The sequence below is a fragment of the Dreissena polymorpha genome, chromosome 9, assembly GCF_020536995.1.
Source record: "Dreissena polymorpha isolate Duluth1 chromosome 9, UMN_Dpol_1.0, whole genome shotgun sequence".
NCBI classification, from domain to species: Eukaryota; Metazoa; Mollusca; class Bivalvia; order Myida; family Dreissenidae; genus Dreissena; species Dreissena polymorpha.
In genome coordinates this window covers 10,320,461-10,392,549 of record NC_068363.1, presented here as the reverse complement: position 1 = coordinate 10,392,549, position 72,089 = coordinate 10,320,461, and the positions used below count along the sequence as shown (strand labels likewise).

At 37.0% G+C, this 72,089-nt stretch overlaps 4 protein-coding genes across 5 annotated transcripts; all 4 read right to left on the bottom strand.

Annotated features, from left to right (window-relative positions):
• Window positions 1-21,033: 21,033 nt before the first annotated feature.
• Window positions 21,034-23,383, bottom strand: LOC127845256 (heat shock 70 kDa protein 12A-like). Of its 2 annotated transcripts, none has more exons than XM_052376078.1 (2): window positions 22,949-23,383; window positions 21,034-22,817 (listed from the first exon to the last, which is right to left on the bottom strand). In XM_052376078.1, the coding sequence occupies exons 1-2, from the start codon at window positions 23,015-23,017 to the stop codon at window positions 21,444-21,446; spliced, it is 1,443 nt and encodes a 480-aa protein (XP_052232038.1). In that variant the 5' UTR covers window positions 23,018-23,383; the 3' UTR covers window positions 21,034-21,443. The 2 variants fall into 2 exon arrangements, with proteins under 2 accessions (XP_052232038.1, XP_052232037.1); XM_052376077.1 differs by having other exon boundaries at window positions 21,034-22,729.
• Window positions 23,384-33,894: 10,511 nt separating this feature from the next.
• On the bottom strand, window positions 33,895-34,440 carry LOC127844760 (uncharacterized). The gene has a single exon (XM_052375219.1). It carries the CDS (start codon window positions 34,438-34,440, stop codon window positions 33,895-33,897), a length of 546 nt encoding a protein of 181 aa, XP_052231179.1.
• Window positions 34,441-38,091: 3,651 nt separating this feature from the next.
• LOC127844698 (fibrinolytic enzyme, isozyme C-like) lies at window positions 38,092-42,780 on the bottom strand. Its single transcript, XM_052375126.1, has 7 exons — window positions 41,927-42,780; window positions 41,437-41,599; window positions 41,150-41,234; window positions 39,956-40,127; window positions 39,311-39,450; window positions 38,790-38,890; window positions 38,092-38,275 (listed from the first exon to the last, which is right to left on the bottom strand). The coding sequence occupies exons 1-7, from the start codon at window positions 41,994-41,996 to the stop codon at window positions 38,194-38,196; spliced, it is 813 nt and encodes a 270-aa protein (XP_052231086.1). The 5' UTR covers window positions 41,997-42,780; the 3' UTR covers window positions 38,092-38,193.
• Window positions 42,781-44,814: 2,034 nt separating this feature from the next.
• On the bottom strand, window positions 44,815-67,503 carry LOC127844700 (E3 ubiquitin-protein ligase DCST1-like). Its single transcript, XM_052375127.1, is given in 18 exon segments — window positions 44,815-45,028; window positions 46,251-46,424; window positions 46,990-47,103; window positions 48,009-48,151; window positions 48,950-49,066; window positions 49,319-49,445; window positions 55,514-55,552; window positions 55,554-55,614; window positions 56,037-56,191; window positions 56,711-56,844; window positions 57,379-57,517; window positions 58,693-58,697; window positions 58,699-58,918; window positions 59,189-59,257; window positions 59,516-59,655; window positions 63,571-63,774; window positions 64,327-64,428; window positions 67,046-67,503. Coding segments are annotated over 18 exon segments (2,037 nt in total). The 5' UTR covers window positions 67,053-67,503; the 3' UTR covers window positions 44,815-44,941.
• Window positions 67,504-72,089: the final 4,586 nt, after the last annotated feature.

Here is a 72,089-nt window from a genome sequence, read left to right as displayed (position 1 = left end):
TGTTTCATTACATGCATATACATGCTACATTTATCACATTTCTGTTAGAGTGGGTTTCAGCACGTGCATTTTACTTCAATATTTTCTTTATTTATTCGGAACTATTTTCGAAACATTAAGCTCCGCCCATAATTTATTTAAGAAATAATCGACAGGTAACCGTTGGTTATTGCGGTAATAACCAACGGTATGGAGTTCCGATGCGTAGGAATTAAATCACGAGGGCGTAGCCCGAGTGGTTTGATAACAAGCAACGGAACGACATACCGTTGGTTATTACCACAATAACCAACGGCTACCCGTAGATTATTTCGATTCTAACACGATTTCATCAAAACGTTATCCGCGATTTAAAGGTTATAAATGAGAATTATATTAAACGAACGTCCTCCACTTTTCCGCGAAAACGTGATGTCACCACAACAAATAAAATCAAATGACGTCGTCTTCATTCATAAACAGAGTGCGGACAATCAAAGTGACGTCACTTTAAACAACCGTCGGTATATCGGGGAAATAACCAACAGTAGTTTCCCTTCTTAGTATAAAGATAACAAGTCACGTGCCGTGGTAGAATTTAGAAATAATCGACGGGTAACCGTTGGTTATTGCGGTAATAACCAACGGTATGGAGTTCCGATGCGTAGGAATTAAACCACGAGGGCGTAGCCCGAGTGGTTTGATAACAAGCATCGGAACGACATACCGTTGGTTATTACCGCAATAACCATCGGTTACCCGTCGATTATTTCGATTCTAACACGATTTCATTGATAAGTTATCCGCGATTTAAAGTTTATAAATAAGAATTATATTTACCGAACGTCCTCCACTTTTCCGCGAAAACGTGACGTCACCACAACAAATAAAATCAAATGACGTCGTCTTCATTCATAAATAGTGCGCGGACAATCAAAGTGATGTCACTTTAAACAACCGTTGGTATATCGGGGTAATAACCAACAGTAGTTTTCCTTCTTTGTATATAGAAAACAAGTCACGTGCCGTGGTAGAATGCAGAATAACCCACACTTGATTTTCTTCTTTGTCTATAGAAAACAAGTCGCGTGCCGTGTTAGAATAATTAATATATACTATTCTTTTAAAATGTGCTGTCAGTTGTTTTATTATAAAAAAAACTTCAATTATAGATACAATAATTTTATCAATACCTTTTAATGTCAGCATATGCTTTGAAAGTGTATTTAATCACTTGATATTGAAATATTTGTTATTCATGTTATTTTTAGTTCATATAATATAAAGCATCATGCACGATTTTCTCATTAATAAGTTAAAAAGCCTTACTCAATTTTGCAGTAACTAACCGAACGGTTGTTTACCATTTACCCATTAAAGCAGTTCCGAAAATTTTAAATCAGTTAAATACTTTATTGTATGTTGTGTGGATACAATGATGATTTATCGTTCGTTTAAAATATACGGCCTGTTAAGTAAGCGCAATGAAATCCCCTATGCGATAAGTTTCCTCCTTTTCCCTCACGAATCAAATTGAAGATACTATACAACCATAAGCATTGGTATATGGTATACTTTGAGATTTATATTTCTTCCCAATTACTCTCCACTTGATAGTCCCCGATTTAAAATATATATTATTATGATGAGATATAAAACTTTCGATTATGAGTCAGGTAGGGACGAGAAAAAAGATCCTAGTAAACATGTTAAGACGCAACTTATATTCACACAAATACTTTAGTATATTAATTAACGCCATTGCCAATACATGTATAGTGCATAATTTGCTTTAGCAACTTTAGCGATATATAGCATTTGACATTTTGTCTAACGCTTTGTATCGAAAAACCTTATGCTACATGGAGTATGCAACGCTGAACATCGTAACAAATTGTTCTGCGGGAGGGTATGAGTAATACTATATGTAGCACTTTCTTATAACCATTCTTGTGCAGTACACTCAATTACACTCACTTGTATTGCATCTTCGAAATATCATTCTTTTTACAAACGCATGAGCCAGCTAGAACAACAGTTCGGAGAGCAATCATGAAAACAATCATTATGTGATTTGAAATCGAACACAAATGTCGTTACAAGTATTAGAATTAAATACATAGTTTTTTGGTTTGTTATTTTCTATTGACATCTATACATATAGTTAATCAAATTAAGGTGTTGTTAGTGTCTCACCGACTCATATAGTCGAAATTGTGTAATACATTCTTACAATGCTTAAGAGCGGTAAATTTCTGTTTTCAAAATAAAGTAATTATCTAAACATTTGGCCTTCAAGTTCGTCATGAACTTGACGGCAGGCACAAGTTCATGAGCGTGACATCTTGACTTGTATGGTGAGCAAGGGCCAAGGCATGTCTGAACATATGGACAAAGAAACTTCAATGCAATGCCATTAATATATATTATTATTATATTGACTTTCAAGGTAGCAAAGCAGTTTTTGCGCGCGAGACACGTCCTCGCAGAACAAACACCGAAAGCTTTAGACAGCGGTGGAACATTTTTTTGCAAGATTATTACGAAGTTATTTCAATGTATGGAGAAATCACAGTCTAGAAAATTAAAGAGCCATACGTAGAGACCAACATACTCTCAGACGTCCATATCTACGGGTCATACATCTTACATCATACTTGCTCCCCTTTATCTACCGGTAAGGAATTTATAATAAAATCAAAACAGTCATTGAAGAATACGGATGTCCAGTTAGCGAAGTGGTTAGTGTACGCGCTTCTCCCCTAGAAAATCCGGATTCCGGGTTCAACTCCCGCTCCCAGTGCATGTTATCTTGGTTCGTGGTCGCCACACCGGACATGTAAAGTTTCCTCTGGGTACTTCGGTTTAATCACACAGCACAAGACCACACCAAAATTGATCGTCTTTCGGCAAAAAATAAAATACATGTACTCCATATTGCCGATATAATTCAAAATTTGTTTTCACTTTCAGGCTGATATTGCTATTGATAAGAAAGTAAGTTAGTCAATATTGATCTACAATTGACTTTAACATGAAGACGTGTCAGCACATACTAATAATGAAAACCCTATACTTTATGGTGATATCTTCAAATCATATAATTGGTAAATGTGTAGTTGTTGTTTTTGCTTCTCGGTTATCGCATTTTTTTTTATCCATAGAGAGTACTTTAACGCCTTTAAATATGCATCCGTAACAAAAGATGATTGCAGCTAAATGTTTATTTATGAATGTGTTGTGTATGGTCGCAGATTGTTATCTTTACAAGTTACCATTTTTAAGTCGTTGACAGCGATGCAATACCATTAAAAAATATTGGAATGTTATTTTGGTTGCCACAAAATTGGTGAATGAAAAATTTTTAATATAGCACTCCTTTTGTGTGTTTTTTTTTTTCAATTTCCATGAATGCAATAATTAACGAGCAAGTTGAGATTATATTATGGCTAGTACTTTAGAGTCATTTAGTTATCCGCATGCCACAGTGTCACTAGTGTTTTTGTGACAGTCGGCTTGTCATTGACAACGATTCCAGGTTAACCAATGCGGGTTTCTTCTTAACCAATCACAGAAGTTTTTCACAATAACATCTACGTATGTAACGGTTTTTTTTCAATAACAAGAAACCACATTCAACCCAACAACTTTTTTATGAGTTATATTGTTGATCTTATAAAATATTTTTTACTGAGTGCAATAAATGGAATCCTTTGTTTATAACTTCTTTAATTCGTTAAAATAAAAATCAAGTATCTAAATAAACTAACACCCGCTGCTTATCAACGCCATTATCAAATATGCATAACAAGTGAATAACATTAGTTAGAATAGAACAGCATCATTTGAATATAAGGGAAACTGCATTATAATTATGCGATAAAGTCATCGATGTTTTGATCAATTTGGTTCAATGTTTTCGATTGAATTGAAATTTTTCAAAAGATATTGATCATAACAACCGTATGTGTCGCGTTCTGAGTCAACGGAACTTAGCCTCTTTTCCTGTACATTCGACCACCTAAGGATTGAATCTCGCGCATGCGCGTTGTAAGGAAATATGATGAATTTAAACTGTGCTCAATTCATAGCCTGACCTACATTTGATTGTATTTCAACACAAAAGTTTAAAACAATCGATGCATAAATATTGTTTTACTTGCCTTTTGACCTTAACAACCGGATGTCAAAATCAGCTGGAGTTTCCTATACATTCGTTGCTTTTCATTGGCTCCTTTATTTGCGCACTGTGATGGGGTTCTCGACGGGGAAATAAGTTGTGATGAAGAAGAACGGAATGCTATTTGATTTTTGTAAAAAAAGTTGTAATCATTTTTAATAATCTAACGATAATGCGTAATAAACATGACCAGCAGAAGCTAGCAAATTTCACACTTTTAGTATTCAAACAATCTTCTCGTGGACATAGTCTAAGTTTAACAATAATAACAAAACAATTCGGGTAGTAGTTTTCACACCACACACCCAGTAAATAACTTGGTCAACTTGAAAAAATACAAACGTTTTGAAGAAAACATTTTTAACAGTGGGGGCAGATGAAAGTGCCTCCCCTTCGTAACACAGCCTTCTCATGACAGAAAGAAAGGTGTACCCAGTGACCGCATTTATCGCACTGCCGCCAATTTACAATTTTCAAGTGTGGGCGATCATTCAATCCTTCTGGCGAAAACCTTTCACAGACGCAACAAACTTCTGTGTCTTCAACATCACACCATTCGTCAGACTCGGACAAGTTCATCATTTCTTTCTTGCTGAAGGCCACTGGTTCTTGGTTTGGGGCTTATGTGAGAGGGCACGGGTGTCGGCTTTTGCTTTTGCTTTTTCGTGCCTGCCGTAGACATGACGGAGCTCGGTGGCAGGTTTTCCTTCTGCGAAGAATAAACCTCCATTTCTTCCAAGAATTGGTCACTGGTGATTTATTTGCCAGAGGGGTTAGGCTTCTTAATGGAGGGAGGCGACTTTTTCTTATGGCAGTTGCAGGGGCAGGAACAAGTTGCTTTGACGGTTAGCTTCCTTTCTAGATATGCATCCACCGCATGTTTTCCGCTCTGGATGGCCCTGCACTTCAAGACAGGTGCCTCATCTCTATAGGCCTCGCATATCATGAGTTGAACATCGGAGATGGCCTGCTTGTTCAACGGAACGACGCCAGTTTTCTTGAAGGCCGAAACAATGTTCCATGGGCTCATTGCCTTCAAGTAGGCCTTACATGCAATGCGGGCCATGTCTTACCTTGTGACAGCTTTTCCGATATTTTCTTTCATGAAGTTTGCACACTCGCTGTAATAATACCTCTCAAATGGCCCAAAGACAGCGACATCAAGAGGTTGCAGCAAGTGGGATGAGTGCGCGGGTAGGCAAAACAGGTGCAGGTTTTTAGACCTCGCCCATCTGGTCAGTTCTGGTGTCGTATGGGTAGTGTGGCCGTCTAAAAGAAGTAAGATTGGCTGGTTTTCGTCTGTTCTGGCTGCGTACTTAAGGAATTGGTTTTCAAGGTAGTCCTTAAAAACGTCTGTCGTTGACCATCCGGAATCCGACATTGTAGCCCGTGCGCCCGGTGTCGCGCCTTCCATCAGCTCTTAGTTGTATCTCTTACCCGCGGATGACAACGCGCCATATTTTTTTAATTTATGGATGACAACGCGCCGTATTTTTTTAATTTATATATAATAGCGATGTTAGATGGTGTTATTAAGTTTTATGTTCAACTACTTATCAAGAACCCAAATTATTTACATACTCCTTTAGAATATTAGAATATTGTATACAAATGAAACAATTAATACGAACGTTAGTAAATGAATTACTCTGTGTGTAATTTCAATCGCTTAAAGGCTTTTGTATGTTTACTGTGCATTATTTAATAAAGTGTGCATGCTTTGATCGCAAACATCTGAGGTCGCGGTGGTGTAGTGGATATGGTGTCCGCCTTGCGATCGCGAGCTTGTGGATTCGATCCTTACTAAATAAATATGTTTAAAGTAAACCTTTAAACACGAACTATGGGGGTATAAAGGCTCCAGCAGCATTAGCAGCAGCAATCACTGTTGTTGTAGCGGAACGTGGTAAGGTCACAGCATGGGTCTTTTCTTTTGTCGGTGTTATAATAATAGGGGGCGTTGTTCGGGGCTTATGTCTGTGTCGTCCATGTTTTAAATGAGTTCTGGCCTATCTTGGAGCATGTGCAGAGCTACCGCCTTCTCTAAGTTTTCAAAATATGCCCCAATATGTTCGGGAGTGGTGGCTTTTGCCCTGGTTATCTCGAGGGATGAAGGTTTTAATGAAGACACTCTGTCACCCCATCGCTTCAAGAAGCTGTAGAGCCAGCAGTTACTGAGCGGCTTATCCGACGGCCGCTTTCCCAACGTGTAGGCAAGTTCGCCGGCTAATCTTTGCATGCTGGTGTTTGAGTAGCCGTAGCCTAGTCTAGCAGAATTTTCAGCATGCTCAACTAATCCAAACTCTTCCTCCGATGAGAACAGCGTCTCCTTTCCATAATTGCCACTGTCAATTCGACCATTGACCCTATCTCGCAGGGTGTTGTATTGAATGCCATATTCTTGGGCAGGCTGACGGATCAATAGTTGTTTATTATTTACCTCAACCTCTGCTTTGAGTACTTTTTCTGGCAAATAATTCTTGTATTTGGAATGGAATTTCCTTGGGCTCTATTATTACAAATAAAAAAATGATTTCAAATAAGATTGTAAGATGAAATGAATTGACAAATTGGATTTTAATTAACTGTGTCGCTGTTCAAGGCAATGCGCAAAAACAAACACCGCGTGTGCAGCCCCCAATACGTCATCAGCTTTTGCATCAACTTGTTCACGTGACTTACAAAACAAGTCGACACAAATGTGGGTCAAACAATGTAAACATTGGAGTTTAAAGCATACTATATCTTGAATTATTAATTTGAAGGTAAGATTTACATGTATGATATGGTTTAAATTTAATTTACAGTACATACCGTTTTAGTCACAGGCATCAGTATCATAAATTTGCCCCCCCCCCCCTGGGACCCTACCCCCCCCCCCCCCCCCGAGTTTGCCTCAGGGGTTCCAGATTATTAAATGTACACCTATTGTGTATGGTTTGACTTTTCAACAACGAATATTGACAGAAATACAAGTTTGAAAAATAACCCTCGTATAGGTATTAAATATACACAAGGTATGAAACGCACTAATAATGCCTATCGCTGAAAGATTGTGGAACACTGGACGTGACCTTTTTCATCGAAAACACACATGTTCCCATGCAGTTGCCGACAAAATCCAACTGGATTCGTTAAAAGACAGTAAAAGCAACGTTATTACACAACTAACCGATCTCCTGCTCGGCTAATAACTTTAATATTCAATTAAATTTGACTTTCTCGCTATATGTCACTCGGTGTTTCATCTACACATGTACACCAGTTTAATTTTATAACGCGTCATCTGGTTGGTTGTTCTCATTGTGTTGGCCAATGATATGGCGTTTTAGAACCGAGTATTCGATCGACAAAATATGACAGCAAAACACAGACATGAAACGTAAAAGCGGAAAGTGTCGTCCCTGATTAGCCTGTTCTGCACAGGCTAATCTGGGACGACACTTAACGCACATGCATTATGACCAGTTTTCTCAAAATACGACTCATATTTGGAAACATTATCGACATCCTCATTAATTTTAATAATTGCTCACGGGTTGTCTTTTCCGGTCCTTAAATTTTAGCCATATACGTTCATGGTCGGTAAAATGCACATAAACGAAGTCAAAAATACAGATATAACAGCCGAATTTATTATATCGACCTTGAAGTAGTAACCTTGATTCTGAGCAAAATTTCTTGTCTAGGATTGACACACGGTAAACGATAAATGTCATTTTGAAAGTCATTAAAACTATCAGCAAAATTCTGTACTTTTTACGACGAGATCAAATTGCTTGCAAAATTCAAATTCTAGTGGCCAGATTATCTGACATTAAATAAATTACTCTTTAAACATAAAGTTTTTAAGTTCTGCAAACAAACTGGGGGATTTTTAAACGATTTATAATCATGACAATTATGACAATATTATCTTTTCTAGCGATATAAATGAACTAAGCAATCAAACATGGTGTCACCATTATATATCTTGGGTATCAGTTTTCATGTCACATAGCTTCATGAATGAATAACGGATACAACTGCTTTTATTTAAACATGAACTGTCATAAAAATGTATACGCTATTTTTGACGCATTTTTATGTATTAGATATCTGTATCACATGTGGCATTTCTTTAACAGCTATTCTTAATGTAAGCATTTACGTATATTTCTTAAGTAGATCATTATAGTGTTTCTCTACATGTCCTTCTAAAGAAATAATTTAAGTTTGTTACATTTCTTATTTAAATGTAGATGAACAAACCTGTTTTTTCCCACTTTTACAGCGAATTCGGTTGATTAAAGCCCCGTTTATTAAATTTCATCTATAATCAACGGCAAGGCTATAATCAATGGCACGAAATGACGTTATCAACTTCCGAACCGGGACTACTTTTTCCCACGCACCTCGTCACCTGTTTTTGCCAAGTGCATCAATAATAAAAACAATCTCAAATGTTTGTCAATCTTAATGACATTAAAACAAATACAAGTAGAAAAAACGTGTTTGTTGTCATTTATTGTCACTAAACTTCTAGTATTAGGTAAATTTAACACTATGATAAAAATTGGTTCTGATGTTGTTGCTCTCCTTTGACGGAGTCAGTTCGAGTTGCTCCCCTTTGACTATAGAACACAGAAATCCCGTGTTAATTTACAAGCTGTACTCGAATATGCGTCCATCTGATTTTTCTTCAGATTAGCACCCTTTCTACCTGGCAACACCCCCAATTGACACTGCATCCCAGTGGTTCTTGCGTCAACAATTGGGTGTCAAAAAGCTGGGTCAAATGCTGAAGGCCTTGGCAAAAGACTCCGGCTTATCAGAGCACAAGAGAATAACAAACCACTCAGTTCGCAAATTCCTGGTCTAAAAACTTCGAAATGCAAACATTCCACCCACTGAAATCATGGCCATAACAGGGCACAAAAATGTTCAGTCCATAACCATTTATTCCACCATATGTGTTGAACAGCAGCAAAAGTGTTCCAACATTCTTGCTCAGTCAAGTAAATGTAACAACCAAACAGCTTCCTCTTGTTCACCTTTATGCACTGAAACTATGGTCGAAATGCAGCCTCCACAACCACTGTCTACCGTTGAACAAGTTGATCTTGATGTTCGCCCCACCCAGTCACTTCACTAGCAAATGTCTTTCTCTCGTTCGAACAACTTTGCCGCACAATTCTTTGGTGCCCCTTTCCACATTTAAAATTTTAATGTGAATAATAAGATTAAATCCAAGTTGTTGTTGTTATTTCGTCACGAAATAACAACATATTACAACAAAGAAGCAAATATTTTGCAGCTCGTGTTCTAGTTGATAGTTTGAACATCGAACGTGAATTGTGTGTGGTGTTAGGCTACGTTGTATACACATGTAGTTCCTTGTATATAACAACGAAATGTTATATTAATGTTATAAAACTTTTAGATTTGCAATTCAAAATGAATAAAATTGTTATTAGTAACGCACGACTCTTTGTCAAAGAACGATATTCTGATTTTCTTTTAATTACAATTTGATCAGCGATTATTTTTGGAACTCGGAGTAATACACTGACCTTGGTTACACTACAGTCATTATCAAAGTACGACAAACACTCATGAAAACTAATTTTGTTAAAATAAAAAGGTTTACTGAATAAAAAAGTGGGATAAATAGAATAATAGGTTAGTGTTGATTATAGATCACGTTTATCATGCTTGGCACGAAAACGAAAAAGCACTCGCCAAGGCTCGTGCTTTTTGTTTTCTAAGCCCCGCATGATAAACCTGATCTATAATCAACACTAACCTTTTATTCTCTATGAACCGTATATGTTACGGATGCACTATGCATTATGAGCGAATACTCTGACCGAATTTGTCACACGTGTGATGACACGCACAGACCAAGAATAGGGAACATAATATGTGATGCATTTAGTAGCTTATTATTGTAGATCTACAAGGATTTTTTTTGTTATGATGATAATATCATTTCCGGTTGGAAGCCTGTGGACCGTCTTATCAAAGATCGTACGACATTCTCACCTTACGATGCAATTTTCGAAGCGCCATAAATACGTAGCCGTCACATTTATAATTACTTTTGTTGAACATTTCCATTCATTTTCAAAGAAGCTGTCAAATATCCTTTATATTTGAAACATACAAATCATTATCACTTACATTTTAAAATTACAAAATTCAATCGTAAGTTAACATTGTCGTACGGTCTTTGATAAGACGGACCCCTGTATGATTAGCCGGGGTTGTGTTTATTTGTCAATACAGCATAGTATAAAATGATGCTTATACATGGTCGTAAATAGTAGCGCCGAATAGCTTCAAAATAAAGTGAAACACGAAATTTCATATACATGTAGATTCTAAAAGATTATATATATAACCTGAAAAATTTGATAATGCTTTTTCATTGAATAATTGGTACGATTTCACGTTTTCCGTCGGACAAGCTGCCAACTTGCGCTAGCGACTTGTTAAGACAACATGCCTCAACATCGACGGTAATAAATAAAGTGTCATCAAGCAAAGTTATAAAGCAATAAATCAGTACCTTTGTGGTTTCAAACAGAGTGTACGTTTTGATAATTGGCACTTTCGTTTTGTTTAACTCGTAACAAGTTAACTGGCGAACTGCAGGGAGAAGGAGCTATTACCAACGACGTTATTGATACATTTATCCTTCTAAATCTTTTAAAAACGATGGCAAAGGTGTTTGTTGTTGTTTTTTTAACATTCGCTACTTTATTTTAAACTCATAATGATCAAAACGTGAACGTGTTCATTAAGGCCACATAATATCTGCACACTATCTTAAGTTAGTAAGCTGGGCAGATACAAATGGTAACTATAACTATTTCAAACATTCAAACGTCAGCATTAAAGGGATCTTTTCGCGCTTTGGTAAATTGACAAAATTGAAAAAAGTTGTTTCAGATTCGCAAATTTTCGTTTTAGTTATGATATTTGTGAGGAAACAGTAATACTGAACATTTACCATGGTCTAATATAGCCATTATATGCATCTTTTGACAATTTTAAAACCTAAAAATTATAAAGCGTTGCAACGCGAAACGATTGAATAATTTGGAGAGTTCTGTTTTTGTCGTTAAATTTTGTGAAACTACGAAGATTGCTTATATAAGGTATAAAATACGTCAAGTATGTGTACTCGGCGGAATAGCTCAGTAGGCTAAAGCGTTTTTACTTCAGGACTCTGGCAGGACTCCAGCGGTCACTGGTTCGAAACCTGCTCCGGGCAATGTTCTTTTCCTTTTTTTAATTTTATTCTTGATTTTTTACTGGAGCTGTTACGATCCAATGTTTACAATTATCAATATAAAGCATTTAATGAATAAGTTAAAAAATGCCAAAATCTGTGAAAAGGCCCCTTTAAAGGCAGATAACGTGTGTATTCATGATACACGTAACGTGTATCACTTAAATTATCACACACTCGATATTCAGTAAAGAGACAATGAATATGTGTATTGATGATACAGATATTGAGATAACAATTATCACTAAAACTAATACACGCTGTCGATATTCGGTATGAGAGACAGTTTTCGTGTACATTTATAATACATATAACAATAATCACTTAAACTATTACAGTGTCGATATTTAGTATGAGAGACAATTTACGTGTATACATTTATGATACATATTAAAATTATCACGAAAACTACTACAAAATGTCGATATTCAGTTTATGTGTACATTTATGATACATATAACACTTATCAATAAAACTATAGCACACTGTCGATATTCAGAATGAGAAACATTTTACATGTGTATTACTCAAACTATCACACACTATCGATATTCAGTTCAGATACAATAACGCGTGTAGTCAATAAAACGATAACAACATGCACTAAAATATTCATACACTATCAATAATCAGTAAACGAAACAGTAAACATGTGTATTTATGATACTGGTACAATTTTCGCTGAAAATTATAACGAATTATCAGAAGTCAGTATGTTTGTCAATTACCGTGACACATATAGCAACGTTGACTTTAATTATCACAGGCTATTGATACCCCGTAACTGAGAGAGTTAACGGGTGAATTCATGATACACAGATTACAATATTGACTATCATTATAACAAACTACCAATAATTAGTAAGCACTTTACTTTATGTTGGTGTGTATTATATAGATAAAATGTTTTACCTATATTTTATATACTATCACATTTTTAAGATATAACATAAACCGGGCATATAACTGGTTGATTCAGGATAGAGATTACACCCACCAACGCATGATAAACCGTTTACATTTTTAGTTAATTTTAATAATTAATAATTTATAAATTTCAGAATCATAGCTGTATTTGCAACTCACAGTGAAAATACTTCAATAAACTTTGATTGCAATAATACATTCCCCACTGTGCAATACGCGAAGTCCAGTTGGTCTTTCTATTTCCACTATAATTTAGAAGGCATAATCTACTCGGGTCTTATACTTTTGGCCTGTCGTATCATTTTCAAATTCTACAACAAACTCGTTGTCAATAACAACCAACCTCTGGAAATGATACAATTTTGGAGGCCAGCCTTCAGCCGGAGGCCGTATTTCAATACTCGCCACCAATTCACACTCATCAGCTTGTGTACAGTATTTCGGATCCTTTTTAAAAGATCTCCATAACGATGTGATCCTTGTTCGATGCTTACTTTCAATGTAATCTGTGGAGGATCTTCGCTCAAAGCAATCTCCTGATCGTACAATTTTGTTTCTCTCAATCAATTTGTAGAAGACCGCCTCGCACTGTGTTACGCCTTCATGGACGTCTTTCAGATCTTCCGGGTGTTCCCCTTCTTGGAATGGAACAACCGAGTAGAATCCATAAGTGTAAGGAGAAACCCGCCCGATAATCCCATTTGGATGAAGCCCCATAAGTAACGCGCCATCGACAACTGCGTTACGAGCGTTTGGTACTTGTATGACAGGAATCACATCGTTGGTGTTCGAACCCCTACTAAAATGGTTCTCTATTCTGCTTAACAAGTATTTGGATTCGGATAGCCCACCGGACAGAAGAATACAAGATATCCTATATCCGGCTTTTGTCGCCCGACATATCTGTTCCTGTATATGTGTAATTATTGTATTGATTGTGAGGTCAAAGAGGCCACACACAAATGTATTATTCATATGCAGCCAGTTGCTATCATGGATTCCTAACTCGGTTTTGAATTTAGATTGTTTTAAAAGCATTTCAAATTGTTCGCCTTTTGTATTGGCAAAAAGTTTCGGCAGTTTGTCATCCAATAGAAGCACATCGGGAATGCCATCGTTGGGCTTGAATTTGTGTTTTATTTCTTCAAAGTTTTTTTCTAGCTTGTGGAATCTCATGTTATCTTTCTTAAATTCGTTAAAGACCTCGGCGGAAAAAAGCTCTTCTAAAGCACTGAAAAAAGATTTGTTTATCTGTTCACCGCCTTCATGTATTCCAGCTGACAGATTTCTATCAAATTGCCATCTTCTGTAACTTTGTGTGCACAAATGTCGCTTGTACCTGCACCTATATCAACACGAATATAGCACTGGCCGGGCCTAAATGGTTCTATGTGCATTCCCTCTGTAAAATGAAGGGGTTTGTTCCTTATGTACATTGAAGAAGCCTCTGGTTCGAGCACAATCTTTATCTTGTGGTATCTTTTTTCAGCAACTTTGCGAATGAACATTTTAAACAAATCACTACCGGTTGCTGGAATGGTAATGACCCATAAAATATCAGTGTCATTTATGTCGTTTCCACCTTTTACAGTCGTGCTTAAACAGTAGTAGTAGTAGTAGCAGTAGTAGTAGTTGTAATAGGAGTAGTAGTAGTAGAAGCAGTAGTAGTAGAAGTAGAAGTAGTAGTAGTAGTAGTAGTAGTAGTAGTAGTAGTAGTAGTAGTAGTAGTATAGTAGTAGTAGTAGTAGTAGTAGTAGTAGTAGTAGTAGTAGTAGTAGTAGTAGTAGTAGTAGTAGTAGTAGTAGTAGAAGTAGTAGTTGTTGTTGTTGTAGTAGTAGTAGTAGTAGAAGTAGTAGTAGTAGTAGTAGTAGTAGTCGTAGTCGTAGTAGTCGTAGTAGTAGTAGTAGTAGTCGTAGTAGTAGTAGTCGTAGTAGTAGTAGTAGTTGTTGTAGTAGTAGTCGTAGTATTAGTAGAAGTAGTAGTAGTAGTAGTAGTAGTAGTAGTAGTAGTAGTAGTAGTAGTCGTAGTAGTAGTAGTAGTTAGTAGTAGTTGTAGTAGTAGTTGTCGTCGTGATAGTAGTAGTAGTAGTAGTAGTAGTAGTCGTAGTCGTCGTAGTCGTAGTAGTAGTAGTAGTCGTAGTAGTAGTAGTCGTAGTAGTAGTAGTAGTCGTAGTAGTAGTAGTAGTAGTCGTCGTAGTAGTAGTCGTCGTAGTAGTCTAGTCTGGTCGTAGTAGTAGTAGTCGTAGTAGTAGTAGTAGTAGTAGTAGTAGTAGTAGTAGTAGTAGTAGTAGTAGTAGTAGTAGTAGTAGTAGTAGTAGTAGTAGTAGTAGTAGTAGTAGTAGTAGTAGTAGTAGTAGTAGTAGTAGTAGAATAAGTAGATAGAGGAAAATAAGATGTCTCTCTTCGCTAGATTATTTTAGAAATAATATGTTTCTATCATAGTTTGTTGTCGATTAACCCACAGTAAGGAGTATAGATGCGTAGGAATTAAATCACGAGTGCGAAGCACGAGTGATTTGATAACACGCATCTATACCCCTTACTGTGGGTTATTCGACAACAAACCATCATAGAAAAATATTATTTCTATTCTAAAATGTTTCTGATTGATTTTGTTCAAGCTTTTGGACTTGAACTATAATTTTCAATACTCCGACCTTCTTCGTACAATGTTCAATATTTAGTGACGTCATTGAATTGTACAAACATATGACGTAGTATTCATTCATAAATATTTTGCAAATGACGTCACTTTCATTGAGAACAACAATCGTAGGAACTAAATGACGTCACGTTTATTGATGCTACTGAAAAGCTGGCATGCTATAAATGTTTTCTTAATAACGTTTCTTAACAAATAACATTCTTTGCAGGCGGGGTTATGCCACTTATGACCAAATATACAATTTGTTGTTTCATTACATGCATATACATGCTACATTTATTACATTTCTGTTAGAGCGGGTTTCAGCACGTGCATTTTACTTCAATATTTTATTTATTTATTCGGAACTATTTTCGAAACATTAAGCTCCGCCCATTATTTATTGCAGAATAACCCACACCTGATTTTCTTATTTGTCTATAGAAAACAAGTCGCGTGCCGTGTTAGAATAATTAATATATCCTATTCTTTCAAAATGTGCTGTCAGTTGTTTTATTATCAAAAAACTCCAATTATAGATACAATAATTTTATCAATACCTTTTAATGTCAGCATATGCTTTGAAAGTGTATTTAATCACTTGATATTGAAATATTTGTTATTCATGTTATTATTAATTCATATAATATAAAGCATCATGCACGATTTTCTCATTAATAAGTTAAAAAGCCTTACTCAATTTTGCAGTAACTAACCGAACGGTTGTTTACCATTTACCCATTAAAGCAGTTCCGAAAAGTTTTAATCAGTTAAATACTTTATTGTATGTTGTGAGGATACAATGATGATTTATCGTTAATTTAAAATATACGGCCTGTAAAGTAAGCGCAATAAAATCCCCTATGCGTTAAGATTCCTCCTTTTCCCTCACAAATCAAATTGAAGATACTTTACAACCATAAGCAGTGGTATATGGTATACTTCATATTTTGAGATTTATATTTCTTCCCAAATACTCTCCACATGATAGTCCCCGATTTAAAATATTTATTATTATGATGCGATATAAAACTTTCGAGTATGGGTCAGATAGGGACGAGAAAAAAGATCCTAGTAAACATGTAAAGACGCAACTTATATTCACACAAATACTTTAGTATATTAATTAACGCCATTACCAATACATGTATAGTGCATGATTTGCTTCAGCAACTTTAGCGATATATAGCATTTGACATTTTGTCTAACGCTTTGTGTCGAAAAACAACCTTATGCTACATGGAATATGCAACGCTTAACATCGTATCAAAATTGTTCTGCGGGAGAGTATGAGTAATACTATATGTAGCACTTTCTTATAACCATTCTTGTGCACTACACTCAATTACACTCACTTGTATTGCATATTCGAAATATCATTCTTTTTACGGACGCATGAGCCAGCTAGAACAAAAGTTCGGAGAGCAATCATGAAAACAATCATTATGTGATTTGAAATCGAACACAAATGTCGTTACAAGTATTAGAATGAAATAAATAGTTTTTTGGTTTGTTATTTTCTATTGACATCTATACATATAGTTAATCAAATTAAGGTGTTGTTAGTGTCTCACCGACTCATATAGTCAAAATTGTGTAATACATTCTTACAATGCTTTAGAGCGGTAAATTTCTGTTTTCAAAATAAAGTAATTATCGTAACATTTGGCCTTCAAGTTCGTCACGAACATGACGGCAGGCACAAGGTTCATGCGCTTGACATCTTGACTTGTATGGCGAGCAATGGGCATGGGCCAAGGCATGTCTGAACATATGAACAAAGAAACTTCAATGCAATGCCATTAATATATATTATTATTGTATTGACTTTCAAGGTAGCCAAGTAGTTCTTGCGCGCGAGACACGTCCTCGCAGAACAAACACCGAAAGCTTTAGACAGCGGTGGAACATTTTTTTGCAAGATTATTACGAAGTTATTTCAATGTATGGGGAAATCACAGTCTAGAAAATTAAAGAGCCATACGTAGAGACCAACATACTCTCAGACGTCCATATCTACGGGTCATACATCTTACATCATACTTGCTCCCCTTTATCTACCGGTAAGGAATTTATAATAAAATCAAAACAGTCATTGAAGAATACGGATGTCCAGTTAGCGCAGTGGTTAGTGTACGCGCTTCTCCCCTAGAAAATCCGGATTCCGGGTTCAACTCACGCTCCCAGTGCATGTGATCTTGGTTCGTGGTCGCCACACCGGACATGTAAAGTTTCCTCTGGGTACTACGATTTAATCACACAGCACAAGACCACTCCAAAATTGATCGTCTTTCGGCAAAAAATAAAATCATGTACTCCATATTGCCGATATAATTCAAAATTTGTTTTCACTTTCAGGCTGATATTGCTATTGATAAGAAAGTAAGTTAGTCAATATTGATAACATTTGACTTTAACATGAAGACGTGTCAGCACATACAATAATGAAAACCCTATACTTTATGGTGATATATTTATATCATATTATTGGTAAATGTGTAGTTGTTGTTTTTGCTTCTCGGTAATCACATTTTTTTTTATCCATAGAGAGTACTTTAACGCCTTTAAATATGCATCGGTAACAAAAGATGATTGCAGCTAAATGTTAATTTATAAATGTGTTGTGTATGGTCGCAGATTGTTATCTTTACAAGTTACCATTTTCAAGTCGTTGACAGCGATGCAATACCATAAAAAAATATTGGAATGTTATTTTGGTTGCCACAAAATTGGTAAATGAAATTTTTTAAATATAGCACTCCTTTCGTGTGTTTTTTTTTTTCAATTTCCATGAATGCAATAATTAACGCGCAAGTTGAGATTATATTATGGCTAGTACTTAAGAATCATTAAGTTATCCGCATGCCACAGTGTCACTAGTGTTGTTGTGACAGTCGGCTTGTCCTTGACAACGCTTCCAGTTTAACCAATGCGGGTTTCTTCTTAACCAATCACAGAAGTTTTTCACAATAACATCTACGTATGTAACGGATTTTTTTTTCAATAACAAGAAACTACATTCAACCCAACAACTTTTTTTTGGTTATATTGTTGATTTTTTAAAATATTTTTTACTGAGTGCAATAAATAGAATCCTTTGTTTATAACTGTGTTTTATTTGTTTTAATAAAAAACAAGTATCTAAATAAACTAACACCCGCTGCTTATCAACACCATTATCAAATATGCATTAGTAGTGAATAAAAGTGGTAAGAATAGAACAGCATCATTTGAATATAAGGAAAACTGCATTATAATTATGCGATAAAGTCATCGATGTTTTGATCAATTTGGTTCAATGTTTGCGATTGAATTGAAATTTTTCAAAAGATATTGATCATAACAACTGTATGTGTCGCGTTCTGAGACAACGGAACTTAATGCATGTGCGTAAAGTGTCATCCCAGATGAGCATGTGCAGTTCGCACAGGCTAATCAGGGACTACACTTTCCGCCTTAATTGGATTTTTGCTAAGAAAAGACGTTATTGAAACGAAAAATGTCATAAAAGCGGAAAGTGTCGTCCCTGATTAGCCTGTTCTGCACAGGCTTATCTGGGACGACACTTTACGCACATGCATTATGACCAGTTTTCTTAAAATACGACTCATATTTGGAAACATTATCGACATCCTCATTAATTTTAATAATTGCTCATGGGTTGTCTTGTCCGGTCCTTAAATTTTAGCCATATACGTTCATGGTCGGTAAAATGCACATCAACGAAATCAAAAATACAGATATAACAGCCGTATTTATTATTTCGACCTTGTAGTAGTAACCTTGATTCTGAGCAAAACTTCTTGTCTAGGTTTGACACACGGGACACGATAAATTTCATTTTGAAAGTCTTTATAACCATCCGCTAAATTCTGTACTTTTTACGTCGAGATCGAATTTGTTGCACAATTCAAATTCTAGTGGCCGGATTATCTGAAATTATAATTATTACAATAAATTATTCTTTAAACATAAAGTTTTTAAGTTCTGCAAACAAACTTGGGGATTTTTAAACGATTTATAATCATGACAATTATGACAATATTATCTTTTCTAGCGATAAAAATGAATTAAGCAATCAAACATGGTGTAACCGATATATCTTGGGTGTCAGTTTTCATGTCACATAGCTTCCTGAATGAATAACTGATACAACTGCTTCTATGTAAACATGAATTGTCATAAACATTATGTATGAGATAAACGGTATCACACGTGGCTATTCTTTAACATTTATAATAAATGTAAGCATTTGAATGATATTCCTTAAGTAGATCATTGTAGTGTTCATCTTCATGTCATGCCAGAGAAATAATTTAAGTTTGTTACATGTCTAATGCAAATGTAGATAAAAAAAACTGTTGAATCGTATATGTTACGGATGTACCATGCATTATGAGCGAACACTCCGACCGAATATGTCACACGTGTGATGAATAGCACAGACCAAGAATAGGGAACATAAGATGTGATGCATTTAGTAGCTTATTATTGTAGATCTACAATGAATTTTTTTGTTATGATGATTATATCATTTCCGGTTGGAAGCCTGTATGATTAGCCGGGGTTGTGTTTATTTGTCCATACAGCATAGTAAAAAATGAATGCTTATACAGGGTCGTAAATAATAGCGCCGATTCGCTTCAAAATAAAGTGAAACACGAAATTTCATATTCATGTAGATTGTAAAAGAATATATATATATATATATATATATATATATATATATAACCTGAAAAAATTGATAATGCTTTTTCATTGAATAATTGGTACGATTTCACGGTTTCCGTGCGACATACTTGCGCTGGCGACTTGTTAAGACAACATGCCTCAACATCGACGATAATAAATAAAGTGTCAACAAGCAAAGTTTTAAGCAATATATCAGTACCTTTGTGGTTTCAAACAGAGTGTACGTTTTGATAATTGGCACTTTCGTTTTGTTTAACTCGTGACAAGTTAACTGGCGAACTACAGGGAGTACAAGCTATTACCAACGACGTTATTGATACATTTATCTTACTAAATCTTTTAAACACGATAGCAAAGATGTTTTGTTTTTTTAACGTTCGCTACTTTATTTTAAACTCATAATGATCAAAACGTGAACGCGTTCATTCAGGCCACATAATATTTGCACACTATCTTAAGTTAGTAAGCTGGGCAGATACAAATGGTTACTATAACTATTTCAAACATTCAAACGTCAGCATTTAAGGCAGATAACGTGTGTATTCATGATTCAAGTAACGTGTATCACTAAAATTATCACACACTATCGATATTCAGTAAAGAGAAATTAATGTGTGTATTGATGATACAGATATTGAGATAACAATTATCACTTAAACTATTACTCACTGTTGATATTCAGTATGATAGATAGTTTTCGTGTACATTTATAATACATATAACAATTATCACTTAAACTATTACAGTGTCGATATTCAGTATGAGAGACAATTTACGTGTATACATTTATGATACATATAACACTTATCAATAAAACTATAGCACACTGTCGATAGTCAGTATGATAGACAGTTTACGTGTACATTTATGATACAAATAACACTTATCACTAAAACTATAACCCACGGTCGATATTCAGTATGATAGACAGTTTATGTGTACATTTATGATACATATAACACTTATCAATAAAACTATAACCCACTGTCGATATTCAGTATGAGAGACAGTTTATGTGTACATTTATGATACATATAACAATTATCACTAAAACTATAACCCACTGTCGATATTCAGTATGAGAGACAATTTACATGTGTATCACGCAAACTATCACACACTAGCAATATTCAGTTCAGAGACAATAACGCGTGGATTCAAAAAACAGATTACAGCATGCACAAAAAACATCACAGACTATAAATAATCAGTGCAAGAAACAGTTAACATTTGTATTAATGATACTGCTACAATTTTCGCTAAAAATATTTACGAATTATCAGAAGTCAGTATGTTTGTCAATTACCATGCCACATATAGCAACGTTGACTCACAGGCTATTGATAGCCAGTATGCAAGAAAGTTAACGGGTGTATTCATGATACACAGATAATACTATTGGCTATCATTATAACAAACTACCAATAGTTAGTAAGCACTTTACTTTATGTTGGTGTGTATTATATAGATAACATTTTTTACCTATATTTTATATACTATCACATATTTAAGATAATACATAAACCGGGCATATAACTGGTGGATTCAGGATAGAGATACCACCCAACGCATGATCAACCGTTTTACATTTGTAGTTAATTTTAATAAGTAATATCAATTTCAGAATCATAACTGTATTTGCTTGCAACTCACAGTAAAAATACTCCAATAAACTGTGATTGCTATAATACATTCCCCACTGTGCAATACGCGAAGTCCAGTTGGTCGTTCTAATTCCACTATCATTTAGAAGGCATAATCTACACGGGTCTTATACTTTTGGCCTGTGGTCTCATTTTCAAATTCCACAACAAACTCGTTGTCAATGACAACCAACCTCTGGATATGATACAATTTTGGGGGCCAGCCTTCAGCCGGAGGCCGTATTTCAATACTCGCAACCAATTCACACTCATCATCTTGTGTACAGTATTTCGGATCCTTTCTAAAAGATCTCCATAACGATGTGATCCTTGTTTGATGCTTACTTTCAATGTAATCTGTGGAGGATCTTCGCTCAAAGCAATCTCTTGGTCGTACAATTTTGTTTCTCTCAATCAATTTGTAGAAGACCGCCTTGCACTGTGTCACGCCTTCATGGACGTCTTTCAGATCTTCCGGGTGTTCCCCTTCTTGGAATGGAACAACCGAGTAGAATCCATAAGTGTAAGGAGAAACTCGCCCGATAATCCCATTTGGATGAAGTCCCATAAGTAACGCGCCATCGACAACTGCGTTACGAGCGTTTGGTGCTTGTATGACAGGAATTACATCGTTGGTGTTCGAACCCCTACTAAAATGGTTCTCTATTCTACTAAACACGTACTTGGATTCGGATAGCCCACCGGACAGAAGAATACAAGATATCCTATATCCGGCTTTTGTCGCCCGACATGTCTGTTCTTGTATATGTGTAATTATTGTATTGATTGTGGGGTCAAAGAGGCCACACACAAATGTCTTATTCATATAGAGCCAGTTGCTATCATGGATTCTTAACTCGGTTTTGAATTTACTGGTAGATTGTTTTAAACACATTTCAAATTGTCCGCCTGTTGTTTTGGCAAAAAGTTTCAGCAGTTTTTCATCCAATAGAAGCACATCGTCATTGTTATCGTTGGGTTTTAATTTGTGTTTTATTTCTTCAAAGTCTTTTTCTAGCTTGTGGAATCTCATGTTATCTTTCTTGAATTCGTTAAAGACCTCGGCGGAAAAAAGTTCTTCTAAAGCATTGAAAAAAGATTTGTTAATCTGTTCACCGCCTTCATGTATTCCAGCTGAAAGGATTTCTATCAAATTGCCATCTTCTGTAACTTTGTGTGCACAAATGTCGCTTGTACCTGCACCTATATCAACCAAAATATAGCACTGGCCGGGCCTAAATGGTTCTATGTGCATTCTCTCTGTAAAATGAAGGGGTTTGTTCCTTATGTACATTGAAGCAGCCTCTGGTTCGAGCACAATCTTTATCTTGTGGTATCTTTTTTCAGCAACTTTGCGAATGAACATTTTAAACAAATCGCTACCGGTTGCTGGAATGGTAATGACCCATAAAATATCAGTGTCCTTTATGTCATATCCACCTTTTACAGTCGTGCTTAAACAGTCTTTAACTTCAGACTGAAAATACTCATATGCTTTAGAAAACAAAATTTGTGCATTAAAATCTCTTTCCATCTGATCTTTTACAAACAATTTATTTTCTTTCAAAAACAGGTCAGTTTTGAATAAACGAAAGAAGTGGTAGTTACGTTTTTCTGACAGATTTTTTCTGTCAAAGATGTCCATGGCATTATTGCCGAAGGCCACGAACTCAGCATTGTCGTTGTCTCGAAGAAGAATACACGTTCGTTCAGATTTGGTTTCTGAATGATTTGGTCTGTAAATGTATTTTGTTTCCTTACCGTCCTTTAAGATGAACGCATAACCTGTATACCGAGTTCCGAAATCTATAGACGCTATAACTCGAATATCCTCATCCCTATTGTTAATATCCACTTTGGAACTTGTTCCACCCATTATTAATGACACATTACCTATGACGACTACTATAGACAATTAATAAACACAACATATGTCCCAAATCGAACGTTCGTTTTGTGAACAGTAAATATTTACATGTTATAACATAAATTTATGCGAGTGTACCAGTATCACTACTATACACTGCTCTATTTAAAGTAATTACAACACACTGCTCTACTTAACCCTTTCAGTGCCGGGAACCGAATTTTGAAGGCCTTTGCAAACAGTTTGGATCCAGATGAGACGCCACAGAACGTGGCGTCTCATCAGGATCCAAACTGTTTGCTATTCTGATAGTATTATTTGAAAAAATCGAAGAAAATGCTAATTTTAGAAATTAAGCAGACGATATTTTAGCAGACGACAAATTTCCCAGCATGCAAAGGGTTAAGGTTATTTGATATGCTTTTGACGATAAAGCATACGTTGACAGGTTGTTGTAAAAATGGTTATTTTTCAAGTTTATGTTTGAGATTGCCTGTGTTTTGTTATCGCAACGACTGCGTTTTTTGCAAAGTAGCTGTCTACGCTCACCTTTGACTTAATGTTTTGCAGTTGTTGTTTTTTTACGTTAATTTATGCAGCGGGAACATTGTAGAACAAACAAGTTGGGTTAATTTTCTTAAGTTACGGAATGCGGCTGAAATTGTTTAACGATTACAAATAACAGTTGCAAAGATTTGTAGGATTAAAGTTAGACCATTCTTAAAATTAAGTGGTTCAAAAAGATAATAACATGTACTTATTATTACACTGTAGAACCGGAACAATTTTTCACAATTTATCTATTTTGTTGTCAGAATATAATGAAAACAAACACAATTGTAATGGTATTTTGCCCTTATAGTTAATAAGAATGACAATGGCCATTGTGATAGAGGCTCGAGTCAATCAAATCATACTTTTCACGATGAGTTCACGATCGCCTGAAAGAAGCATTAAGTTTTTAGCTCACCTGAGCACAACGTGCTCATGGTGAGCTTTTGTGATCGCTTTCTGTCCGTCGTGCGTCGTCGGTCGTCCGTCGTGCGCCGTCAACATTTGCCTTGTTAACTCTCTAGAGGCCACATTTATTGTCAAATCTCCATGAAACTCGGTCAGAAGATTGGTCTCAATGATATCTTGGATGAGTTTGAAAATGGTTACGTTTGCTTGAACAACATGGCTGCCAAGGGGCGGGGCATTTTTCCTTATATGGCTATATATGGCTTTAGTAAAATCTTGTTAACACTCTAAAGGCCACATTTATTGTCTGATCTTCATGAAACTTGGTCAGAAGATTCATCCCAATATTATCTTGGATGAGTTTGAAAATGATGCCGGTTGGTTGAAAAACATGGCCGCCAGATGGCGGGGCATATTTCCTTATATGGCTATTGTAAAACCTTGTTAACACTCTAGAGGCCACATTTATGTTTCGATCTTCATGAAACTTGCTCAGAAGATTTGTCCCAATGATATCTTGTATGTGATCAGAAATGGTAACCTTTGCTTGAAAAACATGGCTGCCAAGGGGCGGTGCGTTTTTCCTAATATGGCTATATATGGCTATAGTAAAATCTTGTTAACACTCTAGAGGCCACATTTATTGTCCAATCTTCATGAAACTTGGTCAGAAGATTCATCCAAATAATATCTTGGACGAGTTTGAAAATGATGCCGGTTGGTTGAAAAACATGGCCGCCAGGGGGCGGGGCGTTTTTCCTTATAAAGCTATAGTAAAACCTTGTTAACGCTCTAGAGGCCACATTTATTTTTCGATCTTCATGAAACTTTGTCAGAAGATTTGTCCCAATGATATATTGGATGAGTTTGAAAATGGTAACTTTTGCTTGAAAAAAATGGCTGCCAAGGGGCAGGGCGTTTTTCCTTATATGGCTATATATGGCTATAGTAAAATCTTGTTAACACTCTAGGGTCCACACTTATTGTCTAATCTTCATGAAACTTGGTCAGAAGATTCATCCCAATAATATCTTGGATGAGTTCAGAAATGATGCCGTTTGGCTGAAAAACATGGCCGCCAAGGGGCGACGCATTTTTCCCCATATGGCTATAGCAAAACCTTGTTAACACTCTAGATGCCATATTTATTTCCAATCTATCTGAAATATGGTAAGAAGATTTGTCTTATTGATATCATGGATGAGTTCGAAAATATATACGTTTGCTCGAAAAACATGGCTGCCTAGGGACGGGGCATTTTTCTTTATATGGCTATATATGGCTAAAGTAAAATCTTGTTAACACTCTACAGGCCACATGTATAGTCCGATCTTCATGAAACTCGGTCAAAAGATTCATCCCAATAATATCTTGGACGAGTTCAAAAACGATTCCGGTTGGTTGAAAAACATGTCCACTTAGTAAAACCTTGTTTACACTCTGGAGGCCACATTTATTGTCCAATCTTCATGAAATTTGGTCAGAAAATTGGTCTCAATGATGTCTTGGATGTTTTTTTAAATAATTATATTTGCTTGAAATACATGGCTTCCAAAGGGCGGGGCATTTTTCGTTATATGGCTATAGTAAAATCTTGTTAACACTCTAGAGGCCACATTTACTGGCCGATCTTCATGAAAGTTGGTCAGAAGATTCATCACGATAATATCTTGGAAGAGTTCAAAAATTATACCGGTTGGTTGAAAAACATGGCTGCCAGGGGACGGGGCATTTTTCCTTCTATGGCTATAGTAAAACCTTGTTTACACTCTAGAGGCCACATTTATTTTCCGATCTTCATGAAACTTAGTCAGAAGATTTGTCCCAATACTATCTTGTTATCTCAGGTGAGCGACTTTGGGCCTTTCAGGCCCTCTTGTTTAACAACAAATATCGAGTTTTAAAGAAATCAAGTGAGTATTAAATCATTTATTTATTTGTGCCCGACTTTAAGTACTGTCCGAATTTACGTACCGCATCAGTATGTTACGACACTTGTGTGCAGTCAGTATACAATACATTAATTGCTTCAATAACGAAGGAACTGAAACAGCGTAACGGTAACGATACAGTGTGTTTAAACTATATTTTATTAAGAGTAAATGTCAATGCAAAATAATTCGCGAGATACTCCGGTACTTTAGTTGAAATTCACCACGAACATTTAAATGGAAATTAAATTATCTCAATGCTGTACCCGCTACGAAATTTTTATTTACAAATACATACAACCACGCCAATTTTCGCGCGCTTTTTATCAGAACAAAGAAAATCATTAATTTCATGTAGAAGTTGTAACCGAAAAAAGCTGTACACAACGCGTGCAAACCGTGTCAGGTGATTTACCAATGTTGGAATACAACTGTCCTGATTGGGCGCTTATTTCATCAAATCTTAAAATAGAATCATATGCCGAAATTCATTTTGATACTTTCGAAAATCGCGAACGTATATGGGATTATCGAGTAATGGGTTAAGATGGGAGAAGTTGCATGTATGCGATTGAAAAGGTTGACACGTATGTATCGGGGAATCCAGAGACTCGGAATTATACGATTACTACCATCAGTTATGAGTTCTCCATGTCTTCGAACTGTTAATTGCATAATCAAACACGCAATTATCACTCCTCTAGGTGCGGTATCCTACAGCTAGGTGCGAACGCGGTTTTCTTTTGTACGCCGCGTTTAAAAAGACAGAAAAGACTGGGCACGGGTGTGAAATACATTATTCATTATCACTTTTAAATGAAAGGGATCAATACAATACGTTTATGTTCAATTATTTTATTTTTAAAGAACACGATCAACACCGCGGTAGATATTATGGGTCCGCGGTGATTCGCGGTGTTCGCCTTATGGCGAACGGCCCCCGCGACATTTGATCTGAACACCCATCGCAGGGTTCATATTGGTAAGCGAACACAGTGAATTGAACACAGCGGCGGGTGGCGTTTGTGCAAGTACACGGTGCCTGTAGTGTTTATATGGCTATAGTAAAATCTTGTTAACACTCTAGAGGCCACATTTATTGTCCGATCTTCAAGAAACTTTAAAGATTCATCCTAATAATGTCTTGGACGAGTTCGGAAATGAGCCGGTTGGTTGAAATACATGGCCGCCAGGGGGCAAGGCATTTTTCCTTATATGGCTATAGTAAAACCTTGTTAACACTCTAGAGGCCGCATTTATTTTCCGATTTCCATGAAACTTGGTCAGAAGATTTGTCCAAATGATATCTTGGATGAGTTCGAACATGGTTTCGGTTGCTTTAAAAACGTGGCAACCAGGGGGCGGGGCATTTTTTCTTATATGGCTATATGGCTATATATGGCTTTAGTAAATCCTTATTAACACTCTAAAGGCAACATTTATTGTCCAATCTTCATGAAATTTGGTCAGAAGATTGGTCTCAATGATGTCTTGGGTGAGTTTGAAAATTGTATTTTGTTTTGTTTTTAACAAATACAAACTTAAACATAACATTATTAAGCGTTTTAGTAAGGAGGTCTATTTAACCGTTTAATCGTAATATTTGGTAAAACTCATATTGCACGTCCTAATCGACTTGTATCCCTTGAATAAATATGTTAATCATACTAAAAAGGCGCGCGGTAATGTTTTCCTGATAGACGCAAAAAAACCTGCGAACCGAAAAACTTCAATAAATGGGGAATTTAAATGTTTAATTGAGTAACCTTACTTTAATATTGATTAATATTGGAATGGTGGATATGTTTTATAAAGAATTATATTTAAGAATCATTCCCATTTTGCAACTTCTGGAGTGGATGTTATTTAAAGGGATCTTTTCACGCTTTGGTAAATTGACAAAATTGAAAAAAGTTGTTTCAGATTAGCAAATTTTCGTTTTAGTTATGATATTTGTGAGGAAACAGTAATACTGAACATTAACCATGGTCTAATATAGCCATTATATGCATCTTTTGACGATTTTAAAACCTAAAAATTATAAAGCGTTGCAACGCGAAACGATTGAATAATTTGGAGAGTTCTGTTTTTGTCGTTAAATTTTGTAAAACTACGAAGAATGCTTATATAAGGTATAAAATACGACAAGTATGTGTACTTGGCGGAATAGCTCAGTAGGCTAAAGCGTTTTTACTTCAGGACTCTGGCAGGACTCCAGGGGTCATTGGTTCGAAACCTGCTCCGGGTAATGTTCTTTTCCTTTTTTTAATTTTATTCTTGATTTTTTACTGGAGCTTTTACGATCCAATGTTTACATTTATCAATATAAAGCATTTAAGGTTCATGTAGAGGCTTCATTTTGAAAATTGTGGGACCCCTAGCATTGAACTCAAATTTGACTAAAGGAAGAGTGCCACATTGAAAATGTATACATATATGCTTTAAAGGATGTTTTTCCTTCAAACTGCTACCAATTTTGTACATCAACGTATCATAACATCCACAAAATCAATCAAAATACAAAGCGATTTTAACACTAAAATAAACATTATTTTCAAAAATCTGAATCATGTTTATTCCACGTATTTCGGCGGAAAATTATATAACTAGTGAATAATATCGACATTGACGAGGGCAAGTTACGCTTAAATAGTAAAAAAAGTTTACATATCTAGAAATATCAAAACTCGAACACATGTCATTTCATCACCATGGGGGAGGCCATTTTTAAATCAATAAAATAGAAAGAAACATGCTAAAAACTCACTCATCGCCTAATTGACATTCCAAACGGTTGACGATGACAAATGCATTGGATTGTAATCTTTCCGTTGATGTTTGCAAACTGCACGATCAGACCTCATAAACACTCAAAAGAATAACTATGTAAGAAGCATTTCACCAATGTTTACAATCGTTGTCGAATCACACGACATATATTATTGCGCATAAAATAGTACGCTTACAGACTGATAGAAAGATCGATACGTAACTCTGTTCAATACATCACGGTATACTATTCTATAGATAATATATAATAATACATCGCTTTAACAATCTAAAAGTAGAAATAATTCTTTTAAACGGAGTTTTTAATAACGAAAGTGAAAACAACGGAAGTTGGATGGATAGTCTGTGAGATGCACTTCGGCGCCAGAAAAACAATACAAATAAACTAAAAAAGACGTGTGGGGGACAATTTTCAGCTGGATGATATTTGTAATAAGGTAAGTGATGATATCTCTACGTGGTCATTTCTATTATTTAGTGCGATCTCTTGCTGATTAATGTTAAAAGTTGTTTTACTAGTTGCCACCCAACTGTCAAAATAAGTATTGTGTTTTCTCAGGTATGTGTATACACATACCCGTTTTTCTCACCACTGCACGTGGTTTCGACCGATTTGTTTTGCACGTTTTTCTACGGATCACAGCGATGGCCACGCTTTCAAAATGGGTAGAAGGAATAGAAATATAAAATCAATCGTTTGCCAATTTCTTTTTATTCATTTACAATTTTAAATGTCGTCTGCAATCTATTTCAATTTGAGATGGTTTAAAATTTGCAATTTGGTTGAGAGGTAAATAACACAATTGTTAAGCCTTTGAAATAGAATTGTGACTCTTATTATCCACCATACCTGGATTTTTAAAAAGTAGTTACGTTTTAGTTATTTTTAGAACTTTGTTTAGGATATTTATCCAAAAAAGGCAGTTGAATAAAAACTCATTTGTTGTTTTATGACAATAATTTTCTGTGAAATGTTGCTAACTTGACCTTGTATATGTATATAGCTTTGTATTTATTCCACTTAAGGTAGTGCATATCCTCCCTAACTTTAGATTGAGATTTTGTAAATTAGTGTAAAAATATATTGGTTTTAAACCAAAATATGAATAAAGCACACAAATATTGACTGTCAAAAATGTGTTTATGTTATTCTATCCGTCTTTAGCTTTAAAATGATATATAGTTTGACCATATTGTACCGCATTCAATGAAGAAAAACCAAAGCGAAGTTTTAATGAATTTTATCCCCCCCCCCCCCCATGAACCTTAATGAATAAGTTAAAATATGCCAAAATCTGTGAAAAGGCCCCTTTAATGTTAATTGTATCCTAATGTACTGAATGTTTATTTAAAGCAAAAGAAGTCTCGTTATGCATCAACATTTCTATCACGTTGAATATCTTCCTTTAAGTAGCGTGGACACACTATGTGCAATACTGAGGACACGTATTGTATATGGGCCGTGCGGACTGCACAGGCTAATATGTGACATTTAATTGAATCCAGATAATAACCATTACTGAGAAATGCCAAGCTTTTAATTGTTTGAGAAATCTCTACTTATGATTATGACACATGCACAAAACCCATAGCATATTATATTTTATTGTAACTTTATCACATACTGAATTATGTTAGCAGAGTGAGATAATATTAATATTATTCTTATTGCCTTTAAAATGTTGTCTGTTACAAGTCTTTGTAGTAAATAGTACATTAAGTATTATTATTAGTTTGTACACTAATGTTTTACCAACACATTGATTTTGTCATAATTTCCTAGAAAATTAGGAAATATGATTGATACCGACAAGCATACATCATATTTTTGAAACTTTTATCTTTTACGACCAGACCAAAGCCTCAGTTATTTATCACTCGACATGTAATTGTCCATTTTATAGCTGTTCTACTGATTTGCCCATTAGTCCTTAATAATACGCAAAGGGTTCAAATTACATTTTGTGTTATAAAATCATTGATACATACATGCGTATGCAAATAATGGCATTTTAAAAATAATTCTAATTTGTTAACTACTTAAGGCAGTAAAATGACCCATGTTTCTTGTAATATTAATACGTATAGATTTTGTCGCGAAATGTCAGGAAATGTTATGTTCGTTGTGTTAAATTGACGTCACCGCCAAAATATGTGGCGTAAATACCCGAGCGGTCTGCGGACAACAAAACCATTGTTTTTAAGTATCAAAATGTGTGTTTGCCCTTTTTATGATTCAAATCCTTTTATAATATATGTATTTATAAAATAGCAATTTGCGTCTTGAAAACGACATTTATCATTTAAATATAGTACTGCACTGTGAACCAAACAGTGTAATAGTTGCATATGGTCGAAAGAAAGAATGAAAAATTATTGATTACGAATACAACAATAAATATAAGAATGTTTTAGTCTTTACAAAATAATCATATAAAATATACATAGTTTGTGTCGGCAACTGATTGTATCGATATAAAAAGAAACAAATATAACACGTCAAACCAAAAACATAATTGAAATAAATATAAGGATTTGTGATTGTGGTGAATATATTTTATATATCAAAGACTATTAAAAATTAATTCAACCAACAACTGAAAGAACAAGACATTTTGGAAAAAAAGGATACGATATAAAAAGTCAGTAGGCCAGAAAGATATCAATGTTCACTACAATTATCAGAAACAATAAAAGGTCAGAATGTCAGACTGTTAACGTGTGTATTTGATGGCACAGATAACAATCTTAATTAAATCATCGAACACTATCAATAGTAAGTATGAAAGAAAGTTACGAATGTATTCATGATTCACATAACAATTTTCACTTTAATCTTCAAACAGTATTAATAGTCAGTATGAAAGACGGTTATATGTGTATTCATGATACATATAATGTTCACTAAAACAATCATATACTATCGATAGTTAGTATGAGAGTCGTTTAACGGGTATATTCATGACAAAATAAAGTAACATCAACAAATGCTATGTGTATACTAATGATCAAATTATAATAGAAACAAATAGCTCACTAAGTAAATTTGGCGCCAAATTTAACAATCAGACAGTAGATGGCAATTTGTTATCTTACATATATTATGCACAAATATATTAATTAAGTGAATACATTAGATATGTTACATAACATAACTACAATTACTCAGTTTCGTAACCAGTATGAATAAAAGTTAATTTCCACTTCATGCGTTAATATACACAAAAACAGCTAGTTTAATAACTTCTTCTTTAGAACATGTTTTCATTAGGCTTAGAAATTTATATACTGATTTTCGCTTGAAATAATAAGTGTTTATGTTTTTTTTCGGATATCGTTATAACAAGGACATATTAACATAAAATGGTATTCGTCTTCAATGTCACGTGAGTTACCCAGTGACATATTCAATGTTTTTACAAAAGCTCCCTGTGTAATTAAAAACAGTCCCTAGATAATTTAAATCATCAACAACTTCGATTGATTGGCTATTATATGTCCATTTTTCGTTTGCTAATAACGCCCCGCGTTTTCGGAAAACCATTATTTTAGTTTTTGTGATATTTACAGTTAGACACCATATGCAACAATATGAAAACAAAAGATCTAAATGCCTCTGAGTTTCTTCAGGGGGTTTACCTATAATAGCCATATCATCGTCAAACAACAACAAAATCACAATAATATCATCAATACTTAAGCCTGCGTTAATGTCATACTGCAAATAAAGCTCTAAATCTTCAACAAATAATGAAAACAAAAGAGGTGACATCACCTCCCCTTGTCGTAAACCAGCAGCGTAGTTGAAATATTCAGAATAGTAAGAACACACCTTCACACAAGATGGTACTTTTTGGTACATGTCTTTATCAATTCTAATGAATCAATGATACCGGTAACAATTGTCACTATAATTATCACTCACTATCGATAGTCAGTACGATAATAAGTGTAACTACTATTATCACACACTATCGAAAGTCAGTTTTGAAACAGTCAACGTGTGCATTCATGAAACAGATAACAATGTTTACTATAATAATCAAACACTATTAAAAGTCAGTATGACAGACAGTAACGTGTGTAATTATGATACACAACAATGTTCACTAAACTTGTCACACTATATCATTATCACACACTATCAGTATCATACACTATCGTTATCATACACTATCAGTATCATACACTATCATTATCACACACTATCAGTATCACACACTATCAGTATCACACACTTTCAGTATCACACTCTAGTCGGTAACGTGTGCAGTCATGATACAGGTAACAATGTTCATTAAAATTGTCACACTATATCAGTAAAACACACTATCAGTATCATACACTATCGGTATCACCCACTCTCAGTTTCATACACTATCAATTTCATGCACTCTAAGTTTCATACACTTTCAGCATCACACACTATCAGTATTACACTCTATTCAGTAGCATACACTATTAGTATCATACAATATCAGTATCACACATCATCAGTGTCACACACTATCAGTATCACACACTATCAGTATCACACTCTAGTCAGTAACCTCTGCATTCAAGATATAGGTAACAATGTTCACTAAAATTGTCACACTATATCATTATCACACACTATCAGTATCATACACTATCGGTATCATACACTATCAGTATCATACACTATCAGTATCACACATTATCAGTTTCACACATTATCAGTATCTCACACTAGTCAGTAATGTGTGCATTCATGATATAGGTAACAATGTTCACTATACTTATCACATTCTTTCGATAGTACGTAAACCAGGTAGTTTACTGCTGGATTCATGATATAGATAACACACAACGCATGCTAAACCGTTGTACAATTTTAGTTAATTGAAATCGATAATGTAAATTTAATAATCATATCTACATTTGCAATTCACAGTGAAAATATTCCAATAAACTTGTATAGCATTAATTAGTTCCACTCTGTGCAATACGCGAGGTCCAATTGGTCGTTCTAATTCCTCTAACATTTAGAAGGCATTAACTACTCGGGTCTTATACTTTTGGCCGGTAGTCGCATTTTCAAATTCTACAACAAACTCGTTGTCAATGACAACCAACCTCTGGATATGATCCAATTTTGGGGGCCAGCCTTCAGCCGGAGGCTGTATTTCAATACTCGCCACTATTTCACACTCGTCATCTTGTGTACAGTATTTCGGATCCTTTCTAAAAGATCTCCATAACGATGTGATCCTTGTTTGATGCTTACTTTCAATGTAATCTGTGGAGGATCTTCTCTCAAAGCAATCTCTTGGTCGTACAGTTTTGTTTCTCTCAATCAATTTGTAGAAGACCGCCTTGCACTGTGCCACGCCTTCATGGAATTGTTTCAGATCTTCCGGGTGTTTCCCTTCTTGGAATGGAACAACCGAGTAGAATCCATAAGTGTAAGGAGAAACTCGCTCGACAATCCCATTCGGATGAAGTCCCATAAGTAACGCACCATCGACAACTGCGTTTCGAGCGTTTGGTGCTTGTATGACAGGAATCACACCGTTGGTGTTCGAACCCATACTAAAATGGTTCTCTATTCTGCTAAAAACGTATTTGGATTCGGATAGCCCACCGGAAAGAAGAATACAACATATCATATATTCGGCATCTGTCGCCCGACATATCTGTTCTTGTATATGTGCAATTATTGTATTGATTGTGGGGTCAAAGAGGTTACGCATAAATTCTTTACTCATATAAAGCAAGTTGCCATCGCGGATTTCTAACTTGGTTGTGAATTTAGATTGTTTTAAAAATGTTTCAAATTTTTGTTCTGTTGTGTTGGCAAACAGTTTGAGCAGTTTTCCATCCATTACAAGCACATCGGGAGTGTCATCGTTGGGTATAAGTTTGTGTTTAATTTCCTCAAAATCTTTTTCTATCTTGTGGAATCTCATAGTATCATTCTTGAATTCGTTTAAAACTTTTGCGGATAAAAGTTCTTCTAAACAATTGAAAAACGCTTTGTTAATCTTTTCACCGCCTTCAGATATTCCAGCTGAAAGAATTTCTATCAATTTGCCATCTTCTCTAACTTAATGCGCACAAATGTCGCTGGTACCTGCACCTATATCAACCAAAATATAGCACTGGTGGGGTTTAAACGGTTGTATATGCATCCCTTGACCATGTCTGTAATGAAGAGGTTTGTCTCTTATATACATTGAAGCAGCCTCTGGTTCGAGTATAATCTTTATCTGATCGTATCTTTTTTCAGCTACGTTACGAATGAACGATTTAAACAAATCACTACCGGATGCAGGAATGGTTATCACCCACAAAATATCCTCGTTCTTTATGTCATTTCCACCTTGTACAGACCTGCTTAAACAGCTCTTCACTTCCGACTGAAAATACTCATATGCTTTAGAAAACAACATGTGTGCATTAAACTTCCGGCTCATATGATCTTTTACAAGCAATTCGTTTTCTTCCAAAAACAGGTCAGTTTTGAATAAACGAAAGAAGTGGTATTCATGTTTTTCAGACGCTTGTATTTTGTCAAACATTTCCAATGCCTTATTGCCAAACGCCACGAAACCCGCATCGTCAGTGTTTTGTAAAAGAATACACGTTTGGTCGCAATTGGTTACGGCTTGATTTGGTCTGTAGATGTCTGGATTTCCCTAACTATCCCTTAACATAAAAGCGTATCCTGTATACTTAGTCCCGAAATCTATAGACGCTATGACTCGAATATCCCCCTCCCTTTTGCAATCCTCCACTTTCGAAACTTGTCCACCCATTGTTGATAACACATTAGCTATAACGACTACTGTAAACGATGAATGAATAGAACAAATTGATCAAATCGCAAGTTCATTTTGTGTAAAGTTGAACTGTAAATGTCTTTACACGAATGAATGCGAATGTCTGATCACCAGTACACTGCTCTGCCCTATTTAAAGAAACTTGATATGCGTATGAAGTTATAGCATATGTTGAAAGATTGCTGTAAACAAGCTATAGCGGAAGTTTCATATCGCCAGTTTTCATTTGTTATTGCAGCGGCCTTTTTTGTGGAGTAGCTGTATAGCTCACTTGTGATCGTGTGTTTTTTTGCGATAACAAGTTTTATGGTTATTGTGCTATTTTTTTTATAACTTTTGTTACATTAGGCGACAATCAAATTTGCAAATGTTCTAATTTACTGAATGCAAACGTAGAGCATCTGTTTAGCGTATACCAATAACGGTTGCAAACTGTTTGTGGATTTGAAGTTTGAAGTAAACGTTATTAAAGATGGGTTCGTATATCGTGTCAAACTCTTTATCATAGCAATGATATATTTAACATTTGAAAGTCAGGTCCCGAAATTTGCTTCTAAGAAAGTCATTGCCGGCCAGAGTATTAAACCACCATATTTCGGCAATTAAGTAATTATTATACATAAAAAAGCGTCGGGTAAATACAATAATCATGTTTTATGTTACATATTGCTGTACACATGCGCAAATACTGTTCATTATAAGAGACCATTATATTCGTACATTCAAAATCTTTAAGGTCAAGTACTTAAACAACAAATGTGTGGACGGTTTTTCTTCAATAACTTTTATATTACGACGTCCACGACATTTAACAAAAAAAGAGGAAAACACAAACACCGTAGAGTCGAAATGGCGTATTCAGTTAAAAGACATAAATATTAAGTTGCTTACAGGGTGATAACACAAACTACTCCTTTACGGGAAAAAACGCTGCCGTTTCGTAAGTCAGTTAAAACTAACTGCATGCATTCAGATGCCTCACCCCCTGTTCGTGTTTGTGTATACCTTCCGAGCATAAATTGCAACGCATTTTTTCGAACGATTGATTTAGTTTTACTTAAATAAAATATCTGAATATGTATAAGTATAAAAACACACTAAGCAGGACTGTTCGGATAACGCTTTTAAACTAGGCGACCCGGGTTCAATGCTGGTTTCCGGCGCATGTGAGTTCGGTTGGTGGTCAGCGACCGGACATATGGAGCTCCGGGTAGTCACATCACAGGACCACACCAAGACATATTTGACATTAATATATATTTCGTGAAATAAAAACTGGCTTGCTTTAGAAAAGCAGCTACAATTTTAAAGTCGACCAAGCGTTCGTGAGTCAAGTTATTCAAATAGGTAGAGGTGCTTGGACACACTCCGGATCCTTATATATCGAAGCCTCGGGCGCGCATGGACCTCGTAAACGTTTAACCCATTTATGCCTAGTGGACTCTCCCATCCTTCTAAATTGGATCAATTTATTTCCAAAGTTAGGGATGTCTAGTACATTTATTTCTATATTTAGAACATTTCTTACAGAAATTCCTGTAAGCAAACAGCGCAGACCCTGATGAGACGCCGCATCATGCGGCGTTTCATCTGGGTCTACGCTGTTTGCCAAGGCCTTTTTTCTAAACGCTAGGCATAAATGGGTTAAAGACTCACGTATATAAAAACCATAAGATATCTTCAAAATTAGTAAGGTACATGTTCGTTGATAAGTATGATAAGGTAAGTATGGCTTGTATTTGAAATATCGTGTCGGTTTAGAGTCATCACGATAGCTATATTCACTTGCAGAATTTACATTCGTGACAGACCGAAAGCTGTGAGCCTGGTCTGCATAAATATAATTTCAAAAAAATCGCATAGTAACAAACGTTGTGATACAAATAGCTGTGGTGTGTACTAGTATGATTATGGGGATAATTTAGTTTTAACGTATTCATTAACTTTTTGCGAAAAGCTGCAACTTTGCTGCACTTCATTAACTTCTGCTCCGCTGCATATTTCAGGGGATGCGAACTTTGTACTACTTTCTGTTGTCTAAGTTATTGGTTGTTGTCCGACAAAAGCGCACCATTCAGTGACTTTTTTTAACTGTATACAAAATCAATGTGTAATGTACTGTTTACATAGTAATTATCAGTTGTTGTGTATTTTTTTAAAGAAACTACTTAAAATATATTAATTATTTCTCAGACGATGCAACGGTTGAAACTATCAAAAAGAGGAAGACATAAGAAACAAAGTATTCGGATGTTACAGCAATTTTTGACTTTTTGTCGAGTAGTTGATACGGTGTGAATATACTGTATAATGTATATGTAATTGTATTGTCCTTTAAAGCCTGATCATCAAAACTCGTTTCTTGCAACAAATAAACAAACATCGTTCAAAACTTAGAAATTCTTTACAGTAAATTTATTTTTTTCACATTAGAAGTGCCCAATGCCAAGCAATACGTGTAACGTCACGTTCTTTCGACGTTAAGGTCTACGTTGGAAGAGTTCAGTATAGGACTGGCACAGGAATCTGCTTGGCGAGAAGGGCGCCGGTCTTGCTGGCGTACCAGTCATTGTAGTTGGAGATCCTGGAATAAAGTGGACGTGTGAGCGTCAGTTCTCGTGTAAAAGTGTTTGTAACTATGATTACATCTATCAAATGGAATATTTCGGATTTCTATAATTAATAATGACATATTACCATGTATGTTCATTACTTATCGAATAGTAAATCATGAAGTGATGACACGAAGTAGTTGTAAGATATCATACATATCACCAGGTATGTATATTAGATAATATACATACCTGATAGCACGTGTATGAAGTGGTTCACTAAATATTGGTATGGATAAAGATGTGGTGAATTATCAGAGCAAGGTCTTCAGCCTGCAGTTGTTGTCATTTCATTAAAAATATTACGTAACTAGAACTAGTCCGAACTCTAGCTCAACCATGCTGTAAAGCGATACTTGGTTTGTGACATATCCCTTAACACGTGTCAATTAATCGAGACAACGTGACCCAAAGTGCACGGGTCAGTTTTATGACCAAGCGACCGATATGTACAAAGTGATACATCTGACAAATACAATGTCGCACCTGGTGTACACAGACGGGAAGGTGACGTTACATCCGCTCATTCCCCATGAAGTGACGCCAGCCAGCTGGTTGTTGCAGACCATCGGACCGCCGCTATCACCCTGGTAACGTAGATAAGCGTATAAATGTACATCACAATAAGGTTAAACAGAGCAGAGCCGAAAAAATATAATTCCCTTAAAAATATGTACACATGCATGTATGAAAACAATAAATAATAAAAATTTTATTTAGTTGTTAATATTAATACAGTTTAAAGTCATTTGTAAACCTATCTTAATGTGCCTTGTGCACCATTGTCATTAAGAAAATACCATGTTTGCAATTGCAAAAAAAAATAAATTTTAAATAATACTTAACAAAACGTATGCAACTTCAGCCGAAAGGAGTATTTCATGTAATGATAACATCCTCATGACCCTAAAATGCACGTGTGAAGCGTTTCCTCTTGGACCAATATTTGCACTGCGCATTTGATATCAACATATCAACGAATTATTATAAGATTTATGTATTCTTACATTGCATGCGCCGGAATTTTTATTATCGATACAGATGTGCACGTTGTGGTTGTAGTTGGTGCTCCAGTAACCGGCACATTGCGACGAAGACAGGATTTTGCCGTCGGTCTCCAGAAGCACCGAGCTCGCACTTCCGCTCTCTGTACCGAGGTGACACAAATTAGATGATTAAACATGTATTAATCTCACCTCGTTTGAGGTAATAATTTTTCACAAAAGAACTGAATGTAAGCGAACATTTGCAAGCGTTCAATTGGTTTAGAAAATTCTAATTGAAAACCTCCATCTCCGGAAACAGAGAAGTATAGAAGCTGAACTTGTATTCAACCAGTTATATAATATTGTTGACAATCATTAACAAAATGCTTAATTGAGTCGTAAAAAAATTAATTTAAATAACAAGATTTCATAAAACCCGCTGATTTCGATTTTTTCCGCACCAAAAAGTCATCCTTGTTTGTCCACCCCATAAACAATGCACAGTGATGTTCTGATCCTGAGCAACGCATAGTAAATTTAATATTTTAATGGCAAAGACTTTGACAGTCGATATAACTTATTGATTCGAACAATTGTTCTTAGTTATTTACTCTAATTAACCCATTACCCTTCAAAATCCGTTTTTAAATCTGAATCTCAATTTACCAGTCAGTCCCCAGCCCATTATGCTGCATGTTTGGCCGCTGCGGTCGCCGTCCTCTGGCTTGGCAAGCGAGATGGGGTGACCGGAACCGATCACCGAGTTTACGGCCAGGCGCAGCACCGCCACGTCATTCGGGTAGGCGCCGGGGAACGCGCTGCTCCCGTAACCCTCGTGCTAAGTGTGAGGAAATAACGGCATGTAAAGCTTTAAAAATCGCCGTCAATTGATTAGTACATAATTTTTCGTAATTTGGCTGAAGATGCTTTGAACTTAAATGACATTTATTCTCTTGAAAACTGTTGCCTAATAAAGAAAAAAAATGTATTATTGTATGTATGGTCGGCTATGCTTGGTAACGTACGCACTTATTTGCTCTAGGGTTGTGCTCGATTGGGAGTTCGGACGATCGTCACAGATAGAACTGCAATCGAATGCATCGTTATAGTTCCACTGTTCCACGATATAAGATGCTGTGGCATTGATTTGTATCTTTTTATATATAAAAGACCCAGCTGATAATGTCGAGACTCCATTTAAAAAGATAACTCAATGTAAGAAAATATCTGTTGTATTTAATATTCACGGGATACTTTACATATTGACTGCGTGTACATCGGAGTTCTGCCAACCGATCGAGTTCATTCAATTGACGGAATCGGTGGCATATGGAGGCACAGTGAGAAATTAATTGTTGTTCAGTTTCGACGCACCAATGAAGCATGCCTTAGGCTGTCCATCGCAAACACTGACTATCCGATACAACATAACAGATTTCTTAAAATGCAAAACCTGAAATATCGTGTTTTTTTTTACCTAATTTGATTTGTGGGATGCTCAAAAGATTTTATTATAGCTGTTTAAACGTGTATATTTTGTCCATTGTAAGCGAACAAAATGCACATGGCATCACAGGAGGGAATCCCGTATAATTTTTTTATATATGCTATAATAGTTTCTATTATAGCATATATAAAACAAATATAAGGGATTCCCTCCTGTGCCTAAATGATGATCAGACGTAAATATTAAGCATATACTATTTACTTCTATAGTTTAAAGTATACACAATTTTAATGTGAAAAATATTGATGACGCACGACATATGGCGGACAAAAGGGAGACTATGAATCTGAACAGCTGATATAAAAAGTAAAATGTTACGGGGTTTTCGTTTTAGTAAACAGATGGTACATTACCATAGTGATCGTTTCCACGTTAACGCGCGCCTCGTTTGACAAGCCCTTGTTGATCACGATTCTGAGGTCAGTATTTCGTCTTCCCCTGTAAACGACCGAAAAAGAGTGCAATATTTTCTTTCCAATTTTAAATGGATAAATGCGGATATTTCAAGGGCATAAACGCAGCTTTTTAGTTTAACAAAAATATATCATTTAATATACACTTCCACATTAGATTCTTTGCTATGTCCATCTTTTGATGCGAAGGTCATGAATGCGATCCCTATAAATACGCGTTCACTTACTCGACGCAGTGGGCGGCGGTGATGACGTATCTATTATCGGTGATGACGGCGCCGCAGATGCCCGACCAGAGTACCAGCAGCTGCCGTGCCTCAAGATGCGCCATAAACTTGTAGGTGCCGGTGTTGGTCGCCGTGCCATAGTGAATCCGGCTCTGTGGAACGCCTGGTATACACGCATAATGTGACGTCATTAAGGTGAAACGTGATGTACCGGCAACAAATACGTAAGTTTTTTTTGTCAATTTGCTCGCCTGCTGAAGCAGTCGGTGGAACGATTTTTCTAATTTCACTTTTTTAATCTATTATCATTACTTTACCAACAAATGTACACAATAATGATATTTAACGAATTTAATTAAAAGTAACCGATCTGCAGTTTTGGTGTAATAACAAGTAATAGCCTATGTCTGAAAACGTTGAAATGAGCAAAACAAATTAAATAAAACATACCATACATTAACGTAGAATTTAAATGAAACAAATACCCCACCTGAGGCCAACGCCAGCATGCACGTCAGAGCAAGTACAGACAACATTGTGACTGAAATTGAGCAGTTCATTAAACTGATACGACTCGAAATAAGACCGTAATCACTGGACTTATATACGCTCCTGTATGATCAAGAGGCGATTGTCCAAGTGAACACATGCCGTTTTCCCGAACAATTGAGAATAGGTTAATTATTTAGGCTTAGGCATAAAACGCTCGTGCCTGCTTAACATTTGTATAACAGGTACAAAAGTCACATAATCAACACTCTGTATGAAGAGCTTTTTTTATAAGTGACTGTTGTTTCTCAGTGTCAACAATGATTTACAACACACGAAAGGTGAAAGGGACGAAATTTGAACGATTGGTTCACGTAAAAGTGCGATTTTAAGGACCATGTGAACGCACATGCTGTAATCGAGTGTATTGTGCTAGAAAAATATGGTATATACTGTATTGGAATTACTAATCAAATCGTGTTGTTGAACAGTACGAGTTCATGTCAAGATAGTTGTTGAGGGTGTGTGTCTCCGCCATCAGCTCAAAGTTGAAAAAAAATGTTACCCTTAACCATTTCCCACTTAGAAGCAAATTGAATATGGCTATGTGCAAGCATAGAGTAACTCGCAGTCTGTTCAGGTTTAAACTTAAATGCTGTTTGCTGCTCATCAGAATCTAATGGTTGGAAATGAAGCCTTTGAAGGTTTAATCTAGGAAGAAAGGTCTTTAATTAAATTTAACTTTCTAAGGGACAACAAATGCGTCCAAATATGCGTCTAAGTGGTAAAGGGTCAAAACTGCATTAACAGTGGTTATAATAAATCGTCATTTATAATTCTCAATTTCAATGAAAGATACTGTGATTCTTGTTATTTTTTCGGCGTAAGCTGTATTAAGCCAGCTTTTCACCCTGACTTGACCTTTGTAAGTCTCCAATAATATTCAAATAAAATTTCCCGCGGCTAGGTACGAATGAATACACTTCATTTATTCCATTGGCTGATTTGAGTTTAACACCAGAACATTGGAAACATATCCGCGTCTTTGTAACACTGTTTTACTGCATGAAACAATTTTATCTCTAATGAAAAGGCTCAATAGATAGAACAGTTTTACAATCAATTTTCGACATAAATACAGTTTGTGCGTTCACCTTTTATTTTCAGAGAATTACCAGCGCAAAAGCGTTTATACTAAAGGCTATATTCTCATATTTAGTACTTACTTGCATTGCATTTCAACCCGCGAGGTTTCGGGTCAATTCGCGGCCAGTATGTGAAAGTCAGAGTTTATATACAGTTCATCACCGGAGTTCGGAGAAGGGGTTGCGATCTTTTCATTGAAGGAAAAAATTGGAATCTATGCTATTTTTGTCTGATGGAGTAAATAGTTCGTTTAGTCGCTTTGTCGATATATCAATATTTAAGACACAGCTGTTGCCTTGGTCGTGTACAGTTGGCGTAAACAAGCCGTCGTTTCAGCAGCAGAATTGTTACCTAACTTTAATGCATTGCATTCCAATCCGCAAGGTATCAAGGTCAGTTTGCGGTCAGTTGCAGAAATCTTTATATAAACGCCGTCTCGTAAACTTTGTGCACTTGAAGTCTGTTTTGATCAGAAAGATACTAAATAAAGATATTCGGCGATATTATTGTGGTATGTCAATCATCGATTTTTAATATGTTTTCAACATTTGCATGATAAGGACCAATTTTGATAAAATCAATTAAAAATATTTATCCATTTAGACCAGTTTATTAAGCATGAGCACAATAATTCACTATACTATAATTATGCAATTAAATTAAGATTCGAGTATTGCCGGCTGACCTATATGCACTCGTTTATTTTCATGTTTCTTGTGTTTTTCTATTCTGTAAATATAGATATTTGAGTAATAATATCACATAAAGCAAAATAAGCCACGAAATCTGGCGCAACACCTCGTAATTGATTTGCTTGTGATGTAGCTAAGAACTGCGCAGAAAAAAAGGCATCCGCTACTTTTTATCTCATAGAGATAACTTTTGATCGTTCATAAACATCGACCACAATCAACGCCGTATATCTTTTTTAAAGATATTTCTTGTTTAAACTGCCTTGTTCATTCTTTATATAAGACTTGGTCACAACTTAAAATTGTTAAATGCGAGCGGGTATCTATTATACTGCATCGCAGATTTCTTATGGTTTAAATAAAGACCAGAAAGAAGCTGAAAAATGTTCGCAGTCCTGTTTTTATGTTGAGCGTAATGTTTTTGTATGTATGAATATCTGAAATATTGTTCAGAAACTCGGTCATTCGTTAATAACTTTTGATACAAGACTGCCGTGTTGTAACCCGAGTGTCTCTCCCTGTGAGCCCTTCTCTGGGCTTAACGTGGGCTTAACTCATGTTCGTAACGTGCCGTCTAAAATTAGCCTGTGCAGTCATGCATGTGCTAATCAGGAACGACACATTCCGCGTTTATGGTTCAAGTGTATTTACGTTCAAAGGCAAGTCTCCTCTAAACGTTAATCCAGTCTAGGCAGTCCCTGCTTAACCTGTGACGACCCTTTATGCATGCATTAAGTGCGGGTATCGCAGAGCGTAGCTCATTAATATGGGCACCGCTCTGTGAAAAGAGGTTTAATGAATGTTCGTAAAGTTTTGTCACAGATTAGCTTTTGCAGTCCGCACAGGCTAATCAGGGACGACACTTTACGCTTTTATGATATGTTCTGTTTTAAAAAAAAAGTATATTCGTAGCAAAACTCCAGTTGATGCGGAAAGTTTCGCCCCTGATAAGCCTGTACGGACTGCACAGGCTAATCTGGGATGACACTTTACGCACATGCATTAAACCCCCTTTTCACAAACCACAGCCCATTCATATATTTAACCACAATTACTGATCGATTTTTTAATAAAACATTTGAAGATAAGCACAACTGTTGTGTTCGAGAATGGGATAACTATAATGTTTCAACGATCAATGAACACACAGATAACACAAATTCAAGACGGCCGGAATCTCATATCTCATCATCTGCCGACGAATCCGTGTCGTCGGTGTCGGTAGAGCTGAACTCCGTTAGCGGCAGGCAGGCGTAGCATTTCTCCTGCAATAATATCAAAAGGTTCTAGAGTTCTATTGAAAATTAAGTACGCTTGAAACATTAAAATACTGCTGTGTATATACGCAAACATTCTTAACTTTACGTTTTATGATAATATTTCACTGTAAGAATTTGTCCTGAAAAAGGATCTTTTCACGTTTAGGTAAATTGACAAATTTTGTAAAAAAAAAACGTTTCAGATTCGCAAATTGTCCTCGTAGTTATGATATTTGCGAAGAAAAGGTAATACTGAACATTTACAATGCTTAAACATAACCATTATATGCACATATTGACGATTTAAAACCAGAAAATTATAAAGCGTTACAAACGCGAAACGATTAAATAATTGGTAGAATTCTTTTATTTGTGTAATATTTTGTGACACTACGAGGATTGCTTATATAAAGTATAAAATACACCACTGACTGAATGGGCACGAATGGCCGAGTGGTGTTCGTGCTAGACTTGTATTACAAGAGTCAGTTTTATCGCGCTAAGTTGAGGATTACTTTTTTTCTCTCTTTAATTGAATCGCGTTCTGAGAAAACTGGGCATAACGAATGGGCGTAAAGTGTCATCCCAGATTAGCTTGTGCAGTCCGCGCAGGCTAATGAGGGACGACACTTTCCTTGTTTATGACATTTTGCGTTTAAATAAAGTCTCTTTTGAGCAAAAATCCATTTTAGGCGGCAAGTGTCGGTCCGCGCAGGCTAATCAGGGACGACACTTTCCGCCTAAATTGGATTTTTGGTAAGAAAAGACTTCATTTAAAGAAAAATGTCATAAAAGCAAAAAGTGACGTCCCTGATTAGCCAGTGCGGACTGCACAGGCTAATCTGGGACGACACTTTACGCACATGCATTATGCCCAGTTTTCTCAGAACAGGACTCAATTATGTTCTTGCTGTTTACTGGAGCTATTTAGTTCCAATTTTACAATTATCAATTTAAAGCATTTTATGACAAACTCCAATACATGCCAACATGTGTGAAAAAGTCCTTATAAAATGTTTAGGAAGATAACTTACCGGGTAACTACAAAATGAACATGCTTAAGAAAAGAACATGGCTATTAACAATTAAAACGAGAAGCACGTGACCGTGAATAAAAACAACTGCTAAGTAATGTTACTCCGAAAAATGGCTAGAAAAAATGGCAGGACAAAGAACATTAATTGGCACCCAAAAAAGAACACAGTGTCGTTGTTATGTCCGTACTTACTTTGATGTCTTCCCAGCACTCCCTGCAGTAGACGCAGTTACACCGCGGGGTCGTGCACTTTGCGAAAGAGAAGTTCTCCTTCTCTCCGCATATCAGACACGTGCCTCTCGCACTCTTGCACAGCCGCATGAAGGGTAATACCCGTCCCAGCGCGTACATCAGCGTGCTACGCTTCTGCATGGAAAGAAACCAGTAAATAGGGTGGAAACCCTCGGTGGTTCAAAAAATGGTCGCATATCCAACTGTTCGTGTGTTTATTTGCTATTTGCTAAAAGACACAATTAAGTTCAACTGTGTATTCGCTAACAAATATTGCTCGGAAACTTTGTTTCTCCAATACATTATGTTGTTTGTGTAATGCTGTGCATATTACACTTTCGTGTACTTAAATGTATAAATCAGAACGGGGCTCTCTTATAGCGACTGGGAGAAATAAAAGTTGCAAATCAATAACAGAAGGTGTCGATAACTTACGATTTTTCGAGATTGTATACATTATACTGGGTAAATTACACTGTTTTTTTCTCGAGAATGTATACATAATACTGGATAAATTACACTGGTTTCAAACAAATCAAAATTAAGACACCCTGATGAATATATCATTCAAGTGCTGAATGTTCCTTCAAAAACTCGCTCACAACGCTCTTAAAGAAATAATTTTGTCTTATTTTGCCATCTAATACGAACATTTTATGGAACTGCGTATTTGAGTACATGTTTATATCTTGCAAATTACCCCTAGTTTCATTTGCTTAGCCTTTTTCTTCACTTTCCTGCGCATGTCCAAGAGGAAGCAGTTCCGCTTTTTCATCAACATATTGTACAGATACAGGACTCGCTGCTTCTCACGCTGAAATATTCGATAAATTCAGGATAATCATCGCTTTTGTTATCTGATATCGCATCACCGTGCTTAAAAATTATTTACGGATGGACCACAAAGTGGATTTGAATCCAGCTTCCGAGTTTAGCTTTTATCTTTGGAATAACAATCTCGAAATGGAGTCGCTCTCTCTATCACCTCTAAATGAGTCGTGTTCTGAGAAAACTGGGCATATTGTATGTGCGTAAAGTGTAGTCCCTGATTAGCCTGTGCAGTTAGCACAGGCTAATCAGGGACGACACTTTTTGCTTTTATGACACTTTTCTTAAAATGAAGTCTTTTCTTACCAAAAATCCAATTTAGGCGGAAAGTGTCGTCCCTGATTATCCTGCGCGGACTGCACAGGCTAATCTGGGACGACACTTTACGCACATGCATTATGCCCAGTTTTCTCAGAACGCGACTCAAATAATCTGATTCAAGTTTCCTCAATGTTCTGACCTTTTTCATCAGCAGCTATTGCAATGAAGACGCGCTTGCTATGTGGGATACACATGGCAGCATCGATCTGGTAATAATTGCTCTATGTGTTTATGCGGGTGCTATGCGAATGATGTGAATTTTAATCCATTTATGCATAGTTGACTCTCCCATCCTTCTAAATTGGATCTATTTATTTCCAAAATTAGGGATGTCTAGTATACTTATTTCTATATTAAGTATATTTCTTACAGAAATTCATGTGACTCAAACAGCGCAGACCCTGATGAAACGCCGCATGATGCAGCGTCTCATCTGGGTCTACGCTGTTTGCCAAGGCCTTTTTCTAGACGTTAGGCATACATGGTTTAATGAGTCACCGAACAACAAAGCCTATACCTTACTTATTGTAGCTTAACTGACAGATGAATAGATAATGATTTAAATCGCACTTTCCGAAAGAAGAAAGACGCCGTGACCCTGCGCAGGCGCAATGCATACGCGTCCATGATAATGAGTAGCAAGACAGCGCCGTAAATGCCGAACACGTACACGTAGTATTTCCATTCGACCGGCCTTGGGTCGGGCAGACAGCCTGTAAGAGGACCGGATCCGACCGTAAGTACATCGAATATAAACATGTGGGGTAAAAACGTTTTGTGTTTGCTTGCTTAGTTAACAATTATTTCTGTAGGCAAAGGCTGATAGAGGTAATGTTAGAATACAGCTTTTTTCGTGTGATTAAGGCGGGCATTATTATAGTGTTTGATAATTTCTCGATATTGTTAAATCAACTAGTTTTAATTTTTATATTACATTCCTTAAGATGTGATTAAACTTACTGTATTATAAATTTATTTCCACTTCGGATGAGCTTAAATGACGCTTTGTTTTTAAACGAATTCATTTTGAAAATTCTATCCACGGAAACGCTTGTTAAAAATTTAGTGTATTAACACTATGTGAAGGTTATTTACTCCAGATATCGTGTAATCAAAGCGTCATTAATAACACCCATCTAAATGCGTATTTTACCCGGTCGGCTAGATGTGATAAAGATACAATTTGCGCAAAATGTCACATTCTTCAAGTACAATTATACATGGGCAGCTTCTTTCTGAGTTCAAAACAATAACTGATATTGAGCCTTGCTCTGTGAAACTAGGGTTTAATGCATGTGCGTAACGTGTTGTCTCGGATTAGCCTGTGCAGTCCGCAGAGGCTAATCATGGGAAACACTTTCCGCGTAAAATGTATTTTATTTACATAAAACGAAAAGGCGCAAAGTTTCGTCCTTGATTTTTGTGTGGACTGCACATGCTAATGTAGGACGACACTTAACGCACTTGCATTCAAGAATTCTTTCTCAGAGCTATGCTCATAATACACTGACCGAGATTTGAGGACATTTCCCTCAATTGAGTGTGCGTATTCAATCCAGACAGGAACAGACGTACAATCTGACTCATAAACCCGGTCCCCTCTACCTTGATTTCTACATGGTTTACCCCTGTCAATAAAGAAAACCTTTTTCACCAAGTTTTGATAATTCTTTTTCCGTTTGCACAGTATACAAGTATTTATTTTACATGCTTCTAATATGAATACTGTATTTTCAGTATAATATCCTGTTGTAATTGTTGAACAACACTTCCGGTACACAGAACAAGCCATTACATCGACCTCTGCGCGGAGATTTGACTGGTTCCGATTATATATCAGCGCTAAATTAGGGAACCGCTACGTGGAAGATTGCCCATACCTTTCTGCGTGAAGTCCACTCGGCTGTGCTTTCGGATAATGAATAGCAACGTGTAGAGGGTGTGTGCCACGAAGAACACGATCCCGGACAGCGCCGCTCGAACCAGCACTAAGACTGCACCCCCACCCTTGGGAAAATGAAAATGAATGCCGACAGAGCATAAGAATGCCGACACTGCAGATTAATGCCGACAGTGCAGATGAGTGCTGAGAGTAAAGAAGAATGCCGACAGAACAGAAGAATGACGACTGTGCAGAAGAATGTCGTCAGTGAAGAAGAATACCAACAGTGATGAAGAGTGCCGAAAACTTAGGAATACCGACACCGCAGAACAATGCAAACAGTGCAGAAGAATGCTAACAGTGCAGAAGAATGTTATCAGTGCAGAAGAATGCCAACATTGCAGAAGAATGCAGACAATGCCCAATAATGCCGACAGGGCAGAATAATGCCGCCATTGCAGAAGAATGCCGCCATTGCAGAAATATGCAGAAGAATGCAGACCGTGCAGAAAAATGCCGACCGTGCAGAATAATGACAACAGTGCAGAATAATGTCAACGGTGCAGAAGAATGCAAACAGTGCAGAATAATGCCGATCGTGCAGAGGAATGATAATCCTGCAAAAGAATGCCGACAGTCTAGAAGAATGGCGACCGTGCAGAAAAAAATGGCGAGATTGCAGAATAATGCCAACCGTGCAGAAGAATGCCAATAGTGCTGAAGAATGCCGACCGTACAGTAGAATGCGAACAGTGCAGTAGTATGCGGACCGTACAGAAGAAAGCCAACTGTACCAAAAATACCAATAGTGCAGGAGAATGCCGACCGTGCAGAAGAATGACACACATTCAGAAGAATGCCGGCAGTACAGAAGAAAACCAAAAGTACAGAAGAATGAGGATGTTGCACACGAATGCCGACCGTGTGGAATAATGAAAACAGGGCAGAAAAAATGCCAACAATTCAGAAGAATGCCAACTGTTCAGAAGAATGCCAACAGTGCAGAAGAATTGCGACAGTGCAGAAGAATGCCGACATTGCTGAAGAATGGTAACCGTGTAGAAGCATGCCGACCGAACACTAGAATGCCAATAGTGCAGAAGAATTCCAACAGAGCAGGCGAATGCCAACCATACAGACGAATGCCAACAGTGCAGAAGAACGCCAACAGCATAGAAGAATTCCGACCGTGCAGAAGAATGCCGACCGTGCAGTTGAATGCCGACCGTGCAGAAGAATGCCAACAGTAACGATAAATGCTAACCGTGCAGAATAATGCCAACAGCGCAGTAGAATGTCAACAGTGCAGAAAAATATCGGAAGTGCAGAAGAATGCCAACCGTACAAAAGAATGCCAATATTAAGGAATAGTGCCAACAGTACAGAAGAATAGCGACCGTGTAGAAGAATAATGACCGTGCAGAAGAATGGCGACCGTGCATCAGAATGCCGAATGTGCAGAAGAATGCCAACAGTTGCCGAATAATGCCAACAGTGCAGAAAAATGCCGGCAGTGCAAAAAATGCCGACCGTGCAGAAGAATACCATTAGTGCAGAAGAATGCCGACCGTTTCGAATAATGCCGACCGTGCAGAAGAAGGCCAACCGTGGAGAAGAATGTCAATATTGCCGAAGAATAACGACCGTGCAGTTTAATGCTAACAGTGCAGTAGTATTCCGACCGTACAGAAGAAAGCCAACTGTACCGAAACAATGTCAACAAGTTAGAAGAATGCGGGAAACACAGAAGAATGCCAAAAGTGAAGAAGTATGCCGACATTGCAGAAGAATGTTGACCGTGCAGAAAATTGCAAACACTGCAGAAGAATGTCAACAGTGCAGAAGAATGCAAACCGTCCAGAAGACGCCAACAGTTCAGAAGAATGCCGACAGTGAAAAAGAATTGTGACCGTGCAGAAGAATGTCGACCTGCGAAGTACAATGCCAACAGTGCAGAAGAATACAAAATGAGCAGAAGAATGCCAACAGCGCAGAAGAATGCCATCAGTGCAGAAGAATGCCAACAGTGCAGAAGAATGCCAGCAGTGAAGAAAAATGCCGGCAGCACAGAAGAATGCCTACCGTGCAGAAGAATGCCGACCGTGCAGAAGAATGACACCCATTCAAATGAATGCCGGCAGTACAATGCCGTGTGGAATAATGCAAACAGTGCTGAAAAATGCAAACAGTGCAAAATAATGCCAACCGTTCAGAAGAATGCCAACAGTGCAGAACAATGCCAATAATTAAGAAGAATGCCAACAATTCAGAAGAATGCCGACCGTGAAGATAAATGCAAACAGTGCAGAATAATGCCAACAGTTCAGAAGAAAGCCGACCGTGTAGAAGAATGCAAACAGTGCAGAAGAGTTCCAACAGTTCAGAAGAATGCCCACTATGCAAAAGAATGCCAACAGTGCAGAAGAATGCCAACCGTTCAGAAGAATGTCAACAGTTCAGAAGAATGCCAACAGTGCAGAAGAATTCAAACAGAGCAGAAGAATGCCAACAGTGCAGAACAATGCCAACAGTGCGGATGAATGCCAGCAGTGAAGAAGTATGCCAACAGTTCAGAAGAGTGCCGACAGTGCAGAATAATGCCGACAGTGCAGAAAAATGGTGACCGTGCAGAAAAAAGTCGACCGTGCTGTACAATGCCATTAGTGCAGAAGAATTCAAACAGAGCAGAAGAAGGCCAACAGTGCAGAAGAATGCCAACAGTGCAGAAGAATGCCAGGAGTTAAGAAGAATGCCGGCAACACAGAAGAATGCCGACCGTGCAGAAGAATACTGACCGTGCAGAAGAATGCCAACGATGAAGATGAATACCGGCAGTGCAGAAGAGTGCATACAACTCAGAAGAATGCCGATAATACAGAAGAATGCCAACAATGCAGAAGAATGCCAACAATTAAGAAGAATGTCAACAATTTAGAAGAGTGCCGACCGTGCAGATGAATGCAAACAGAGCAGAATAATGCCAACAAGTCAGAAGAAAGCCGACCGTGTAGAAGAATGCCAACAGTGCAGAAGAGTTCCAACAGTTCAGAAAAATGCCCACCATGCAAAAGAATGCCAACAATGCATAAGAATGCCAACCGTCAGAAGAATGCCAACAGTTCAGAAGAATGCCGACAATGCAGAATAATGAACGCCGTTCAGAAGAATGTCGACCGTGCAGTACAATGCAAACAGTGCAGAAGAATTCAAACAGAGCAGAAGAATGCCATCAGTGCAGAAGAATGCTAACAGTGCAGAATAATTCCAATCGTTCAGAAGAATGCCAACAGTTCAGAAGAATGCCGATAGTTCAGAAGAATGCCGACAGTGCAGAAGAATGGTGACCGTGCAGAAGATAGTCGACCCTGCAGTACAATGCCAACAGTGCAGAAGAATTCAAACAGAGCAGAAGAATGCCAACAGTGCAGAAGAATGCCTGCAGTGAAGAAGAATGCCGGCAGCATAGAAGAATACCGACCGTGCATTAGAATGCCGACCGTGCAAAAGAATGCTGACAGTGCAGAAGAATGCTGACAGTGCAGAAAAATGGTAACCGTGAAGAAGAATGTCGACCGTGCAGTTCAATGCCATAAGTGCAGAAGAATTCAAACAGAGCAGAAGAATGCCAACAGTGCAGAAGAATGCCAACAGTGCAGAAGAATGCCAACAGTGCAGAAGAATGCCAACGGTGCAGAATAATACTAAAAGTGCAGAAGAGTGCCGTCAACTCAGAAGAATGCCGATAGAACAGAAGGATGACAACAGTGCAGAAGAATGCCAACAATTAAGAAGAATGCCAACAATTCAGAAGATTTCCGACCGTGCAGATAAATGCAAACAGTGCAGAATAATGCCAACAGTACAGAAGAATTCCGCCCGTGAAGAAGAATGGCAACAGTGCAGAAGAGTTCCAACGGTTCAGAAGAATGCCCACCATGCAAAAGAATGCCAACAGTGCAGAAGAATGCCAACCGTTCAGAAGAATGCCTTTCAGTTCAGAAGTATGCCAACGGTTCAAAAGAATGCCGACCGTGCAGAAGAATGCAAACAGTGCAGGAGAATACCAATACTTGAGAAGAATGCCGACCGTGCAGAGGAATGCCTACAGCTCAGAAGAATGCCAGCAGTTCAGCAGAATGCCGACCATGCAGAAGAATGCAAATAGTGCAATAGAATTACGACTGTGCAGAAGAATGCCGTCGGTGAAAAAGAATGCCGACAGTGATGAAAAGTGACGAAAGCTCAAAAGAATGTCGACATTGCAAAAGAATGTCAACAGTGCTGAAGAATACCAAAAGTGAAGCTGGATGCAAATATTTTAGTAGAAAGTTGACCATGTAGAAGAATGCCAACAGTGCAGAAGAGTGACAACAGTTCAGAAGAATGCCGACCATGCAGAAGAATGTTACCAGTGCAGTAGAATTACGACTGTGAAGAAGAATGCTGTCAGTGAAGAAGAATGCAGACAATGATGAAGAGTGCCGACAACTCAGAAGAATGCCGACCGTGCAGAAGGGACGCCGATAGTACATTGACCTAGAAGGTTATCATTGAAAAATCCATGAATATTTGTATCCTGTATGTGTCTGAGAAATTGGGCAAAATGCATGTGCGTAAAGTTTCGTCCCAGATTAGCCCTGTGCAGTCCCGCACAGGCTAATCAAGGACGACACTTTCCTCTTTAATGGTATTTTTCGTTAAAAAGACATCCCTTCTTACCGAAAATCTTGCTTAGGCGGAAAGTGTCGTCCCTGATTAGCCTTGTGCGGACTGCCCAGGCTAATATGGGACGACACTTTACGCACATGCATTATGCCAAGTTTTTTTTTTTCAGGAACGCGACTCATATTATCAAAGTTCATTATAAACATGCATACAAACAGCCCAATAAGCGGTCAAGCTATATTGAAATATTGCCTTCATAACCTTGATGCTCGAAACTGAAACAGGGCCTTATTTGTAGGTAAATTAAACCTCCTTCTTGGGAAACTGTGCTTAATGCATGTGCGTAAAGGGTCGACTCAAATTGGCTCGTGCATTCCGCACAGGCTAGTACTGTAAGGGACAAAACTCTCTGCATACACTGAATATTTCTTTAGAAGAAACTTCATTATAATCGGACAATTTCAAACAAGCGGGATGTGTCGTCCCTGATGAGCCTGTGCGGTCTACACAGGCTAATCTTGGAAGACACTTTTTTCGCACATGCATGAAGTCCAGTTTTCCCAGAACAAGGATCAATTTGTGTTATTACCAATTTTTTGGTTTCAGATGACTGTAGCTTCAGACTGGAGGTCGTGATGTGGGTGGTGCGCTCGATTTTTTTTCAGGGGAAGTAACACCTTCTTTCCCTAGACAAAAGATCACTACCATTAAAACATCATTTATTATCTAAAATTTAGATGATGAGTCGTGTTCTGAGAAAACTGGGCTTAATGCATGTGCGTTAAGTGTCATCCCATATTAGCCAGTGCAGTCCGCACAGGCTTATCAGGGACGACACTTTCCGCTTTTATGGTATTTTGAGTTTCAAGGAAGTCCCTCCTTACCAAAAATCAAGTTTAGACGGAAAGTGTCGTCCCTGATTAGCCTGAGCGGACCGCACAGGCTAATCTGGGACGACACTTTACGCACGTGCATTAAGTCCAGTTTTCTCAGAACGCGACTCAAATGAATAATTATTAAGGTTGATGACTTACAATTGTCATCAACAGCTCCAGAGGCTCATCATTATCGACACCATTATAATAAATATTAAAATCACACAGGCTTTTTATTTATTTATGTCGCCAGGATACATTCTTTCACGATTTTTACTATTTAACTGCCTTAAAAAGGCAAGCGGCATGTATCATATAAACATCAATTGAAACATATGTTGCGCATCGCCGCATAAACGTGCATGCGTTAAAAATCACGACGCATATAGGTGATTGCTCATTTTTCGTATTTTTAAGGCATAAATAATAAGTTCGTTAAACTAATTAGTCTATTTGTTCGGGGAAATCTTAATGCATATTCGTAAAGTGTCGTCGCAGATGAGCCTTTTCAGGCCGCACATACTAATCGAAGGGCTCAAATTTCCCCCTGTATGGTATTTTTCGTTTAATGCAAGTGTGTATGATGATGACACGTTTCGTACATGCATAAAGCCCATTTTCCCAGAACGATGCATTATTTATTGCTAGCTCACTTTGAATCTTCTGCGAGCGTCAATCTTCTTGAAGTAAGGACGTGATGTAAAGGTTGTCAAATCGCAGATCGGCCACATACCGTTTATAGTACTTGTATGCCCTGAAAGATTAGTCGATACAGTGTAAAATGAGGGGGATACAACAGAGCCGAGGTGCTGGCAAAACGACGTAAAAATGAATATCCACTTAATAATTATGTTGTTGATAATGACGATGATAATACTGATGTTGAAGATGATGTCCGTGGATCATGATAATGAAAAAGCATCCAATTTGGTTAATGGAGAAAGAGATAAAAATAACGATGATGAAGACGACGACGGCGGTGATGATGATGATAATGATGGTGTTGGTGATGATGATGATGAGGAGAAGGAGGATTAGGAGGAGATGATGATAATTATGATGATGATGATGTTGATTGTGGTGGTGATGGTGGTGATGGTAGTGGTGATAATGATGATTTGTTACTGACGGTTGTCGTAATATTGATGGTTGATAATGATGTTGAGTCTATACAACCTCATAACGACGAGTAGGAAGGTGAAGCCGAGGACGCGCTTAATGAGTGTGAAGATGAACTCGACCCACTTCCGGCCCTGCTTGAAGTCTTGCATCGTCCTGCTCCTCATTTCCTCAGCGGAAGTGAAGTCGATCGCCTCCTTACCTTCCACCACCTGGATGTCAAATGTTTAAATCATATGAGTTGCACTCTGGGTAAAGGGGGATTTAATGCATGTGCAGTCCAGACAGGCTATCATGGACGACACTTTCCGACTAAATTGGATTTCTGTTATGAAGAGATCTTCTACGAACGAAAAATATCGTAAAAGCGGAAAGCGTTGTCCCTGATTAGCCTGTGCGGATTGCACAGGAAGACACTTTACGAACATGCATTTAACCGCCTCCTATCAGAGCGTGTATCATACATAACTTTTAATTCAAAGTTTGTTTGAAATTGCGTTTTGTCAGCCTTAGGAAATACCTTTGTTTAAGCGAATAAATTGTCTACATAAATTTACCTTGGAAATATAACATATTTAAGACAATTGTAAATGCGAAAAGTAAACATTTATTTCCCCACACATAAAAGAAGCAGAATTTGACGTAAATAGAAAATTCTCATAGTTATCTTACATGATGTAATTATTTTGTTAATTTTAACAGGTAAAAAAAACATCGAACAGATACGTTACCTTATACTTGATGTCTACTTCAACATTGTGGTCCATTTCCTGCATCATTTTAAAGGAATTCACATACATTGTACCGAACTTCTTCGGTACAATTCGATTGGGATCACATTCTCCACCAACTGCCTTGGTTATGACTGAAAAGAAGACTTTGGTCTTTTTTAACTCTTATAACGCTTTTCAACTTTCAATAAATAAGTCACGACAACAGTATGTTAAAATCTCAATATTTCAGTACTCTGAAGACAAAATGGCATCAAAATGTTGACCAACGATTCTTCATGTGTTGAGATTACAGTGACTTATCTATTGCGTTCCACGCTGCTTGATATATCACCAAGATGCAGTATATGTGCCGCGTCAGAATGAAAATGGCCGTTGTGCTATATGCGGCGAGCAGAGCTCTAACCATCTAAACAAAATGGCCGTTGTGCTATATGCGGCGAGCAGAGCTCTAACCATCTAAACAAAATGGCTCAAGCACACAAGTATTTTGTTCAGTTCAACCTTTTAATATTGACTGAGCCTGTCTTGAATAGAACAGTTTATTTGATTTGTTGAAGATGTGCAATCTTTAGTTTGTTTCGTTGGTTTAAGCTTATAAGCGTTATACACCTATGAGTATATGAAAACTTGCTGATGAAAATTAAAGGTTCAAACAGAATACTTACCTTTTACGAGGCCGCAAAGCCAGTGAAATTTCACGACATTACATATCCATTCAATAGGCAAGGGCAGTACATTCCAGACATCGTCTATAAATGTTTTCAAAAACTCGCCAACACGCATGCACACCTTGGTCATGGACATCTGGCAAGAGATATAAAATTATAGTTTTAGTAAAGAGTGTTTGGTTACCGGTATATAGTGCAGAACTCCGCGTTACAAGGCCGGCCCGATCAGACGTTTGAGGTACATTTACTGATGATCAGCCCGATTCCAATCTTGTTATCCTGGTGTTTAACATGAAGGCCCCCCCCATTTAACCCTTTACCACTTAGATAAATATTTTGACACAATTGGAAAGTTAAACTTCATTAAAGGCCTTTCTTACTAGATTCAAGCTTTAAAGGCTTCATCTCCAAACCTTAGATACTGATGAGCAGCAAACATCATAAAACCTGAACAGACTTCAGGCTGTTCTGGTTTTATGCTGTTTGCAAATAGCCTTTTTCACTTTGCTTCTGAGTGGTAAAGGGTTAAATAGCATAATTGTGAGAAGCTGAGGACCTAACACTTCGTACAAGCACAACGCGAAAACAGTTTACAGTCGTGTTGTCAAAACTTGGTTGTGGGCGCATACATTATATGTTTATAATAAATATTATATCGAGCACGGCAACGACAAAGTAAATTTAAACAAAGTTGAACGCGAAACTGCGAATTCCCACGCTGTTCATTGTTACACAAGTGGTAACAATTAAGATTATAACAAATGCCGTTCATGTTGAATTGAAACTTAACCCACTTATGCCTAGTGGACTCTCCCATCCTTCTAATTGGATCAATTTAAGCAAACAGCGCAGACCCTGATGAGACGCCGCATCATGCGGCGTCTCATCTGGGTCTACGCTGTTTGCCAAGGCCCTTTTTTTAGACGCTAGGCATAAATGGGTTAAATAAATGTTGACTGTTTCAAGCATTTGTGATACTGTACATAAACGCTGAAACATATAAAGTTTAAGAAACTTGTACACCTTATTTTCAGTTGTAAGAAGGGGCAAAGAATTGCATTTAAAGTTTAAACATCAAGTTCAGTGGCTAGCAACGGCTAGAACTTCGCGTTCAAACCTAGATTTAAGTTCTTATCACATATTTTACATTTGCATTGACTCCTACATTTTCGACTGTAAGCAAAGGTGAAGCCCTCTCATAGAAACCTAAATGCCATTGCTTACACTCTGGTATTTGTACAGTCAATTAAAATGTAAAAGCAACGGTCTGTTCATTGAAATAGAACCTAACATTTCACGGAACGGCCATACCTTCGCATTGCTTTTTTACTTTCTCCTTGTATTCATTCTCTATCCGCTGAGCGTCAGGGTCGACCTTGCGCTCTCTGTACTTGTGCTTCGCTGTACGGTCCTCTTTTTTTGTCGCGGGCGCGGGACGAAATGTAGCCATATCCATCGTTCTTCTTCTTGTACCTTCTTCTCTCACCACAATGGTTTTCCCCGCCTGCACTTTGGCATTGTCCTTTTTGTTTTCGATCTGTGCGTATCAATAACATACCCTAAGCTGTTGTTTTAACTGAAAATCTGAGTAAAAAGCTTATTACACAAATATTTTTTAAGAACAGCGTTGTGGTAACTAACACACCGACCTGAGAGTAATGCAGTTAACACATGTTTAACAAAAATTTCATTGAAATAGAAACTAAGGCCTTACTCTATAAGTGGCTTAAAGAAATGTCAATTTATGGTGTATGGTGTTTTCACGCGACAACTTCCTCAAGAATTAATGATTGCGGGTATATTTTACCTGGGCTCGGACATTGCTGAACGCTCTGTTGACCCGGGTGCCAACATTCTTTAACATGAAACCCTCCGCCTTAAACGAATAATTAAACAATAATTTTCAGATTTGTGTATATGTTACATTAAATATTTGTTGAGAACAACAGAAGGAAACTTGATGTGTGCTATTGCAATCATCAACAAATGGTCGTGCAAGAATATTTTATACAAAATGGATATTCACATGCATATAGAACTTTAGATACAAATCGTCAGAAGTGTTTGTATCACTCAATAAGTCCTGAATAGGTGGTAAAAGTCTGCATAGAATAAAATGCACGTGGCCACTAACCTGCATGTCTTTGAAGACGTTTCCAATGGGTGCGAACCTGAATTGCCACTTAGTCATGGTTTGGTTAGCGGAAAGCTCCGCAGAGCAGGCAAGAGTCCGAGTGATTTCTTGTGTGTTGTTAACGATATTCTCGATAGGACCTGTGGACGTGTGGAAAATGCGCTCTCGTCATATGCAATCGTTTGTTTTGAAGGAAATATCAGTGATTTACAATTTGTTCTTGAACGTTACAAACATGGCAAAATATCAGTTAAAAGTCTCGATAAATTTTGCTTTGTTTGTGTGTGAATTTCGCCATTAAAGTGAAAATAGTATGCATTTTGTGATAACTCGTGATTTAAAATTGGTGAAACAAATACATTTCTCCTGTAAAGTGCCGTGGGTACATTGTTTGAATCCTGCAGGAAACACACTCATCATACATTTACCTATCTAACTCTGTAAACGTTTTACAAAGAAATGACATGTTGATACATGTATTATGTTCTTTCTTCGCATATTTCCTATTGCCATAGTAGTTTGCATCACAAATCAAAGTATTAGAAATAATTATACGTAGATATTTCTAAATTCAAATTTGCTAACCCTCAATATTCCCCCTTCCCCGTTTTGTTGATTGCATTTTATTAAAATATTTACTCTTAAGAACTATAATAATTATGAAGCAAGACATAATTATGCGGTATACATTTATACGTTAATGCCTTATATATGAATTCATCATATCAAATGAGGTGCAACACGTGGGAAAAGGAAAATATAAGCACACAAGTGTTGCTATAGATCTCCCCTTAAAAAGACAGAACAATACCAAACAATAACGACTGAAAGGAAATAGAAAGGTTGAAAAATAGGCATTTAACATTGTGGATGAATACAAGAACAATTATTTTGTTTCTTTTTGACCAATTTATCGTAGTTTAAAGGGGCCTTTTCACGTTTTTGTAAATTGACAAAATTAAAAAAAATTATTCAGATTCGAAAATTTTCGTAAAAGTATTCGTAGATGATATTTGTGAAGAAACTACGGTGGCATATAGGTGACTTTAACTCCTCTTTTTTTTAAATGCACTCATCTTTTATTATCTCGTGGCCACGACTTAGTAACTCGTGGCCACGAGTTAGCTATGTCGTGGCCAAGAGATAGAAACAAGAGGAGTGCAAAAGTAAATAAAAGAGGAGTGCAATTAAAAAAAGAGCGGTGCAGTAAATAAAGGAAGGGTGCATCAAACAAAAGAGGAAAGAATTTCGAGATCCCGACATAGCTAACTCGTGGCCACGAGTTAGTCAGCTAATCAAATACTATCTTGTTCCCTCAAATTACTCAGCCAATGAAAACGTCCTAAAGGCAAGGCTCTGATATAACAAAACATACTACTATAAGTACTACCTACTATTACTACAACTACTACTGCTGCTGTTGTTGATGCTGCAGCGGCTACTTCTACTACAACTACTACTACTACTACTACTACTACTACTACTACTACTACTACTACTACTTATACTACTACTACTACTACTACTACTACTACTACTACTACTACTACTACTACTACTACTACTACTACTACTACTGCTTCTACTACTACTACTACTACTACTACTACTACTACTACTACTACTACTACTACTACTACTACTACTACTACTACTACTACTACTACTACTACTACTACTACTACTACTACTACTACTACTACTACTACTACTACTACTACTACTACTACTACTACTACTACTACTACTACTACTACTACTACTCCTATCGCTACTGCTGTTACTGCTCCTCCTCCTCCTCCTCCGACTACTTCTACTGCTACTGCTGCTGTCGATAGTAAGTAGTAGTAGTGGTAGTAGTAGTAGTAGTAGTAGTAGTAGTAGTAGTAGTAGTAGTAGTAGTAGTAGAAGTAGTAGTAGTAGTAGTAGTAGGTAGTAGTAGTAGTAGTAGTAGTAGTAGTAGTAGTAGTAGTAGTAGTAGTAGTAGTAGTAGTAGTAGTAGTAGTGGTAGTAGTAGTCGTCGTCGTAGTAGTCGTCGTCGTAGTAGTCGTAGTCGTCGTCCGGTCGTCAGTCGGTCGTCTGTGGTCCCTCCATCGGTCGTCCATCGTCCGTCCTCCGGTCGTGGTCCGTCGGTCGTCCATCAGGCGTCGTTCGTCGGTCGACCGTCGGTCGTCCGTCCTCCGGTCGTGGTCCGTCTGTTGTCCGTCGGTCGTCCATCCGGCGGTGTCCGTCGGTCGTCCCTCGTCCGTCCGTCGATTGTCCATCGATCGTCCATCGGTCGTCTCTCGTCCGTTCATCGGTCGTCCATCCGGCGGCGTCCGGCATCGTATGTCGGTCGTCCCTCGTCTGTCCATCGGTCGTCAATAGTCCGGTCGTCCATCCTCCGGTCGGGGTCCGTCGGTCGTCCGTCGGTTGTCCATCTGGCGCCGTCCGTCGGTTGTCCATCCGGTGTCGTCCGTCGGTCGTCCATCGTCCGTCCTCCGGTCGTCCGTCCATCCGGCGTCGTCCGTCTGTCGTCCCTCGTGGTAGTCGTAGTAGTAAAAGTAGTAGTAGTAGTAGTAGTAAAAGCAGTAGTAAAAGTAGTAGTAGTAGAAGTAGAAGTAGTAGTAGTAGTAGTAGTGGTAGTAGTAGTAGTAGTAGTAGTAGTAGTAGTAGTAGTAGTAGTAGTAGTAGTAGTAGTAGTAGTAGAAGTAGTAGTAGTAGTAGCCGTAGTAGTAGTAGTAGCAGCAGCAGCAGCAACAACAGCATCAGCTGTAGTAGTAGTAATAGTAGTACTAATAGTAGTATATTTTGTTATATCAGAGCCTTGCCTTTAGGACGTTTTATTGGCTGATTAATTTGAGGGAACAAGATAGTATTTTATTGGCTGACTAACTCGTGGCCACGAGTTCGCTATGACCACGAGTTAGCAAAGTCGGGATCTCGAGATCTCGAAATTCTCTCCTCTTTTGTTTAATGCACCCTACCTTTATTTACTGCACCGCTCTTTTTTTAATTGCACTCCTCTTTTATTTACTTTTGCACTCCTCTTTTTTCTATCTCGTGGCCACGACATAGCTAACTCGTGGCCACGAGTTACTAAGTCGTGGCCACGAGTTGCATACTAAGTCGTGGCCACGAGATAGAAAAAAGAGGAGTGCAATTGAAAAAAAGAGGAGCGAATGTCACCTCTATGCCACCGTAGGAAACAGCAATACTGACCATTTACCATGCTCTAAATATCCATTATATGCATATTTTGACGATTTAATTACCTGAAATTTGACGATTTAAATACCTGAAAATAATAACGCGTTGCAACGCGAAACGATTTGAAAATTTGGACAGTTCTGTTGTTGTCGTTATATTTTGTGATACTACGAGGATTGCTTTTATAAAGTATAAAAGACATCTGTCATAGTGTAAGCGCGGATGGTCGAGTGGTTTAAGCGATAGTTTTTCTCCATGGGTCATTGGTTCGAGCCCAAAGATGGTTGCTTTTTTTCTTTGTTTAATTTTATTCTTGTATTTTACTGGAGCTGTTTAGATCCAATGTTTGCATGTATCTATATAAAGCATGTAATGACAAACTGTAATACATGCCAAAATCTGTGAAAAGGCCACTTAACCGCACATACTCTGAGACCGGGCAACATGAAAACAAGAAATAAGGCGATACTCTGAGGTCGGGCAACATGAAAACAGGAAATAAGGCGATACTCTGAGGCCGGGCAACATGAAAACAGGAAATAAAGCGATACTCTGAGTCCGGGCAACATGAAAACAGGAAATAAGGCGATACGATGAGGCCGGGCAACATGAAAACAAGAAATAAGGCGATACTCTGAGGCCGGGCAACATGAAAACAGGAAATAAGGCGATACGACACGAAGTTCATGAGAGGTCTTTAAAATCATGGTATGTAATGACGAGGGTCAAATTTGTTATCACATGCATTAAACTTTTTAAATAAGACAAATAATATGCACGAAAACATCATTTTAATACCGGAAAGTTTCTTTTTTACATTGCGTGACGTTATTATTATTACATGTATTATTATTATTACAGCTTACCTTGAAGCAAAAAGAAGATCGCAAAAGTTCCGATGTACGATCTTCCGGCCGCGCCCATAAATGTGGGAATCAACAGGAAACAGACGCAGCGGGCGCCCACGAAGAGGGCGAAACTGGCCGCGATTCCGAAAATCAACACGGCGCCAAGGAACTGCCGCGTCACTTCCGGTAACTCCATGGGAGAGATCACAAGGCGGAACAGACCTGAATGGTGGTAGAATAGTGGTGAATAAAGAGACCATAAAATATGTCCATATTGAACACAAAGACAACACGTCGCACGCACGGTTTTCACGGTATAATTATATACTAAAACGTTTGTAGATACTCCATTTGAACAATGCTATACTATCATTCTTGAGAGCTCTGTACATATATATTCTTGTGTGTGCAAGTCCGTTGTATGTTTTGTATGTACCGGTTACCAGTTTAAATTGCACTGACTAATGACAATGAGTCAAAGACTCATAGGTAACTTGTTTAACATGGTAACGTATGCATACGTAATATAATCACATAAAACATTTCCAGCTTAATCTCTGGTTTTCTACTGATAGCCAAAGTAACCAATCTCAGACTGCCAATATCAAATTACCGGTAACCCCTGCGTAAAATATAACCGTTAAGGAATACCTAATTCGGAAGCAAATTAGTAACTGTTACTGTCTCCCTGATCAGTTTTTTTATTGGGGCTAAACTATAAAGTCCCAGTCAAATCTCTGCGCGACGGTCGGTATGGAAGTGACGTTACTGTACCGTATCCCAAGAGGGCGCCAAAAGGAAACCCTAAGAACATCTTCCACGTGCGGTACTGATCCGCCTCGGCGATGAAGAACTTGTAGACGCCTCCAAGACAGTCTTGGGAAGACATTGGTATGAAAACATAAATGTGTTTGTGGATTTAAAACGATATGGATGTTATTTTATTGAATGAGTTTCATAAATACAACTCTAATTAAAGTTTATAATAAACAAGCTATAATTTTCATTACAAATCAAATATAATTCTATAGGCCTAGTAATTTTAAATATAATTCTATGATAATTAATATATAAAATTTTAATTATAATGTATGCGTTCGGCAAAGTTTGAGCTCGTGTGAGCAATACCCTTTAAGAGAACTTAGCTTTATTAGTAATATATACTAAATACTCTGTATAAAATGAACAACTAAATTCACTGCACTTCTTCAAGATTTCCGCGATCTTTCCAACAGTTACAAGGCTTTTTTGCTATATCCGAATAACGGCCCAATCCCAACTTTGTTGTTCTTCCCTAACCCAGGTCCAAACATTATAAAATCATTCACAACGATTTCGGAAATGACTATTATAAACAGAGCATTGTGAATGTAACGGTAATATGAGAAACATTTTACGGAATAGCAGATTACTACAGGGAGCTCAATCTTGCCAGTATTTTGTAAAAACATTGCCGATTTTAATGTAGTTGTTTGTTTATGTCTGAGAATAAACATTAACTCTAGATTGACATAACATTTGTGTTCTAAAGTTGTTGGTTTTTTTTCACTTACAAATGAGATGTGCTTCTGTGAAAAAGGGGTTTGAGGCATGTGCTTAAAGTGTCCTCGCAGATTAGCCGATGCAGTCCGCACAGGCTAATCAGGGACGACACTTTCCGCCTAAACTATTGGCTAAGAAGAGACTTTCTTGAAACGAAAAATATCATAAAAGCGGAAAGTGTCGTCCCTGATTAGCCTGTGCGGACTGCATAGGCTAATATGGGACGACCCTTTACGCACATGCATTTAACCACTTATTGACATAGCAAGGCTCAAATTTAAGATGTATTCATTTTGAGGGCCGATATTAAGGGTACGCATCCTAATTGCTATAGCCCTGATTTGAAGTAAAATGCAGTAACAGCTTGCAGATAGTAAACAGTGTTTGCTAGTGATAAGTTATTGCTTAAAACGTAATTGCATGTAGTCCGAAGTGGGCCCCTATGAAATAAGAAGTTCCTCTCAGACTTAAAAAAAAAACAACAACAAGTCTATGGGACGGACAATATTCACCAAAATAATGTCTTCTGAAAAGTTAAGCTAATGTTATGGCAAACACTGTTTCAAAGATTAAAAAAAACTGGTAAAATACTATGTGAGTGGAAATATGCAAAAGTAACTCCTTTATTCAAAAAGATAAGTAAGTCTGAAACAGGGAACTATAGACCTGTTAGTTTAACTTCCATATTATGGTCAAGTCTGGAGAGGACAATTCATTGGACTTTTTTTAGACCTGGCGAAGGCGTTCGACAAAGTAAGTCATTAATACTTATTAACCAAAGTATCGGCATTATGGTATAACTTGTCGTGGATTAAAGACTTCCTAAGTGGCAGAAAACAATATGTTTTTATAAGAGGTCAATCGTTAACTGGAGAGATGTTATGTCTTGAGTTCCTCAAGGTAGGTGTTCTAAGAACGATATTGATTATTTTATATGTCAACGATTACCAGGCCTTGTTAATAGCTACATTAATTTTGTGCAGACGAAACAAAGATCTATAATACCACTGATAATGTTCAAATCTTACAAGATGACCTTAACACCAATAATAACTAGGCAACAACGTGGGAAATGAAATTAAATGTGGAAAAATGCAACTACGAAAGGTCAAATGAAAAAGTTTAATATTTTATTAATGCAACCAAATTGAATACATTAAATGAGGAGTGTGACCTCGGTATCATCATCCAGGACAATCTGACATTTTATAAGCATTTCTCCAGTAAAGTTTTAAAAAATCCAACAGTACCCTTGGACTATAAACAGGTCTTTTGCATTTCTAGATGCGGACTTGTATGTCAAATTATACAAAGCTTTTGTGCGCCCACACCTTGAATATGGGAACACAGTTTGGTAGTCTTACCTACGGAAAGAAGTTGAAAGTATTGAGGGTGTTCAGAGGCGGTTCACAAGATTAGTTCCAGGCATTCAAAATATGATCTAAAACGTGTACGATCGATTGAAGATGTTTAAACTACCCAGCCTTTGCCATAGAAGTATTAAAAGAGGTGATATTATTCAGTGTTACAAAATCATTATTCAAATAGATGATATACCAAGTGCTCGTGTTTTCTTCTTCAACACATCAAAAACTCGAGGACATTGTTTCATACTAGCCAAACCAAGATATGAGACAAATTTTAGACTGACAAGTTTCTCTCAAAGAATCATATCTGAATTGAATAATTTACCTTACGGAGTAGTGTCTGCTAAGTCATTAAATATCTTCAAAAACTCGACAAACTGTGGGATAATGATGCTCAGTACATGTTCTAACCAGTTTTATATATCAATTGAGGAATTGGATGTACCAAATATAATTAGATCTTTTTTATGTGAAATATGTGTCAAAACCTGTTAATACTAAAGTAGTTCCAGTCACCATTAGATAACGAAGATGTAGACTAAGTACCGATTCTACGGTATTCTACGGTATTCTAAGGTATATACCTTTCATTTTGTTTGTTGTGATAAATCTCTTGCCTTTCGTTCGAATTGCATGGCGTTTCAGTTTCTCTTTATTTACACTTGTCAAATTGCTTGTTGCTTTTTTCCCCACAGATGGTGTTGTGGTTCCAGTATTGGCTCTCACTCTAGCGCGTATTTTTTGTATTTTTTGCAGTCTATTTGAATCCATCATTTGGTTTAGAATGATTGATAATCAAGTTTATTTTAAACACAACAGCCGAAAAGATGCAGTCAAGACAAATTGTTTATTTCTAATGTAAAATTAAAATACCTCTCATAAAACAATGTAGTTATTTGTTCATCTTTTACGTGTCAAAAATATCGCTAGCTGTCTCCGCTAAATGTAACGATAATTATCTCATTCGGTATCACACAGTCCATTTGTTTACTAACACACTAACGCCATAGTGAGACCATAATGACGTCATACTTACGTCATCCAGTTGAATATGGTTCCTTACCATACAGTAATGCAAATACACAGTTCTTTGCGCTTGAATAGGTAAAACATATTTTAAAATATAAGACTCATATCAGATCTGAAATTGTAAATGAATCCGGCATGCACATTTATAAAACAATATTTATAGTTTATATGAATTAATATTGGTGTTGATTTCGGAAATTGTTTAAAACCTTTAAATAAGACCTAGATCTACACATAATTAAATTAATACATAAGGCTCATTTGGTCGTTGTCGACTCATGCACTTCTTAAAAGTACCCCGGATATTCTCAAGTATGCTACAATTAACACCGGGTACGGAAAATACGCTTTAAGCAGGGACCTATACAAACTATGTTTGTATAGGTCCCTGCTTTAAGTCATCTGGCCCTGGTCCATGGTACTTTTTAGTATATTGTCCGTATCCCGGATACATTGTACTTTATTAATATTAACACTGTATGCTTTAACAACAGCGTTAGATATAGATCTATATATAATTAGAAATCTACTTCACTTTTTACAATATGGCGTCAGTATTGCTCATGAATGCATAAAAACCTCCGATCAAATCCAAAAGCATTCCGAAGATGTAGGTTTTTGCAGAAGGTTATTTTTAAACTGATGAGTTTTATTTTGCTTTTGTTTATTCTCCAATTCATCAAAATGAAAAACCTTTTAACCCATTACAAAGTCACGTCGCTTTGAAAATAAGGCATAGTATTTGTTTCCTTTTCAAAATACTAAATTAGAATCTCAGCCAAATTAGTATTATTGCAAAATATTTACAGTTATTATATTACGTTTTGTGTATTTTTATTAAAAGTAATACTAAAGTAGATCTAGTACTAATAAAAGCGTGTATTTGTATTTGATTAAAACGATTTAAAGCAATTATAACGTTTTAAGACAGTTTGTATTACTTGTTTAACTATTCCACAATCCCCCATTTCTATCAATCCCTTCCTCCTCCAGAAATAATGTTTCGAGAAATGTTTAAAAGAGAAATGCTGTTTCATTGGTTTTAAGTCTGCTCAAGTATATTTATGGAAACGAAATGTTGTCAGCCTGTTCACTCACGGTATAAAACTTAAAACCATAACATATTTGAATAGTACAAATATCGTGCGTCGCCGCGACTGTCGCGCAAAATATCGAGTATTGCTTCGTGTGTTTAGTGTCGCAGTCTGAAATTAGACCGCGATACACGAGATTCGGATAATATGGGCGATAGGGGCCGTCCACAATGTATGTCACGCTTTTTTGATCATTTTTAATTCCCCCTCCCCCTGTCACAAATTGTCACAAAATCTTGGACCCCCCCCCCCCCAAAGTACGTCACAAGCTCATACTTTCGAATATATGTTGTTGTTTTTTTATTAATACCTATTTCAAATTTAATCTAATACACAATTCACAATTAAACTGTATTAAAATTTCACTTAAAAGAACTTTCACATTATTAAAATGACTTTAATACTAGAATAGTTAATTGTCAACAGTTGTCACAGTTGTTCATTGAATAACATGTTTAATTCAAAAATGTTCACGAGCCTTTGGCCTCAGGCTTTTATGACTGTAGGGTTGTTACGGTGGGCAGTATGAATATATATAAAATAAAGAGATTATTATTATCATTATTATTATTATTATTATTATTATTATTATTATTATTATTATTATTATTATTATTATCCATGTGTTAACCTCTAATAAAACCGAAATTATAATTTAGATTTTCTTTCAACTCTTTACTAACTAAAACAGAACAGTCCAATAAATTATTTTGTCATTTACTAATGAAATCTGCGTGGAGGTTGTGCCTATTGAAGAAGCCGGCCCAGCCAAAGTGCCTATTAAAAATTCGAACTACACATTCAGGAGATACGCAATTCGTCAAATATTGACATAAAACTAAGTCAGATGTTTCACTTTTTTTTTATTCTACTAGAGAACTAATAAATAAATTAGAAATATTTGTTTTTAGATAAATGTGTGACATCACACATGGCTGACCCCTCCCCTCCCCCATGTCACAAACTGTCACACTTTCTTACACCCCCTCCCCCCCCCCCCACCTGGAGCATGACATACTTTATGGACGGCCCCATATTGAGTAATAAAATATCGTGCGTTGCCGCGCCTGTCGCGCAAAATATCGTGCTTCGCTTTGTGTTTCGTGCCTCGCCATTTGAACGCGAGACACAACACACGAAGCGATACACGATATTTTGCGCGACAGTCGCGGCGACGCACGATATTTTGCGCGACAGTCGCGGCGACGCACGATATTTTGCGCGACAGTCGCGGCGACGCACGATATTTTACTCGACAGTTGCGGCGACGCACGATATTTTACGCGACAGGCGCGGCGACGCACGATATATTTAACACGATGTATCTCCTTTTGGGCTACCTACACAATGGCGAAATATCGTGCTAAATATATCGTGCGTCGCCGCGACTGTCGCGCAAAATATCGTGCGTCGCCGCGTCTGTCGCGCAAAATAGTATGATGTAGACGATATTTTTTATGATTTAAAAATGTTTCGTTTTCTTTCAGGTAACATTACACTAAATCATCCTGTACCTATCTCTTGCACGACGGTTTCATTACTTTATTTGGAGAGCATGTAATGACAATCCTGCATGAAGTTTGTCAATCTCCACGCAGAGTTGTCGTTCCTTGCTCTCACATACAATCTCTGCCATCACAAGAAAATACTACGAGATTTGAAGGATTATTTTTAAGTATTATATTATGAAAAGTTATATCATTGTCTTTTATCTTTTGAAAATATTGTTTAAGTTTAGGTTCATAATAAAAAATAAATTACCTAAATTTAAAAAAGTAAAAATAACAACGGTAAAATTATTGTACCAAGTGGTTTGGCTATCATCACGTGGTCGGGTATGAAGTAGTCATGGATTTGATCCAGCTATGCTGGCAACCTCCGCGCAGAGATTTGACTGGAACCGGATCAAATGTTAGAGCAAGGAACGACAACTCTGCGTGGAGATTACTATGCTGATTCCAGTCAAATCTCTGCGCGGAGGTAGGGAGATTGTACCTTTCCGCCAATCTCCATGCAGAGTTGTCGTTCCTTGCTCTCACATAACCGTCGTGCAAGAGATTGCCTAAAAACAGCATTAGATTTAGGTTTAACATACCTAAAATTCCTGCTAAAATGGCGGCCAGAGCTTAGGATGAGCCTGTTTGTGTATGTCAAGGTCACCAACAAAGCACGTCATGCAAGCCTAATTACCGCATTCTCAAACCCGCCATTTTAAAACCCAAGCACTCAAATATGTTATGCATAATCTAACAAAAAGTTTCATTCACATGTGAACGTTAAATGAAAAAAGTAGTTCAGGTACAGCGCAGAATCATACAGGTTAGTTGAGAAGCGACTGCAAGCAAACACAAAGATTTCCCTCGACATAAGTTGCAATCCCCCAACCCTGTCTGCTATCCCCTCCCCAAAACTTTTTTAATCATATATATTTTTGTTTGCACCTTAAGTTAGATTTGTAATATTTGTATATGCTTATCATCAATTGGACTCGATCACAAAATTCTTGCAACAAAACTTGAACGAGTGAATCATGATATACGTTTATTTCCAAACGTGGTGATACTAAATAATATGATTGTGAAAGGTCCAACTAGCATGCGTATCCGGCGTTACCTAAGTCCAACCAGCATGCGTATCCGGGTTTTTGTTTTGAGCCTAATACACACACACATATATATATATATATATATATATATATATATATATATATATATATATATCAGGAAGTTAATTTAAATCATTCGTTTTACTGAAATATTCGAATGATAACGTCCATTACTACTTGCTTACTTTTTTCAAAAGGATCGTGTATAATTGCGATGGATTTAACAAATAGAAAAGTCATAACATACACTCAGATCATTAATAAGTGAGTACATTCAGACGGACACTTGTCAACGAATAAGCCGCTACCGTCCACATGACGTCAATGGATGAAATAATTTTGATTCCTTTAAAGGGGCCTTTTCACAGATTTTGGCATGTTTTGAAGTTTGTCATTAAATGCTTTATATTGATAAATGTAAACATTGGATCTAAAAAGCTCCAGTAAAAAATCAAGAATAAAATTTAAAAAAGGGGAAAAAAAGTAGACCGCATCAGGGATCGAACCAGTGACCCCCGGAGTCCTGGAGTAAAAACCAATGAGACCGCTCGGCCATCCTGCCAAGTATTTATGAGAGACGTATTTTATACTGTATATAAGCAATCATCGTAGTTTCAAAAAATTAAACGACAACAACAGCACTCTCCAAATTATTCAATCGTTTCGCGTTGCAACGCTTTATAATTTTAAGGTTTTTAAATCGTCAAAAGATGCATATATGGGCTATATTTGACCATGGTAAATGATCAGTATTACTGTTTCCTCACAAATATCATAACTAAAACGAAAATTTGCGAATCTGAAACAATTTTTTTCAATTTTGTCAATTTACCAAAACGTGAAAAGATCCCTTTAACACGTCTCGTGTGTTTACTTCGATTAAGAAGTAGGGCAGACTGA

What these genes read in the sequence shown, in the direction of transcription:
- LOC127844760 (XM_052375219.1), bottom strand. Translation starts at nt 34,440, where the DNA reads ATGGGTTCGAACACCAACGGTGTGATTCCTGTCATACAAGCACCAAAC.
- LOC127845256 (XM_052376077.1), bottom strand. Translation starts at nt 23,216, where the DNA reads ATGGGTGGAACAAGTTCCAAAGTGGATATTAACAATAGGGATGAGGAT. An exon ending in AAAAAATCTGTCAGAAAAAC is followed by an intron (nt 22,730 to 22,948) that starts GTAACTACCACT and finishes TTACCATTCCAG; the next exon opens with CAACCGGTAGCGATTTGTTT.
- LOC127844698 (XM_052375126.1), bottom strand. Translation starts at nt 41,996, where the DNA reads ATGAACTGCTCAATTTCAGTCACAATGTTGTCTGTACTTGCTCTGACG. An exon ending in AATGGGCTGGGGACTGACTG is followed by an intron (nt 39,451 to 39,955) that starts GTAAATTGAGAT and finishes ACCTCGGTACAG; the next exon opens with AGAGCGGAAGTGCGAGCTCG. An exon ending in TTCCCGTCTGTGTACACCAG is followed by an intron (nt 38,276 to 38,789) that starts GTGCGACATTGT and finishes ACTTTATTCCAG; the next exon opens with GATCTCCAACTACAATGACT.